We start from the raw sequence: 72,089 nt of genomic DNA on the forward strand, positions 1-72,089 counted from the left end.
ATAGTCAGCAAGACAGGAACTTTATTATTATATATCATCATAATTAAGCTCTCCTACTATAAAATATTTTCTTTTTATTTAAGTTTTTTAAGTTAATTTTGCCCACCAAGTTTTTAAGTGCAGTTCTTGACTTAGTCTTTTAATAGATTAAACTAGATGATTTTATGTTACAGTTGCTACCTTGATTTAGTATCTGCTGTCCTCAACTTTGCCATTCCAAAATGCTTGCTTTCAATTAAAAATATACCATAATTTGGAAGATTGTATTCTCACATTGTATCTGCCCATTTTACATTCTAAGTTTTTCCTTGACATATCTCACAAGGATTCTATTATTATGTTTAATTACTTGTGCCAGGGAGTCTCAAAGTAGATCTCATTTCTCCATTGATGGGTCAGGAGGGTCTTCAGTGGGGGCTGTAAACTGATCCAAACACCAAATATTTGGTGTTATTGAGGATAATTAAAATTAGCATACACAGACTAAAATTAGCCTGTCATTGAACTTAACTGGAGAAGCAAATTCATACATTCTATTCACAGGGTTTTTCCCCTGAAATTTATGTATTTCTATGCACTGACTCCCATTCCCTGGCTCTGTACCTGGACTCTTTTCCTTGGGTAAAGTAGGGCTTGGTGGCTAACTGAACTACAGAGTTTTCACATCTTTTTCAAAGGAGTCAAGTTGGAGGAAATGTAAAAGTTGCTGTTTTATACCTCTTTGCCACTTTAAAAGAGTTCCTTCTGTGAAGGAAAAGGAATAGAACTCTTTTTAGCTACTCAGTATTTCATCTGTTTTGTAATTTTGTATTAACAATCATGTCAATTAGTTTAAGTCACCAGTAACAGCCTTTCTCTCTCCCTAGTGTTTCCTTCTCATTTTAGCCATGCTTCAACATGTTTTTCACCAATGCATCTTGAATGGTGACTTCTCTGACTTCATTCTCTTTGATTTAGATTTCTTTGGTAAGTTTTCCCCAAAAAAGAAACCATGTACTAAAATTACTGCACCCCACTTGTGAGTAAAATTTTCCCTATAGCATTTTACCTTTTGAGGATTCTGTAATGTTGCTTCAGCATCATTTGTAGTCAGCAGCTTAATTTGATGGGAGGTAACCTATGATGAAAGTACAATGGGGAATGCATATGGATTCTGTCATGTACTGGATATGTAAAATAAAATTTGTCTTAGATTTTCTAGATGAGAAAATGACATCTCTACCTTAACATGTAATTGTGAGAATCTATTCATATGTCATTACTCCTTTATAAACTTTAAAAATAAATAAAAGCATTCTAGGGTCTCAGGCTGATAGGTAAATAGGTAAATCACAGTACAACATAGGATTATAAAATAAATTAGAACAAATTAATGGGGGACTTAAGAATGATAAGGACTACAGAGAAAAGATGACATGGGGATGGGATCCTGAAGGATGATATCCTGTGATAGGGTGGTGCGACTTGGAAGGGCATTCTAGGTGGATGGAATAGTATGTTAAAAAATGTGGTACTCTGGAAGGCCAGGAGAGTGAGATGCTGAAATGGAGGATTGACTGTGGTGTGTAATGCCATGATATCCTTCTGTCATACATTGTCCCCATTTGGGGAGCAGGGTTAGGGTATTCTGTGGAAAAGGATAAAAACTGGACCAGGGATGGGCAACTGGCTTACAGGTGTCTGATCCATAGGCTGACCAGGAATGCTAAGGTATCCTGATTAAAAATGCGGAGCAAGCAGACTGGCTTCTTCACTGATTTAGAGACAGGAGTGGTAAACTACAGCAGAAGGAGCCTGTCCAGGTCTTTAGGAAAATGGTAGAAGATGGCTGTTCCCTTACCTTCTCCAAGTCCTGGGGACTCGCCAGTTCTAGGCAGGTGTTACCTTATAATAAGCTCTCTTTCATAAAGCAGCCTGTGTGAATCTCTTCCTAAAAACAAAAATGACTTAATAACGTGTTAGGCCACTGATCAAAGAGAAGGAGAAGAGAAGTTAACCTTAAAATTTATTTCTGTGGCAGAGTCAATAGAAGTAACTGTTTTATCAACTGTGAAAGTGGAATTCCCTAAAGAAGTGGACAAGGGTGCTTTCCTTCTTACCAATCATTATTTTTATTAATATACTTTACAAGACTGCAGTTGAAATAATATTAAATACAAATTTTTTATACAGAAAGTGTAATAAAGTTAAAATAGTTCCTTGTAATTCATAGCATTATTGCAATGCTTACAAAATTTTTGCATAGAGTGTGCAAGGATTGATGTTATTCAAAACAAAACTAAAAAGCTCTTCTTACATCACACCCAAATCCAGAGAAAAACAAAAAACCAAGTTTTAAAAAAAAATAATCCAAAGGCTGAACTCAATTGCTTTAGGGAAATGGGGTTCCTTTTTCAAAATCTCCAAGCAAATAGGACTTTTATGACCTTATCTTTACTGTGAAAGCACCAGAATCTGGCTTCTCCGGGAGTGTGTTTAGCCAGCACAAAGATGGATGGTTCCCTGCCTTTCCTTTCTCAAACCTGATTTCCTGAAGAAGTGTGCTTCTGCTTCCTTGTGGCCTCAAAAAGAGAGAAGCTTGACTGGGCAGGTGGCTAACAGATTGCAAACTCTATCACTGCCTCACCAAACACTACCTATAAATCAGGTTAGTTTTGTGTCCACCCCAAATTCAGGTTTGCAGACTCTTGCTTCTACTTTGTCAAGATCTCCTGTCTCTGCTAGGGAACCTGAGTGCTGGCTCTGGTGATGTTAGTTCCATGAGACCCTTTAAAGATACCCCTTCCTAATTTGCTGTTTGGATGCATACATCAGTAAAAGAAAATCCCTGAATGACTTACCCTAAAGCAGGATATTTGACATTTTTAGTTCATCCCTTTACTAAGGTTTGAGAGGTGGCAGAGCCACGGGAGCATGCCAGGACCCTGGTTAGCACTGGGATTGACTGTGTCAGGAGCAATGAGAGGCTCTGTCTGCAGCCCTCCAGGGTCAGACGTGTGATGTGGAGAACACACAGAAAAAGCAGGACAGACCCACCCTCTGCCACCGCGCCACCACGAAGCTCTGGGTGGGGGCAGACTAACGGGAGCTGCACAAGGGCATACTAGTTTAGCCTGTTCCGATTGTCCCTGGCTGAGTTAATTCTTCAAAACGATTTTAAGTCTTTGAACTCTTAGAGATCAAACCCTGATCCCTTGGCTTAGAAGATGAAAGTGCCCCAAAGCCACGAAGCTATAAGGACCTTCAGATGCACTCATCTGCTCCCTCAGTCACTGGGATGCCACCAGCCTCTTTGCTGAAACTAGGACACGGGTGTCAACCGTACAGGTTCAAGGTTAAAGGGTGCTGCTGTTGCAACAAGAATTGGCAGGTGGGTCCCCTTTCCAACGCAGCTCAATTGGTAATGATGGCCTGAGTGCTTTGGTAAGAAAAATTCTGCACGTGGGGTAGGTGGGGTTATGGACCATTAGTGATGACTGACCAGGTACGGGGTGTGAGATTCAAACCATTATCCCAGCCAGAGGGGCCAGCTTGGTCCTGAATGCCTGGTGCTAACTGAATTCTTGCCAGTCTTATTTTCTTGTAGGGAAATACAGACAGTTGAGTTCCTTTCTATTTGATTCTCTCCTGGAGTCTTGCCACTACTAAATGTAGGGAAGAATGATAGCCACCTAAAATAAGACATTTGTCTTTTGAAGTGAAATACAGGGGAAGAAGAATTGTATGAGCAGAAATGCTTATCTGTGTAGCCTCAACTATAGATCACTGAGGATTAAAGTTTAACTCTTAAATGTAAGGCTGACAACCCAGGCATCTTTCAATTTATAAGGAGAAGGAGCTTGATTTAACAAGAATCATAAAGCAAACTATTTGGTTTTTTTTTTTTTTTGGTACCAGATTCTGTTACTCAGACCTTCTATATTTTTACCATAGGTATCTCTCTTTTGGTGCTGGATACTGTCACTCATGAGACAAGATAGAAAGAAAGGAGATACAATTTTATAGTCTCATCCACACAAGAAGGACTAGTTAAAAAACTGGTAGGAGACATTTCTTAACAGCTTGACAAATAGCTTGACCTGCTGGTGACTTCACAGCATAGTGGTCTGGAGTTAGACCCGCATTCCAGCTCTGCCTTTTTCTAACTAGTGACTTTGAGCAAGTTTCCCAGCCTTTCTAAGCCTCAGTTTCCACATCTGTAGATTGGAACTATAATGGAACCAAACTCAAAGGATTGTTTTGAGGATGAAATAAGTGGATGAATATAAAACACTCAGCACAGTGGCTAGCACATAGTGCTCAATGAATACTAGTTCATAAAAATTATCATTATAATTGGAGAAATAGAACTCAGCTCTTGCCATGTTTTAGAATAGGCTGGGTCCAAGGAGACCTCTCTGACCTTATGCAAGATTCATGGGTGTGATTTGAGAAGAAGGTTCACAACTTGCTCAGATCCTCAAAGAAGCTATGACATCCCCCCAAATTGCTAATCGTGAATTATATAAATATGGTGACTAAAGAAGCATCAGTGTCTTCCTGGTCATCAAATACCTTTTGTCCTTAGACAGTACTTTGCTATACTGCTCCTTTGTAACCTTATGGATCAACTTGGGATTTAGGAAATCTGAGTTCTCTCTGATTTCACCAGAATAATGCACATATAGAATTAGGCTGTGAAGACAATAAAGAAATGGGATTACCAGATGAGTCTAGGAGTGCAGAATAGATTTTGGGTAAGACAGGTCTTCTCTCTTGCCTGAAAGAGGGTAGCTTGTTTTATTGTCCGACCTTAGGTCATGTTCAGTGATGGAGCAAAATCCCTTCACTGTCTAGTGAGGGTGTCTATGTGCCTAACGGGGTGTTTTGGAATACTATTCTGGTTTCCCATTGCGGCAGCTGGATTTGAACTCTAAAAATACTTCCTGTTGATAGCGTTTTCCTCTGTTCAGTTGAAAACCTCATGGAGGTGGAACTGATATTACCACTGTTGGGCAGAAGTTAAGAAGTCAGCATTGCTGTTGGTATGTTTGAGACTATTTACTGATGGATTTGGTTAACATCCTTAATACTGTTCTAATATCACACCTCTTGTTGCATCCTTTGAACTGCTCTTTTTTTTTTCAGGGGAAGATGCTAATATCCTAATCTGTCAGTACCTAAAGAAAGGAAGATGTGGGGTTGGATAAAACCAAAGAAAATAGCCCATAGATCATGGGTCACCCCCAAGGGGATGTTTTATTTTATTCTTGTGCTCTAACAATACTCAAAACGAGGACCTCCCACAAATAATTCCTTTCCCTTTGCCATTCAGACCTGTCTTGAGAAATTTCAAGGACTCCATTATGAAGAAAGCTTTTAAGAACCATAGAAATCACATTGCTTTTGAAAGTGCTAATGTGTGCGGTGTGCTGTGCTGGCTGAAGCAGCGGGCTTCAGAGCGCTTTATCTCTTATCAGTGGTTTAGCTTTGTGAATGAGAAATTCAGAGGCAACTGTGTAATTTGAAATTCTGATTACCACAAAGAAAGAGATGCGTCTGACACCCCAGTGCAGTAGCTTTGACTATTTTAATGGAAATATGTTGGGACTAGGGGGAGCTTTCCACTGAGGAAAAGGTGATGAAAGACCAAAAGAGAGACATTTTATCTTTGAGATAAAAGGCCTGTTTTCTAAGGTTGTTTCTTTTATTATGACTTTTCCCCTCTACCTGCTACTGGGGCACCATGCAAATGTTTCATTCCAGGAACTGCTTTGTTATTCTTTTTGTGCCTAAGATTTCTCAGAGCAAGAGAAAGAGAGAGAAGGGGTCTTGTTTACAACCTACTTAAATGGGATTTTCACCTTTCAGAGAGCCTTAAAAAAATAAGGATCTAATGCTTAAATGGACCTGTTTACTTCCTTGGTTCAAACATCAGGCTACCTTTTGCCTAAAATAAATCAAGATATTCTCATGTAGCTGCTCCTGTGAAGGCCAGTTTAATCCTCTTTTAGTTGAATCCAGATAAAATGCTGAAGGACTCCTTTAGCTAATGTCGATTAGGATCTAGTAAATGGTGGGTAAAAAAAATAAACACCTTTCCTTCCCTAACAGGAATACTAGTACTTACAAAGAATCATTCATAACTGATGTTATTTTAACAGTATTGAATATGAAGTCCTGGATTAGCAATAGGGGTGCTCACTGAAGGGACAAATCTCTGGAAGGAACCTGCCTTACCACGCAGAGGCAGAGATGTTGGAATTCAAAGTAGGTCTTTCCTGTACTCCTATTACACCAAAGAACAAAGACCTAGCTCCTTGAAAACAACATCAAGGCAGTCTTTCCCACTGAACTCCAACTCCCCAGTAACAGCTTCAAGAAATAATTCTGTATTTTTTCTTCTTACATATTTTAAGATATTCCTTTGAATATTTCAAATTATTTATTGGTCCTGCCAACTCTTCAGGTCTGATGTAGTCATAAGAGAGCAAGTCTGCCGTGGGTGTGAATAATTGAGGTGATGGATGCCAAAAAGATGTGTTAAGTCAAAAATATTCTTCAGAGGACCATGGAATGGACATCTTTCTGGAATATGAGAAGGTGAGAGAGAAACCTCTAGGCAGAGACTGCAGAAATAGTCTCTTCAGGAAAGAGATTCTAGATATAAATCAAAGGACCCCCTGCTTCACTTCATGTCACACGATGATGCTGACCCGAGGAACCCCTATATATCAAGGGTCCTAGGAAAACCTTTTGGATGATCACAGCTCTCCTCTTTCACTCAACCCTTCCCTAAGTCCATCTTCCCTCTTCCCAAGAATCCTGTGAGCCTGTGTTTCTCAGAAAAGTGGATATCTTTCACGTGCAATGTAAGGTGGAACATCTTTTCTATAACCACATATTTATATTTCCAAGCATGCCTGGAAATGTATTGCTATCACCTGCTTTCTCTCCTGCTGTGTCCAACACAGATGAGACTACACATGACCTCTATGCCAAGCGTCAGCAAACTTTTACTGAAAAACCAATTAGTAACTGTGTTTTGTGGGCCACGAGGTTTCTGGCACAGACACCCAACCCTGCTGGCCCAGTATGCAATCAGCTATCCATAACATGTAAGTGGATGGATGTGGCTGTGTTAAAATAAAACTTTATTTACAAAAACAAGTGATGAGTCCCATTTGGCTTAGGGACCAGAGTTTGTTGACCCCTGTGCTAGAGTCAAGACTCAAGCAATCTTTGGTCTGTGGTGCTGGGCATACAATGAAAATCAACCAAGGGAAACTGACCTAAATGAAGTTAAAAGCCAGTTCAAGTTTATAGGTTCTGTCTCTTGGGTAACAGAAAGATAAAGCTTCGTATCAAGTTTCCACCTAGACTGATGACACCAAAAGGGCTTTTGAAAACCTCCTTCATACTACTCATCTCTTAAGACTCAACTTTAACAACTTATTAGCAGATATCCAATAGAACTAGGTGCTAAACATTTGGAGATGAAACTTTCCTAAAAAATATTAAAATACTAGAACTTCTAGAATATTGAAAATTCATTTAAGCTCTTCATTATGCCACCCACTGCTTAATATTCTGAGAGATGTGATTGTCTAGAAGATACTGTATATAAAGATTAGAAAGAATCTCATTGTTATAAATTAAAATTATCAGATTTTAATGTAAAAGAGATTTTTTTTTTTTCCAGAATTCAGGTAAAATGTTTTGTCATGACCAGGGACATGGAGGAAGTTAGGGGGGAAAATGTACATTGAGGACTTAATATGCATTTACCGAATTCTAAAGTCTGAACTGAAATACATAATTTAATCCATGCCAAACTTCCTGCTCATTACCTATATTGTAGTCACTTAGCACAAATGAAAATCAGAATTTTATATCGTGTCTATCCCCATAGGTGCTTGATTTCTATTCTTGGTTGCTATTATTGTTTTTATTCTATTTGTGATCTGAGTACCTTTAGAATGAAATTTTGCAAATGGGATCATACCACTCCTTTTTATTGGCATAAAATTCCCAAGGTGCTCCTCTCAGACTTTCAGTTAACAATTAGAAAAAATTAGATGAAAGAGCTCAGTGAACCTTCCGTTTCTTTGTCATCCTTAGAACAGGTACTTGAGATGACAAAATGCAAAGATGGTTTGTCTGTTAAAAAAAAAAACCAACAAAACACAAAACCCCTTTGTCTTCAGTTATGTAGCCACAAAGGGCCTCATAACTACTGCTGATCTGAAAGATATGGGGTAGATGCTCCGAATTGCCAAGGAGGGCCTTTCTTGGCTTGGAATAACCCTGGATATGGTGCATGCAGATTCTGGCAGTGTGATCCTACGTGATATAAATAGTACTGAGCCAGAGCAACTGGATTTTTTTTTTTTTTTTTTTTTACCATTTTCTTTTTTAGACCCTAATGCTGCAAAATAAGCAATCACATGGTCTCACAGTTGAGCAACCCAGTTCTTCTGTATGGATATTGAGGAGTGACTGGAGGGAGCCAGGGGTTTGGGAGCCAGCAGAGCCACTGGTCAAGCTAGAACCATCCCTCTTCCCCCCACTGCTAAGTGACCAAGCAACACACAGTTTGTTTTTACCTCCCATGTGTGCAATCTCAGCCCCCCGATGCTGGAGTGTCATCTCAAAAATACCAAACCTCTTATTCATTTTCTATGGCAAATGTCACCTCTGCTTGTGAAGTAAGAAAAAGTAGAACCCTGTTGAGGAAAAAACAAATGCCATTCAGGCCTACAAATAAGACTTCATTTAGGACTGTGGGGCCACTGCTTGCCAAGTGGCATCCAGGGCGATAGGAGTCAGTCGGTTATGTCTCCCTTCCGGGCTCTTCGGAGTCCACATCTGTCAGTCATTTGGTTGTCTACCAGCTTTTAAGATGCCCGGTCATTATTTTACCCTTTCCCTCCAATCACCCAAAATAAACTACAGGTAACAACAAGATAAACAAGATGTGCTTCTCCTTGCTGAGTGCATTGACGTAAGGCACAGGCACATTTCCCCCTCTTTGAACAGAGACGGTGTAATCTCCTGTCCCAGCACAAGAGCTGGCCAGGGTGACCCTGGAGTGTGATGATGAAAGTGGGGTGATGGGAGGTAGCTGATGGCGGGAATTAGGGAGCTGCTGCCACATGCAGGGGAGCAGGGACCACTGGGCCCCAGGGGACACAGCGATTCTAAGGAAGACACTTGACTCTTGTTTAGAGTAATGTTCAGTGAACATTCCTGGGGCACATGGTACTTCATGGCTGTGATTCTTGGGTCACTATTCTTAGAGAAAACGATGGTCAATTTAGGAAAATGAATATCCCAATACTGAAAAACTAGGTAAGAAGACTGGAGGCAGAGAGTTTGTGCATGCCTTTAAAAATAAAAGGCATGCCTCTAAATGACCTACCAGTCCCCAGAAACATATGTAAAAATAATTCTGTTCCCTATGCCACTCTTTGACTTCCGCCTCCAAACAGCTTCTCATGGGGGTAGGGGGTTCCATTCTTAAGGATTTGGATTGACCTGATCATTTTGGGTACGACTCCACTGCATAAAATTCAAAAGTGAGGATGTAACAGACTTTGAGCCATTTTTTGCCTTTAAACAGAGACATATCGGCCATTTATTCTTAGTCTGTCAGGCCACTGAGTAGCTTCCAGCCGACTGGGGAGCAGCTGTTGTCCTATTTTGTGCTGATTTACAGCTCCTGTTCTGACTGTGGGATAATATGTGAGTTTGAAGGAAGGGGGCTAGCAGGAGTTGGGAGAGTCATTCAAACTTTGCTAAAATCCATCCTCCAAATTCCTACAACCATGAAAGCCTGGATGCATTTGGATGCCAAAGTAGCACAGCCAGTCTGAGTTCCTCTGTCTGACTTCTAGAGGGACTTGACTTGAAGAGGGAGAAGATGGCTGGCTGTGTGGAAGCTCATAAAGGGAACTAAGGGTCTGCTTTTACTACAAGGGTCTTAGCCCCTGAGGGCGACTTGCAAATTCCCGCCATCACTGCCTTGTGATGACACTAAAGGCAAAGACAGGCTGTTACTCAAACATGTAGGCAGATATTCAGTAAGTGTCGATACACTGTGTGATTCAGCAGGGTCTGGAGAATATTAGGTCCAAATTAGTGTTTTGATATTATCATGTATGTGACAGGGTTGGGATAGCAATGACAGTGGATATCACAGGGTCACCCATGGTTCCTTTTGTACTGAAACCTCATTTTATACAGAGGATATATATATTTATTTATATATATTTATATATATTTATATCCACCCACACACGCAAACACACTCACGCATACACGCACGCACGCACATACACACAAGGTCTTTGATAGGCTTTCCGTGTTCTAGTAAAAATAGCTGGCAGCCAGGGTCTAAAGCCAAAAAAGGCCTGGATGCTGCCGACAGTGTCCACTACAGATGGTCTCTCACAGGCAGACACTTGTGTTTATCTGACAGGTGGAACCGGCTCCTGCCTGGGACAGGAATAACCTCCCGTTGGCGCAGACGCAGATCTCAAACACCCTCTGCCTCGCTCCTGCGGGCGTATAGGATCCATGAGGCAGTCTAGGTAGCTTGATTTTCGCAGCATCTAACTTAATCTAAAGAGAGGAAACAGGAAGGAAGAGTCACTTATCCTCTGGACATTCCAAAACAGTGGATAAGAATGTTCAGTTGAAATCAAAGGAACACCAACCATGTGCTCAGCATTGTTGACACTGGGAATTCAGGGATGAATAAGACAGGTCGAGTCTCTTCCCTCCCAGAAGCTTGTATTCTAGTCAGTCTGTGTTGCACTGGCAATGTCTTGCATATATTAGCATTTTGTAATAGCATACCATGTGGAATGTGAACGGATTCCTAGAGTGATGTAAATTTGGAAATGGTAGGGTAACAATTTTCTTTACTATTCTTTACTATTTTCTTTTCTTTGCTATGCTCAGCCTCTCTCTACATTTAGGTATGGAGTGGGGCTTCAAGAACATGCAGCACTTCCGGTCTTAAATGTCAGGATTACAACTGATCCCTCCAGCGTCCAGATTCTGATAGCTATAAATTGCATCTGTGATGTAGTCACTCCTTCTACATGTGTGTGGTTTGGAGTCTGCAGCTGTCTGTGGAGACAGTTTTGATAACTGAAAGCTCTATCTGACTTGCTCTTTTAAAACAAATATAGCACATGCCAAACCAATCAAAAGTCGGGCTTAGTGAACAGAGGCAGGTGGAGACTGATAACCTCTAAGTAGATATGGAAAGTGGAATAGACAGTTGCTTTAAAAACATTTTTCCTCTTTAAAAAATCTTAAATGGAAAAATTCACTTATGAATAGGATGAAGGCACTTTCAAAAGTTCGCGTTTGAATTGTATTTTCTTTGGGGATTTGGCTTACCTTGCTTGCAAAAACACAAGCAGCTCTTTTGTTCACCACAGTGAGACTGTATTGGGGTAAGAGAATGAATATTTGCAGCCTCTTGTCTCTCAGCCTCTCGTTGCCTAGCTAAGTTTTGACTTGTTGTGATTGGGATAGCTGTTAGATCTTACTTTTCCATTTTCGGTGAAAGTAAATGCATACAATGTATACTTAAAAATGACTACAAGTAAACTAAGCTTCTCTTTAAATAATCTTGTGTGTTTTACAGTTTAATTATACCAGACAACTAAATCTATTTTAAGGTGATGAGAGGGTTTGGAATTAGCGTTCATTTTTACAGCCGTCCTTATAATTCTGTTTTTTGTAATATGTGCTATTAGCTCAGCACTTTACAAATAATGAGTCATAAATTTTATGGGTTGTGGGTTTGGCTTATAATTGTGTTGTTCAATATATGTGATCCAGAAATAAAACCTCCTGATTGGCTCTTTTTGTTGTTACACTGTAGGATCAACGTCAGAGGCAAAGGAGTGCTGTGTCTTAGGAATCGTTGGCCTGCTGGAGCTGTGTCTCTCTGGGCTTCTGTCCCTCTCACGCCTACCTCTCCATCTTTGGACTCCAGTCTCAGCTCTGTTCTGCAGGTGGCTTCCATGTTGCCAGCTTCTGCATTTATTTCGACTCCTTTTGGGGCCTCCATCACCAGAGACCGGGTCGGGGACTCCAACCTGAAATATATGCAAGACTAAGAGTCAGGATCCCATTTCACTCTTTTAGTAAATTTAGGAGGAAGCTGATGCTTCTGAGCATTGAGATGACACTTCAGTATCTGATCAGAAAGTGATTCTACCTTTGCTTCACATGCCTGATCAACTTTATTAGGGTGGACATAGCATATCTGGGCTTTATCTACATTGCACATCATAAAGATTGTGAGGAAGGTGTTCCAGGATCCTAGTTTTGTTCTGTCTTACACCTAGTTGATTGTTGCTTCATTAGCATGGTTAACCAAATTCTTACATAAGTTATCTCTGCTGCTGCTGCTAAGTCACTTCAATCATGTCCGACTCTGTGCGACCCCATATACGGCACCCCACCAGGCTCCCCCATCCCTGGGATTCTCCAGGCAAGAACACTGGAGTGGGTTGCCATTTCCTTCTCCAATGCGTGAAGGTGAAAAGGGAAAGTGAAGTCGCTCAGTCGTGTCCGACCCTTAGCAACCCCATGGACCGCAGCCTACCAGGCTCCTCCATCCATGGGATTTTCCAGGCAAGAGTACTGAAGTGGGGTGCCATTGCCTTCTCCAAAGTTATCTCTAGAATAAGGCAATTTCGGGTCTAAACTGAGATTCCTGAAATTGATAGGTATTCTTTCCCCTTTGCCCTACTTTCTGCGTCTTCCTGGAAACAGGTAGAGGTTAAGAAAATAGACCTAGGAGTTGGACATGACTGACCCAAGCCGTGGGGCTGCCACGGTATGACCTTGGAAAGTCCTTCTTTCCTCCTTTCTTTTCCAAAATTTCTCAAAGCCTCAGTTTCCTCATGTCTAAAGTGCTCCAAGTGGTGCCTGGCACATTGGAAATGTGTGATTAATATGTGTTAATCATTACTATTACTGCTGTGACGTTGTTATGACACTAACAAGTCATAAAGAAATCTCAGGCCTTACTCAAATAGTCAGTTGTCAAAAGAAGACTCAGGATAGATGAGTTGTTGCTAGAAGTAAGAGGGAAGTGATTTAACTATAAAGGGGCAGCATAAGGAGTAGATGCTTTTTTGGTGACAGACTGTTCTTTGTCTTGGTTACAGTGGTAGTTATGTACCTCCATGTGTTTATAGAAACTCTTTGGACTAATTATACTATCCAACAGTGAATTTTATTGTTTGTAAATTAAGTTGAGAGAAGGGAGAATCAGCCACACTCTGTGCTAATTATTGGCACAAAAGAGGAAAATGCTTCATAGAAAGTTTTTTGCCTATCTTATTTTATGCAAAAAATATGAACTAAAACTCATCCTCTAAGTATTCCAGATTTTAACACTATCACCCAGTTGAACTGAATGAAGATCCTCTTACCTGTTACAAATAAAGTATTCCAACTTAGAAAGCATAGCCCTCAGCAATGGCCACCAAAGCACTCTAAATCAGATCAATTTTCTGCATTTATATTTCTCCACTCCTAATTTTCAAACACTTTGAACGTGTTTAAAAGGAACATCACATCATTCTCTCTGCCAACCGCTGACTCCATTTGCTTCCACCAGCCCCCATGGGTAGGACACATTCTCATGGGCATCAGTAAGTGGCAAGAAGAGCAAGGCACCAGTGGGGTGCCCTCCTGAGTGATTTCAAGCCATGTTGCACAGAGGCCAACAAAGGGTTCTTCTCCATTTCCCAGGTCTGGGTCCCTGAAGTCTCTAGTCCTCTGGAAAGGACTGGCTTCAGCTTCTCTCTCAGTCCTCCTTTCCCTCGTGACCTCACCCCTTTGTGTGTGGCAAAAATCCCCCATCCTACCCCTTCCTCCTCAGAAGATCTTCACCAAGTTGCTGCTGAGCTGGGTATGGTTCCACCTCGAATTATGGCGAACTTCTTTTGCCTGTGGTTTTTCTCACTAGAACATCTGGACAAGGAAGGGGGTCTTGTCACTACAACAGCAGAGAATGACGTGTCTGAAGTGCAGCCTTGTCTAGGACTTAATCCAACACAGTTGAGCTCTTCCTATAGCTTACTTCTAAAATCTGCCAATGGTTTCCTGCCATTTTCATTTGCTTCTCTCCTGTATGGTCTGGCTGACTCATACCCCTTATCCTAGCATTGCCTAACCTTCTGTTTTCACTAATATTCACCCCATGGCATAAACTTCCCTTCTGACAATACTGCCGACTCACCTCCACATTCATTCACCATCTTCTCAATGGCACTGCCATTCTCCACCTTGCCCAGGATACGGTCCTCAAACCATCTTCTCTCTTTCCCTTTCCTTTGACCTTCTCTCCTTCCCTTATTATAATGGTTAACTCAGCTTTTTAAAATAAATTGGAGTATAATTGCTTTACAATGTTCTGTTCATTTCTGTTGTACAATGAGGTGAATCAGCTATATGTATACATATAGCCCCTCCCTCTTGAACATCCTACCCACTCCCCATCGCGCCCCTCTAAAGTCCCCACAGAGCTTCGAGCTGAGCTCCCTGCACTTCACACTAGCTGTCTATTTCACATGTGGTAGTATATATGTCAATCCTACTCTCCCAAATCGTCCCACCCTTCCCTGCCCCAGCTGTGTCCACATGCCCATTCTTTACAACTGAGTCTCTAGTCCTGCCCTGAGAGTAGTGCACAACTTCTCCGTCCATCTCTAATCTGGACTACTGAAACCTCACAAGTTTTGTGTCTAACTCCTCCTTTTTTCCCCAGTGTACTTCACGCACAAATATATCTTCCTGAAGTCACTTTTTAATATGCCACTTATCACAACCCTTGCAAGTTTCTTAGAAAAAACAGGAGCTACTGGACGTATCCAACCATTGACAGCTTGGTGTGACCTATTTTGTTAGTGTTAGTTCTTGCCACAAACATCAGCTCTGCTTTATGGAATACTTACTAGGTGATTGGGCTCTGCAGGAAGTGTTTTATACTGTGTTATCTCTTTTGGGCATGTGTGTGTTCAGTTATGTCCGACTCTTTGCAGCCCCATGGACTGTAGCCCACCAGGCTCCTCTGCCCATGGAATGTTTCATGCAAGAATATTGGAGTGGGGTGCCATTTCTTACTCTAGAGGATCTTCTTGACCCAAGGATTGAACCTGGATCTCCTGCATTGGCAGGCAGGTTTTTTTTTTTACCATCGTACCACCTGGGAAGCCTGTTATCTCATTTAATCCTGACAAAGTCCTATGCCTTTGACACTCCTTTAGTCCTGATTGTACAAGCAAGGGAAACTAAGGTGAATGGCTTGCTTAAGGTTGTACTCTAGTAAAAGGGCAAAACCAAGACTCAAACCCAAGTGTGTTATCCAGGGTATAATATCAGTGCCAGGAACACTGGACTTCTTTCCTGTGCCTCATGTCTTCACCCCACGCTTTGTAAGTAAATGCCAACTCTCTCTTCACGGAATTAGCACTTTTATTTCCAAAACCAACCTCTGAAAACAAGGGTAAGGTGATAGGGAAACTTATTTCCTACCCTAAATGGTTTTCACAACTTACTGAAATGGTTGACATCAGTAACATCAAATTTAGGATATAGTGAATGTATTCATATTTGCTGTATATTATTCAAGGTGAATGGCTGATATAAAATGATAGTTGAGGGGAAAATTTCAAGATAGAGAAACAATGTCTGGAGCCTGGAGAACTTTATCAGCTGGAGCGTTGGCTTTTCAGACAGACTCAGGAATTCCTTTTACTCTCACCACCTCCTGTGGGCTTTGAAATCAGCAGGAGGGCTCCCAGGTCAGAGAACTGAACTCAGAATTGACTGCTGACTCTTTCCCTCTCACAGCTTTGGAAGTGACAAGAAATGCGGCTACTCTGTTTCCTAGTGTCAGAGGCTCCAATGAGGTAGAAATGGCAATTCCTTGGCCAGAGACCAAAGGGTAACTGACTTTGTGTTTCAAACCCCATCTTAACATCCTCTATTGTTCAGGCAAACTTAATAGTATGTGCACATGCTAAATCCTTCCAGTGTGACAAAAGCTCCTACAAGAGCCTGAAGGGCCCGCACAGAGCAGACAAAGCACTCTTCTGGTGATTTCAGTCAATTTCTGACTATAGATTAACAACCATGACTCTACTGCTTCGTTGGTTATTGAGCAGGGAAAGTGGAGGGAGGCTTCCTCCTGATTTGGGAGGTGGTGAAGACAACTGAGGGTCCTGTTGGCTCTTTGAAATGAATACAGCTCCCAAAAGGAGTAAATGTGACTCCTCTGGGAGGACTGAAAGAGCCTGAAAATAGAAGGAAGTCTAGGAAAGGAGGTCCAAGGCTAGGCCGTGCTGTCCAGAACAATGGTTCTCAAACTTGAGCAGCAGAATTCCCTGCCAGGCTCCCCTGAGTTACATACAGTAGGTTCGGGGTGGTGCCTGAATGCCTGCACTATTGGCAACTCACAGGTGATGTTGAAGCTGATAGTCTGGGGACCACACTTTGAGAACCACGACTCTGAAACAACGTTGTCATACCAGATGCCCACAAAGACTGGAGAGGTAATGTCAGTGGGTGACCCATAAGAAAGCTCGAAGGAAAACTAGTCTCTGAGCAATCATAGATGGCAAGTGATGGAGATGCTTTAGACAGGAGGCAGCTGATATTCTAATCTGGCCTATTATTGCCAGGGCTACTGGTGGAAAACAAAAATTTATTTCAAATCATTAAACTTTTGGAATTGATGCAAAGATTTCTCCAAATATAAATATGGTAAAAAGAATGACATTGCCATAGATATTGTGTGTCTGTGAACGTGCTTAGTCACTCAGTCATGTCCACCTCTTTGCAACCCAATGGACTGTGTCCTGCCAAGCTCCTCCATCCATGGGATGATCCAGGCAAGAAAACTGGAGTGGATTGCCATGCCCTCTTCCAGGGGATCTTCCCAACCCAGGTATACTCACCACCTACTTAGGAAAAAAAAAGTTCTTTGTAGTTCCCTGAGGTCCTTTTCGGAGAAGGCAATGGCACCTCACTCTTGCCTGGAAAATCCCATGGACGGAGGGGCCTGGTAGGCTACGGTCCATGGGGTCGCTAAGAGTCAGACACGACTGAACGACTTCACTTTCACTTTTCACTTTCCTGCATTGGAGAAGGAAATGGCAACCCACTCCCACGTTCTTGCCTGGATAATCCCAGGGACGGGGGAGCCTGGTGGGCTGCCGTATATGGGGTTGCACAGAGTCGGACACGACTGAAGTGACTTAGCAGCAGCAGAGCTCCTTTTCCTAATTCTAATCCATTTCCTTCTCTCAAGAGTAACTAGTACTATGAATTTTGCTTTTCTTGCTTGTTTTGTTTTTGTTTGCTTTTTCTTGCTTTGTTTTCTTGCTTTTCTTTGTACTATTACATTACTACATTTGCCTGCTTAAATGATAAATTGTTCACTATCATGTGTTTTTGAGTATGCACAGAATGATTCCACTTAGTGATTTATTTATTTTTGGCCTCAACAGTTTGTTCCTGAGGAACAGCCATGCCCAACTGTAATTTATTCAATTCCCTTGGGTTAATCACACATCATGATTTATTTGTCCATCCTTTTGCTGGACATTTTGATTGATCCCAAGTTTTTTTTCTACTAAGTCATTTCTGATGTGGATCCCGGTGTTTATTTGTAAATTTTCTTTAGGACACACAGGTTAAGAGTGACATTGCTAGCTCCTAGGGTATGCTTATCTACAGCTTTATTATTTTCCCACTAGTAACATATAGAGTTTATTCTATTTATTCTGTTTATTCTATTTCTTGCTCACATTTGATATTGTTCATTATGAAATGAGTGTGAAATGGGATGCTATTATCTTTTAAATATGCATTTCCCAGTTTAGTAATGGAGTTAAGCATCTTTTTATTTGCTGGTAAGCCATTTGGGATTCTTCTTCAGTGAGATGTCTTTTGTTTTTGTGATATTGTGTGCATTGTAATCATGCTTGATGTATTCTGAAAAATAATTGTTTAGCAGTTCTATGTATTGATAATTCCTTCTTTTGAGGCAGTAGCTTATCTTTTCATTTTATGCTGAGCATCTTTGGTGAACAAAGTTTTATATTTTAATGCCAAAAATTTTATTATCTTTTCCTTTAGCATTTGTGCTTTCTGTGTCTTATTTGAGAAATCCTTCCCTACACTGAAACCATAAAGTTCTTCAATATTATTTTTAAAACTTCCGTGTTTTGCTATGTCTCAAATTTATTAGGTATTCATGTTTGTGTATGGTCTGAGGTTGGGATAAAAACAGATGCAGGTGAAGGATCTCAACATCATATATTGAAAAGCCTATATTTAGTTCTTTCATAAATGATGTTGCCAGACACTTATGGGTCTTTCTAGTCTATTTCATTATTCTATTCATCTATCCCTGTGATAACAATTAAGTGTTTTAACTTACTACAACTTTTAAATTCTTTACATTTCATAAGACAAGTCCTCTTATGTTGCTTTTTCAAGACAGCTGTTAGGTAGTTAGAATAGGACAAAGCAGTCCAGAATGGCAGTGGCTAAAAGACAAGGAAGGGAAAAGCCCACGAAACTAGAACAAAGAAAGGTCCGAGGACCAGAGTGAGGACCTCAGGTAAAACAAATAGCACTCCTGGCTAGCCCAGTTTACATAGGGTAGGCCCGGGGGAGGAGGAAAAAAAAAAAAAACATAAAAAGAGGAGCCAAATTTGGGCCAGGGGCTTTTCCCTTCCTTGTCTTTTAGTCACTGCCATTCTGGACTCCTTTTTCTTTTTTTTTAAGGTTTTTTTTTTTTTCATTTATTTTTATTGAAGAAGTGAAGTGAAGTTGCTCAGTCGTGTCCGGCTCTTTGCGACCCCATGTACTGTAGCCTACCAGAATCCTCAGTTCATGGGATTTTCCAGGCAAGAATACTGGAGTGGGTTGCCATTACCTTCTCCATGGACTCCTTATTATTCTAACCTCCTAATTTCAGAATCAAATGAAGGAAGACCTGTTGGAATTTTGGTTGGATTTATGTTCTCTCCATGATGATTTCATCTGTCTCTACTAAGTTTTCTTGGATGTATTTCAGTAAAGTTAGACTTTTTTTTTTTTTTTTCTACATGGATTCAGCATATCTCGTGTCTACTGAAAATGATATTTTGGTTAAAAAATTATTTCTCTTACACTTACTGCTTTTTCCTATTATATTGAGATTCAGGCTTTTGTTCCTTGTTTTCGATATGTTGATCTTATAGTTAACACCTAGGTAAGTAAGGCAGGAGGAGAAGGGGACAACAGAAGATGAGATGGCTGGATGGTATCACTGACTCAATGGACGTGAGTTTGAGCAAACTCCAGGAGATGGTAAAAGACAGGGAAGCTTGGCATGCTGCAGTCCATGAGGTCACAGAGTCAGACATGACTGAGCAACTGAACAACAACAAGTTATCTTATTTTTCAAAATTTGCACACAGGTTGATTTTGGTTGTCTTGTTATGGTTTACTTGCTAAATCATGTCTGACTCTTTTGGAATCCATGGACAGGTTCCTCTGTCCATGGGATTTCCCAGGCAAGAATACTGGAGGGGGGTTGCCATTTCCTTCTCCGGGGGATCTTCCCAACCCAGGTTTACTTGGTAGGCACTAGTTATTTTATGACAGTTTTATATCTTTTGATTTCTTTTACTTTCTATACTGTTCTGTCTAGGATTGTCCAATACAGTGCTAATTAAAAGTGAGGAAATGGCAATCTTGCCTTTTCCTGACTTGAAAGGGAAAGCTTTAAAAAATTCACCATTAAGTAAAATTTTTTTGTTCTAGGGTTTTATTTTTTTCCCCCTGAAATACTTTTTATCATGATGAGAGAGTTCCTTTCTATTCTTGTTTTGCTAAGAGTTTCTATCATTCATTACTGTGAATTTTATCAAGTACCATTTTATTCTTCATATTTTGAGATAATATACTTAATATATTAATGTGGTAAATTATGTTAATTTTTCAATAATCCACTCAATTTTTGGTATTAGCTTAACGTTGTCATTCCGCCTGCAATGCAGGAGACCTCGGTTCAATCCCTGGCTTGGGAAGATCCCCTGGAGAAGGGAAAGGCTACCCACTCCAGTATCCTGGCCTGGAGAATTCCAGGGACTATACAGTCAGGGGTCACAAAGAGTCAGACATGACTGAGTGACTTTCACTTCACTAACACTGTCATTAAATATCATCAATACCTTTGTCAAGTTCTTTCACTTTATTCTGAAAATTTTAATGAAAGATTAGATTTATTTGCCTCCTGTATATTTAAAATCATTGAGAAACCTGCACATTGAATGACCTATTTTTCCATTTAAAGTTAATTATAGGATTATACATGTTTTATGCTTCTTCTCAGGTTGACTTTGGCAAGTTATCTCTCTTCTTGGTATTTTTTCATTTCATAAAGAGGTTTAAACTTCTTGGCAAAGCTTTTTATAATATTTTCATTTTAAAAACCATCCCCAACATTTGTAGTTATGTCTTTTGTTGTTCCAAATATTTATATTCGTGTCTTCTTTTCCCCTTGAGCAGTACTGTCAATTATTAATATTTTCAAAGAGCTAACTTTTGCTTTTGTCAACCCTGTGTTATGCTTATTTCTTGTGCTCGAATTTTCCTTGTCTTTTGTTCTAAATAGAACTGCAGAATTATTCTAAGTAAGTTCTAAAATGTGTTGCCACCTTAGTTAATTAAAATGTTCTGCCTTCTTAATTTTTAATATTTTTATTTAAGGATATGCATCTTGGGGGCAGCATACCAAAGAAGTATTAATAATGTAGGTGTGAATATTTTGCCATTTTAGTATAATTTCTCCTCTGGTAAGTTTTATAGAAGGACTTTCCTTAATTTCTAAATATGTAAGATTTTCTAGTATATATTTCTACTATATATTTTAATCATTATTTTTAAACTAATAATCTTATGATAGTTAAAAATATTCTCTTTAATAGATCATTTAAAAATGGAGACTAGATTTTTGGTACAGTATATGTTAATTTTTACAAATATTCATGGCTGTCTGAAAAGAATATGTGTTATGCAGTTGTTGGTGCTATGTTCTATGTCTATTAACTCAAGATATATACCTGTTTGATCTATCAGTTATAAAGAGAGGTATTTATTAAATACACACCAGCTTAGGATTCCACGTATAAAAACAGTTGTATTTCTTAATATTGTTTTTTGCCTTAAAAGCCATTTTGCCTATTAGTATAGTTGTTCTCACTGTCAGTATTTTCCTTGAACACATTATTCTTTTACATATCATCCATTCTGTATGGTTTATATTTTAGATGTGTCTCTCATATAACTGGATTTTTAAAAAAATTTCAGATGACTTTTTATTAAGGAAAAATGTACATACAATGAAATGCACAGGTTTTTTACTTTTACTGAGAAATAAACATTGTCTATATTTGTACAACATGATGTTTTAATACATGTGTATATTGTGAACCGATTCTCGCAGTTAATTAACCTATCCATCACCTCACATATTTACCTTTTCCTCCCATGTGGTAACAATATTTAAAATCTACTCCTTTAACAAATTTCAAACATATAATAGAGCATTATTTAATAACTATAGTCATCACTGTGCTGCACACTAGCCCTTCTGAATTCATTCAGCTTATAACTGAAAGTATGCACCCTTTATCCAGTCTCTTGTTAGTAGATATTTGGTTGTTTTGAGTTTGGGACTATATTGCATACATCTTTATGAGGATAGAGTTTTTCATTTCTCTAAAATAAGTAGCTATGAGTAGAACTGTTAGGTTATAGCATAGGTGTGTCTTTAAGAAATGTGTTAAGACAGCATCTAAAATAATCCCCAAAGATCCTGGCCTCCTGGTATTCATGCTTTTAGGTGATTCTATCTTCTAGATGTGGGCTGGATATGTTGTTCAGTTGCTAAGTCATGCCCGACTCTTTGTGACCCCATGGACTGCAGCATGCCAGGCTTCCCTGTCCTTTGCTATCTCCTGGAGTTTGCTCAAACTCATGTCCATTGAGTCGGTAATGCTATCTAATCATCCCATCCACTGCGGCCCCCTTCTCCTGCCCTCAATCTTTCCCACCGACAAGGGTCTTTTCCAGTGAGTTGGCTCTTTGCATCAGGTGGCCAAAGTATTGGAACTTCAGCTTCAGTATCAGTCCTTCCAAGGAATATTCAGGGTTGATTTCCTTTAGGATGGACTGGTTTGATCTCCTTAGCACCACAATTCAAAACCATCAATTCTTCAGTGCTCAGCCTTCTGTATGGTCCAACTCTCACATCCATACATGACTACTGGAAAAACCATAACTTTGACTATACAGGCCTTTGTTGGCAAGGTGATGTCTCTGCTTCTTAATATGCTGTCTAGGTGTGTCATAGCTTTCCTTCCAAGGAGCAAGTATACATAGTGGTTTGCTTCTACACAAGTTGAGTGTGCCAGGGTGTCACTTAGGAGACTAGCTTTAAAAAAGACCGTGGCTTCCATCTTGGGTTTATGCTCTTATTCCCTTTCTCAAAGAGATACTATGCTGAGCATATCTGAGAAAATGGGGGAGCCCATTAGCCTGTGAGGAACTAAGGCCCTCAATCCAATAGTCTACGGGAAGCTGAGTCTTACCAACAACTGCATTTATAAATAGATCTTCCTCAAGACAAGCATTTGAAAAGATCACAGCCCTGGCCCACAGCTTAACTGCAACCTGATAATTGATCTTGAGTGAGAGGCATCACTAAATTGCACCCAGATTTCTGACCCACAGAAACTGAGATAATAAATGTCTTGTTTTCTAAGCTGCTGAATTTTGTACCATCATAGATTAATACAATAAGAAAACTGCCAAAGTGTTTTCCAAGATACTTGTGCAATTTTATATTCTTACCACCAATACTGATGTAATTAAAGCTATTCTAGTGGCTATAAAATGATTCTTCTTTACAAGTTTCATTTTCCTGATGACTAATCATGTTGAGCAGCTTTTCATGTGTTTATTGGGTATTCAAAGATGTTCTTTTGGGAGAGATCTATTTAAAACTTTTGTGCAAATTTTTTTAAACCATTGGATTATTTGTTTTTTTTGCTATTGATTTGCTGTATATGCCAGGTAAATTTTTTTTTGTGTGTATATATCAACATATCTCTGAAAATTCAGATACATTTTCAGAAAATTCAGATATGCATGTATATCTGAATATGTTCATATATCTAAAATCTTTCTACTTATCTATCTGTATAAAGTATTTTCTCCCAATCCATGACTTACTTCATTTTTAAATAATGTCTTCTGATGAGTGTCAATTTATCATATTTTTATGTTTAGTACTTCTGTACCTTCCCTAATAAATCATCACCTACTCCAAGGATACATAGTCTTCCATGTCTTTTGCTAGAAGCTTTATAGTTTTAGTTTTACATCTAGATTTGTAATCCATCGTGAATTAGTTTCTAAGAATAGAGTTGAGGTTCACTTTTTCCCCAGTAGGTTTATCTAGTTGTTCCAGCACCATTTACTGAAAAAAAAAAAATTAATCCTTTCTCTGTTGAATAGCACTGATGCTTTTGTTGAAAATCAATTAACCACATCTATATAGACCTATTTTTACACTCTCTATTCTGTTCTGTTTATCTGTTCGTCTCAGTTCAGTTCAGTTGCTCAGTCGTGTCCAACTCTTTGTGACCCCATGGACCGCAGTATGCCAGGCCTCCCTGTCCATCCTTATGCTAACACCAGACTGTCTTGTTTGATATAACTTTGTAAGAAGTCAGAATTAGCTAAAGTGAGCCCTTTAGCTTTTGCAAAAGGAAAACACTGGTTTAGCTTTTCTAGACTCTTTCCTTTTCCATATGTCTTAAAGGCCTGTAGGCACTTTGACTGGGATTGTGTTGAATCCATAGATCAATTCTGAGCAGAGTGGATACCTTAATAATATTGAGTCTTTAATGGATTTTCTTTTAAAATGTAGCACTCCAGATATTCTTGATTTATCTGTATGTACTATTAGGTATTTTGGTTCTGTGTTGTTTAATCCAGTCAGATTATTGCTTATTCAGTGTTTATGTATATCTATTAATATGCATTTCCACTTTCTATCTTTATTTTTTCTGTCATCGTAAACCTCCCTTTCTTAAAATCAAGAAAAGTTTTGACATTTTCTTTTAGTGAGAGTTTGCTGGGGCAAATCCTTCGTTTTGTTTTTCTGAAATGATTTTTTAATCTGCCTTCTTCAGTAAAAGAGATTTTCCTTTGGATGCATCACGCTGTGCTGATTGTCATTTTCTCTCAGGACTTGAAGATCATTCCTCTGTATTCTGGTTCTCACTATTGTGGTTAAGTAGTCAGCTGTCAATCTATCTTCAGTTCTAGAACTTCTATTTTGTTCTTTTCTCTCCACAGGCTCTTTTGCAATGTTATTTTGATATGCCTAGATATGGATTTAATTTTATTTACTCTCCCTGAATTTTTTTTTACTCTCTAAATTTGTAGTTTTGTGTCTTTCATCACTTCTGAACAACACTCAGCTGATATGTCTTTGAAAATTGCTTATGCCCTGTTCTCTCTCTTTTCATGCTGAATCTTGGATTAGACATTTGTATTATTCTGCCGCTCTGCTTCCTGGATGATTCCTTAGACATAGTCTCATGTTCATTTAATTTTCTTTTTATTATTTTTCATCACATCCTGTGGAGTTTAGCTTTTTGAGATTATATTTTCATTTTTAGAAAATCTCCATTGCTCAGTTGTTAGCAATTTTTATATTCCTTTGTTTTTTATTCTTTCAATTCTGTTTCTCTACTCATAGTGAACATATTACTTTATATTTTCTCTGCTAGTTCTCATACCGGGAACTTCTGTGCATCTAAATTGGCAGCCTTGTTTCAATGCTCTCTTGCTCATGGTACATTGCTTCTGAGGACATTCCATACTTTTTGCCTCTGTGGCTTTCTGTGTCTTGGATCTTAATTTGCTGAAGTTATCAGAGACCTACTTTTAAGGTGATTTTCTCTAGAGAGGCATCTGTTTCCATTGGTCACTGATGCCACCTTCAGTTTGGGCCTAGTGTAAACTAATTTCTTTCCTTGAGGTCTCAGAACCAACCAGGTAATATGAATTCAGGCAGAGGGAGGGTCAATTTGAAGTTACCAAGCCTTGGAGAAAGTTTTCTCTCCAGTGCTGAAGTTAAAAACTGGCTATTTCCCTTGCAATCCTCAGGTGGAAAAGTCAGAGGAGGGCAAGACCAGGTAGGCTGAATTCTATTTCATCTGTACGTTGAGGGTTTGGTACATTGGGGTCCCCTTTAAATCTGCGGTATCTCTAAATGGATTACCTCCATCCAGTGGACACTGAGATTTTCCTTGTTCCCATGTCCCTCAGTCCATAAAACAAGCTGAATTTCATCTAGTTCAGTAAAATCTATAAACTTATGGGTGACTTCCATGCTCAGGTTACTTCTCTGGGTTCCTATGTTTTAGCTTTTGGACTGTGCCTAATCATACATCATTTCTAGCTCATGCACACATTTAAAATATTTTAAAAATATTTTTGCCATTGGGTTTAATTCTTTTCAACCAGAACAACTGGTCAAAGGACTTGCACTACTCTACCATTGTACTCCAGAGGTCCAGGTTTCTGATTTTTGAAATGATGGACTTGGAAACTGTATAGTAAAATCAATTCAGCTTTAAAGGTTGGCAAATTATTATTATTTTCATTTCTTATGTTAAGAAATGTTTCTTAGTGTTTCCATTAAAATTATTTTATATTCAAATATAGTTGATTACCAATGTGTTAGTTTCTGGTGTATAGCAAAGTGCTTCACTTAAACATCTATATGTTCTTTTTCAAATTATTTTCCCATTTATGTTATTACAGAGTACTGAGCAGAGTTCCTTGTGCTATACACTAGGTCCTTGTTGGTTATCTACTTTAAATATATTAGTGTGTACACGCCAATCCCAAACTCCCAATCTATCCCCTCCTCCCCGCCACTCCCCATGGTGACTGTAAATTCATTCTCTTAAGTCTGTGAGTCTGTTTCTCTTTTATAAATAAATTCATTTGTATCATTTTTTAAGATTCTGTATATAAGAGTTACAATGATATTTGTCTTTCTCTGATTTAACTTAGTATGATAATCTCCAGGTCCATTTATGTTGCTGAAAATGGCATTATTTCATTCCATTTAACAGCTGAATAATATTCCATTGTGTATACGTACCACATCTTCCTTATTCATTTGTCGATGGACACCTAGGTTGCTTCCACGTCTTGGCTATTGTAAACAGTGCTTAAATGAACATTGGTGTACATGTATCTTTTCAAATTATGGTTTTCTCTGATATATGCCTAGGACTGGGATTGCTGGATCATATGGTAGCTCTATTTTTAGCTTTTTAAGGAGCCTCCATACTGTTCTCCTTAATGGCTGTAATTTACATTCTCATCAACAGTGTTTTCTCCACACTCTCTCTAGCATTTATTGCTTGAAGATTTTTTAATGATGGCCATTCTGACTGGTATGAGGTGATATTCTCTTGATTGGCATATCTCTGATAATTATGTTGAGCATCTTTTCATGTGCTGCTTGGCCATTTGTATGTCTTCTTTGGAGAAATGTCTAGTTAGGTCTTCCACCCATTTTTTATTAGGTTGCTTGTTTTTTTGATATTGAGCCAACTGAGCTGTTTGTAAATTTTGGAGATTAATCCCTTGTTGATCCCATCATTTGCAGATATTTTCTACCATTCTATGGGTTGTTTTTTCATTTTGTTTATGGTTTGCTGTGCAAAAGCTTTTGAGTTTAATTAGGATCCATTTGGTTCTTTTTGTTTTTATGTCCATAACTCTTGGAGAAGGATCAAAAAAGATATTTCTGTGATTTGTGTCAAAGTGTTCTGCCTATGTTTTCCTCTAAGAGTTTTATAGTATCTAGTCTTACATTTAGATCTTTAGTCCAATTTGAGTTTATCTTGTATATGGCGTTAAACAATGTTCTAATTTCATTCTTTCATCAGTGCAAGAAAAGGAGACAGGAGTCTGTGGTTATGCAGGTAGGAGAAGACTCATTTCATCATCATACCCAAATCTAGCGTTTGGTGATGGGTTAGCCACAAAGATAGGGAACAATGTAAAAAGAACACTCACAGTGTCTTGTGAATTGAGTTTTAGAGAAGTTGATTGGAAGGTGTTTGAGAACATTAAGTGACCAGGTGGATATACAGGGCTAAAGGCAGAAAAGCGAAAGGCGTGTTTGATCATGGTTGGTAGTGTATATCTGTATTGCTGTGGCAATGGTATAGTTGTTTATACACTCCAAAACACAGTCCAATTCTATGGAGTGGCAGCTGAGTTGGTTTGGCTGGTGAGACTAGGAACTATTTTTATGGCCAAGTCAGGATGGTGTCCTCTGAAATCATCTCTTTCTATAGCTGGGGACAAAGAAAAGTCCTGACCAGAGTCCAAAGTTCCCAGACTCTCCTGGTTCCCCTCTGACATGGTTTCTTAGGTCTAGTGTGGCCAGGGAATATGACAAGGAGAAAAACTGGTTGTGTCTCTTAGGTTAATGAAACCCTGGAGAGATGTTTCCTCTGTCAAAAACCACTGTTTCCTGGCACATTTCTGCATGGATTTGAAACCTCCTCTTCTCCGCTCAAATTTCATTTCAAGGACCTGTGAAACATCGGCTGGTGATACTTGGGAATGTCATGAATCAAAAACCCCCACAAAACTATAAATGCTATCACAGGTCTGTTTTTAAATCTCAGAGAATAATTTATTTGCTCTTGGCATTATCAGTTTGTTCTCCCCGTTTCAAGCTCATTTTTTGTTAAAATTGTTTTTGTAGAAACAGTGATTACTTATCCAGATTTCTTGTTTTCATTTCCTTCATCATAAGTATCTACATTAATCACTTCCAAACCGAGACAAGTTTTTAGATCATATTTTGTTCCCATCCTCAGAGAATGGAGACAATGGCGTTTGTTACTTTGGGGAATGACCTTCGAAACATCATAAAAACCAAGTAATATATGTGGTAACTGAAATAAGTTAGCACCCCCCTTCTTAGGAAACAGCAGACTCACAATGACACCAGCACCTAAAATGACTGTATATGTTCTAAGTTTGACGAAAAATCTAACACAAAGTTATAATAGAAAGGAAAACGATTTAGAAAGAACTGGTGGGAGAGAATATAAAGTTCGTGGTATTTTGGTTAAAGAAACTGCTTTTAGGGAGTTCTTGGATTGGCTGATGTTAGGGACTAGGAAATTTCAATTTGGTAAGAACCACATGGAGGACCTTTCAAAACCTGGGTCACATCTCACACAAACTAAATGAGAATGCTGGGACATTGATATGGTGATGGTTGAAAACCACTGACTTAGCATATCTATGTGTGCGTTGTAGATAGACAACCTTTACTATGGAACCCTACCATCCTACTGATGAGAACAGAATAGTAATTCAGGTTGTGACCAGAGCAGCTAAGTTGATAAATGGAAACGTCAGTGCCTACTGAATGGGCCCATTGTACTATCTGAGCAACTGCATTTCTATGTTGTTTATCCAATGATAATATATATATAAAACTTCAATCAGTGGGATTCGTTACTCAAAGAATGTGTGTAACTATCAAACAATTTCTTCATTGATCTGAAGTTCATTGGCTCTCGAGCTCAAAGTTGAATTCCTATTTAAAGAAAAGTGCTTTAAAAATTGCTCCCATATTTTAGTTGGGCTGTTTGAGAAACACTAATAAACCAACAGTAATTCTTAAGAACCTGATTTGAATCAGTATAGTGGGCCATTTAAACTAATGCTGAGAGAGATTTTGATGCTTGACAACTTTCAGAGCATGGTATTGGGTTCCCTTTCTGTTGTCAACTTGAAAATTCATAATTGAATTTTCAATTGAAGGGATAATTTTCAACTGAAAATCTTTAATTTTCAGTTGATGTGACATCTGACTTCAGTTTCCTAAAAACCACTGTGACTCACCCTGTAATTTTGAGTTATGCTTTTACACAGCCTGCTTCAAAGTAACCTCAGAGGTCTCAAATGAAAGCCCAATGTCAAGTTTAGCAACATAATGAGATTCACATGCCATTAGCAAATGCATATTTTAAACCCTGCATGTTGGGCGCTTTTCATATACTTAACCCCATCTGGTATTCACTACTAGCCCCAGGGAGATTTAGAGAGGTCCTATGTCATGGTCCATTCTCAATGTCTGCATCTCCATTGTTTTCCTGCAAATAAGTTCATCAGTATCTTTTCTACATTCTGTTCGGTTAAGTTCAGTCGCTCAGTCATGTCTGACTCTTTGTGACCCCACAGAGTGCAGCAGGCAGGGCCTCCCTGTCCATCACCAACTCCCAGAGTTTCCTCAAACTCATGTCCATTTAGTCGGTGATGCCATCCAACCATTTCAGCCTCTGTCATCCCCTTCTCCTTCTGCCTTCAATCTTTCCCAGCATCAGGATCTTTTCCAATGAGTCAGCTCTTCACATCAGTTGGCCAAAGTATTAGAGTTTCAGCTTCAACATCAGTCCTTCCAATGAATATTCAGGACTGATCTCCTTTAGGATGGACTGGTTGGATCTCCTTGCAGTCCAAGGGACTCTCTAGACTGTTTTCCAACACCACAGTTCAAAAGCATCAACTCTTGGGTGCTTTCTTTATAGTCCAACTCTCACATCCATACGTGACTACTGGAAAAACCTTATAGCCTTGACTAGACGGACCTTTGTTGGCAAAGTAATGTCTCTGCTTTTTAATATCCTGTCTTGGTTGGTCATAACTTCCCTTCCAAGGAGCAGGTGTCTTTTAATTTCATGGCTGTAGGCACCATCCACAGTGATTTTGGAGCCCCCCAAAATAAAGTCAGCTACTGTTGCCATTGTTTCCCCATATATTTGCCACGAAGTGATGGGACCAGATGCCATGATCTTAGTTTTCTGAATGTTGAGCTTTAAGCCAACTTTTTCACTCTCTTTCGTTTTCATCAAGGGGCTTTTTAGTTCCTCTTCACTTTCTGCCATAAGGGTGGTATCATCTGCATATCTGAGGTTATTGATATTTCTCCCAGCAGTCTTGATTCCAGCTTGTGCTTCTTCCAGCCCAGCATGTCTCATGATGTACTCTGCATATAAGTTAAATAAGCAGGGTGACAATATACAGCCTTGACATACTTCTTTCTCAATTTTGAACCATTCTGTTGTCCCATGTCCAGTTCTAACTGTTGCTTCCTGACCTTCATACAGATTTCTCAAGAGGCAGGTCAGGTGGTCTGGTATTCCCATCTGTTTAAGAATTTTTCACAGTTTGTGGTGATCCACACAGTCAAAGGCTTTGGCATAGTCAATAAAGCAGAAATAGATGTTTTTCTGGAATGTTCTTGCTTTTTTGATGATCCAGTGGATGTTGGCAATTTGATCTCTGGTTCTTCTGCCTTTTCTAAAACCAATTTGAACTCTGGAAGTTCACAGTTCGCATATTGTTGAAGCCTGGCTTGGAGAATTTTGAGAATTACTTTACTAGTGTGTGAGATGAGTGCAATTGTGCAGTAGTTTGAGCATTCTTTGGCATTGCCTTTCTTTGAGATTGGAATGAAAACTGACCTTTTCCAATCCTTTGGCCACTGCTGAGTTTTGTGTTAATGTATGATATTTGTTTTTCTCTTTCTGACTTACTTTACTCAGTATAATAGGCTCTAGATTTATCCACCGTACTATAACTGAGTCAAATTCATTCCTTTTCATGGCTGAGTAATATTCCATTGTATAGATGTACCACAACTTCTTTATCCATTCATCTACTGATGGACATCTAGGTTACTTTCATGTTCTGGCTATTGTAAATGGTGCTGCAATGAACATTGGGGTACATGTGTCTTTTGTGGACACAGTTGAAGAAGGAGAGGGTAGAATGGATTTGGAAAGTAGCACGAGCATATATATATTACCATGTGTAAAACAGACAACTAGTGGGAAGCTGCTGTGTAGCACAGGGTTCCCAGCCTGGTGCTCTGTGATGATATTGAGGGGTAGGATGGAGGCTAACGGAGGAGGGTACATTTAGTTATGACTGATTGGCGATGTTGTACAGCAGAAACGAACACAACATTGTAAAGCCATTTTCCTCCAATTTAGAAAAGTGTAAGTAGGAGATTGCACCATTTTCTGTTACAGTCTCAAAGGGAAATTAAGTCAAAGTTCATCCATTTCTTTAAAAAAAATAAAAGAGAAATGTCATGGTCTAGGCCACATGCCTAGAGTTGTAGATCAAATCCAAGCAACCCAGTAACTTGTGATGTAATATGGAGTCTCCATAGTGGTACTCCACATTTATAAAACAAGCACCCTAGTTATTCTGAGGTTTTCTTCAATAAGACTTTCCTGCGGACTTGAGGCCTTCCTGTGCCCCTGGACAGCTGGTAGATCCACTTGTCTCCATCCTCTACTATGCTTCTTGGTATGTCTGTCCCCTTCTCACCCTTCCGTTCCTGCAGGCCACTGAGACAATTCGTAACTACTTGTCTGTTTGCCTGTTTTAGTCTCTTTCTTGCTCTAGACTAAACTCTACAAATGTAGTAATTACACTATATTTATGCCCAGCATCAAGAATGTTACCTGGCATTCAATAATTATTTGTTGAATCAATGCCCCTCTTAGATTTCTATTACCTAGCATTGAATATAGTGCTGTGAGTATGTTCTGAGTAAGATTCAAGACAAAAAAAAAACCACTCTCCCCTTACCATCTTGGTATGATTCTGGACATTTATTATCGCAGTCTAATAACATTAAATTGGAGGTCACATGAGTGTTCATACTGAGTTTAGACGCAAACCAAATTTTATATCTATCTCTCCCTTAAGTTTGTGGCCCATTTTGCTAGTAACTGCCCCATTCTGACTTGTTCTATTAGGGTTGTAGCTGGTTTCATGTAGTATGTTCCTTTTAGATTGTCCATGAAGGCCATAGATCCCCCTCTTAAATATTTTGATCTTTCTTGGATAGGAATAGAGGATAATGTTTAAAGTTTAGAATCACGATTTTGAATCCAAGCACCTCCATCTGATGGGTGTTTGACTTAAACAAAAAAGTCTTACCTACTTTTCTAAAGTGTTTATTGAATTTGTTACAATACTGCTTCTGTTTTATGTTTTGTTTTTTGAGCCCTGAAGCATGTGGGATCTTAGCTCCTCAACCAGGGGTCAAACCAGCAACCCCTGCACAGCAAAGTCTTCACTGGATTGCCAGGGAAGTCCCTAACTAAGCCTTTTTGAGGCTCAGCAGTTTCTCATGCTCTGTAGGGATAAGAGTATCTCCCTCCCAAGACTGTTAGGAAGCTGAAATGTGGAAATATAGATGATGAAGTTTTCATCAAGTACACAGGATGTGGTGATAGCTTATATTACTGTATTTATCCAGATAAAAATGAAATACCTATTCATTTCCACTCCTAAACTGGTTAGAATAGATGATTTCTTTTCCATTTTTCCCTCCCCTAAACCCCTCTGGGTTTCTTAACATGTCATTATCCACAGGAGACATCCTGGTTTACATAGCAGCCCCATGAAGACTTTGAAAAAAGCTTGGATGTCAAAAATTTCAAAGGTAAGTGACTTAAAAGTCCATTTTTCCTCCATACTCTATTTTTACTGTTTTAAGATTTACTAAAATGTCAATGACTTTGAGAGGGGAAAACTCTTGACAGGTTTTGGGTAGAATTTGTCAGTTACTTCTGCCAGAGGTAAAAACTGATCACAAATATTGTGCATTAGGAGTCTAACATGGGCTTCCGAATGGTGATCAGATGCTTGGATTTTGCAGGAAATCCCGTTTCTCAGAACCTGAGGTTTCCAAGTTGACTGACTGCATATAAAACTACAGACATCATAATTGCTCTTTCCAGAGAAACTCTCTCTCTAGTTCTGCTCCCTGCCATCTCCAAAATATTATATTCCTCGCATCTGGAGATTCTTTCTCAAGTGAGATAAAAACCAAATAACTGATTTGCATATCAAAGAAATGATGAACATTTCCACACTATTAATGAGAGTAATAACTTTCAAGTCTTTTCAATAAGACCTAATGTTCTCAGAACGTTAATGACCCATGCAGCTAACCTGACTCCATGTGTAACAAAGAGCTAGGCTGTCAATTATTTTAATTAAGAATGAAAATTAAGAAATATTATTTAGATTTCTCCTTTAAATGAAATCACTAGCTTTGATCAGAACTGGAAGTCAGTTCAGCCCCTTGGCACTAACTTGCTACATGGCCATGGGGACCTGGTCTCCTGCGCACATTGAGGCGATGGAGACAGCAAATGGAAAGCTGCCTTGCTCAGCCCTAAAATATACCTCATTACAGATTGTGGAAGGTGAATAGCAAATGAGTGTGTGGCCTGACATGATTATAATGAAAGAGCCCTCCTACCCTGAGTAAGGTTGTCACGATCTCTTCATCCTCAGTGCTAACAGTCAGTAGACATCCTAAAGAATTCTCTGTGTCTGTTTACATGTTGTAACTCTGGGCTTCCCAGGTGGCTCAAGTGGTAAAGAATCAGTGTGCTAGTGTAGGAGATGGCGGGTGTAAAACCTGGGTTGGGAAGATCCCCTAGGGGAGGAAGTGGCAACCCACTCCAGTATTCTTGCCAGGATAATTACAGTCCATGGGGTCACAAAGAGTCGGATACCAGTGAAGCAACTGAGCACGCATCCATGGGAACCTCTATCTGTGGGGACCTACAGGTGAGCTACCGAGTTCCTAGAAGACTAAAAAGTGAAAGTTAATGTTTCATATGTGAATAACTGTGCTTAATTCAAGTTTAATTTTATAAAAGCTATTTTATATAAAAGTATAGCTAAAAAATATTGCATATTTACCATGTGTTCAGGAAAACAATTCTAGAAGCAAGTCATTACACCATTATATTATTGTTAACAATCCTAGTTTGAAAGTGAGTTTTGTGGGGGATGATAAGCCTAAGGTTACATCACTAGGAGGAAGCAGCAGGGATGTTTGAACCACAGCTCTCGCACCAGAAAGCATACTTCTAAATGCTACTCTAAAACTGCCTTGATTGACTGGGAAGGAACGTTAGAGTAACAGGATGAAGTGTTAGGGCTTGAGGGTAAAAGTAAACTATAATAAAAACTTACAGAGCGCTTTATTTGTACTGAAAGGCATTTTAAATAATGTGTGTGTGTTTAGTTGCCCAGTGTGTCCGACTCTTTGCGACCCTTTGGACTGTAGCCTGCCAGGCTCCTCTATGGGATTTTCTAAACATGTACATTACCATGTGTAAAATAGAAATTTGCTGCATGATTCAGGGAAATTAAACTGGGGTGCTGTAACAACCTAGAGGGGAGGGAGGTGGGAAGGGACATATGTATACCTATGGCTGATTCATGTTGAAGTTTGCAGGAAACAAAACAATATTGCACAGCAATTATCCTTTAATTAAACATAAATAAATTTAATTAAAAAACACGGGAGTGATTACCATTTTCCTCCTTCAGGGGATCTTCTGAACTGAGGGACATCAGCACCTGCATTGCAGGTGGAGTCATGACCTGCTGAGCCGTTGCGGAAGCCCTTTAGATAACATAAAGTGAATGGTTTTCTACATGGTTTTAATTGAAATTTTCTATTTTGGGTCCAGCCATAAAATAAATAAGCTAGTTAATAGCTAGTTTACATACTTTGGAATTTTTCACAACCCATTTTAGGGACCCCCTTTTAGTCAAAATAATACCATAGGAAGCTAGAAATAGTTTTGAAAGCAAAATGGAGAGAGGCCAGTGGTTCTTTCTTGGGCTCAAAGTAGTTAGCTTGGGAATTATGTGGGAACCAGTGGCTGAACAAACAAGAGGGCATGCTTTGAGAGTGATTTGTGCATGTTTAATAATGATGACTACTATGTACTGGGGCTTTCCTAGTGGCTCAAACGGTAAAGAAACTGAGTGCAATGTAAGAGACATGAGAAGATCCCCTGGAGAAGGGAATGGCAACGCACTCCAGTATTCTTGCCTGGGAAATCCCATGGACAGAGGAGCCTCGTGGGCTACAGTCCACAGGGTTGCAAAATCGGACACAACCGTGACTAACACTTTCACTATATACTGAACATCTATTATGCTTTTGGATTTTCACATGGTCTAGGGAATCCTTAGGACTTCCTAAGCAGTATGTGGTAGAATTCCTATTAAACAAATGAGGTTCAGTAAAGTGGAATGATTCGTGCAAGGCTACCCAGGTACTGACTCTCAGAGGTGGGACTCAGGTAACCAGGACCTTTTGGCTTCAAGATAGCCTTCTCAAAGCCTTCCACTGAATTATTATCATAGAGGACTCATACTTTCCTGTGGGGCACAGGACCCACTGAAAGTCCAGTGTTTTTTTGACATTTCTTGCATGTATCTTTGAAAGGAATATGATGTAGTGCATTTCATAGTATAAAATATCCCTATTTAATAGAAAAACAGTGATTTAATATATAATTAAATTATTTGATTTCTACCTTAAAATTTTTAGGCAAAACAATTCTCCAGGAAGATATGTCAACTTTGTCCTGTGGTGTTCTGGATCCTAATTTGAGAATCACAGCACTGAAATAAAGCAGAGTAAGGAGACACAGAACTTGGGGCCTGACATTCCACACCGTGACTGTATGATCTTGGATAAGAGCTCACCTGCCCCAACTATAAAATAAAGGTAATGAGGATTCTAATAGTCACTTTATAGAGCTATGATTATATAGCACAGGTCAGAACAATTCTATCATGATACAGTTGTGATAGGCAGAGAAAAGCTCTTGAACGTGGCTTGATTATCAGAGATGTAGAAAGAAAATTGTTTAATTCACTTCTCTTCTGCCATTGTTTTGCTATTTCAGTTGGGCCTCTGTTAAAAGCATGATTTTATCTCAATCTGCAGATGGCTTTTGGGGATTATTTTGCTCTCAACAAACTGAAATGAGGAACTAAGTGGGATTGTATTACTCTGTATAAGTAGCTCACAAAGTCGTAAAACTCTCAAAATAATTATTGATCTGTTTTTACCTCAGAGCCTTTAGTTTGGAGTGAAAAGGTTTCTTTAGTCATGGCTAGTGTTGAGAAGGGTGCACATTTCTCTGTTCTTCATGCACTTATTTTCATCACATAACAATGGAAATGGTGGTGGGGGGGAAATGCTGGTATAAACTACCTTTGCTTTTACAATGCAATTTAAATAAAAGCATACCCTGGAACTCAGGATGTCTCCTCAAAGGCTCAGGATAGCAAGACCCTGAGAGAGATGGTAATCATACTAAGAGTACTAAGTATAGTATTCATTGTGGAGAAGGAAACGGTAACCCATTCCAGTATTCTTGCCTGGAGAATCCCATGAACAGAGAAGCCTGGCAGGCTACAGTTCATGGGATCTCAAGAGTTGGACACGACTTAGCAACTAAACCACCAGAGCATTCATTGAGCATCTCTTGTATAATAAGAATTTGTTTAAAGCCTTTGTGTATATCAACTTGTTTCATGTCTATCATCACGTCCATTCAGCCAAAGTGACAGACCTTGTAGCCCAGTCTCTTAGGACTTTGCTCCAAACCACCATTAGAAACATTTCTGTTCATATGTGTGGGGGATTGTCTTTTGAGGAATATAGAATAAACCAGGGTCTTGTCATAAGGCAAATTATGAGAATAGAGAGGTATTTGACCATAATGAGAAGGTCTAGACCCCACAGGAAAGCCAATAGCATAATAATAGGCTATCCTTTCATCAGTCACAACAAAGTAAAAACTTCTTAGAAAAAAATCCAAGAATGATATGTAGTATATACCATATTTTGATGTAAATTCTTTATACGGTGAAGATATCTCTGCTAACAATAGTGTTTATCAAGATTATTTATTACAAGGCATTAAATCTTTTTTTTCAATTACTTTCTAATGAAATGTACCAATTACCTTTTGAATGGTGACATATGACTGCAATCTACTCCAGTGGGGATAAATTTTGCTTATACAAGGTTTCAAGGGCTCCCTCCTGAACTACATTAATTACCGATGTAAACAAAGACAGAGGATTATCATCATCTTTATCGATAAATCCTGAACTTCATTGCAATATAATTCCCCAGGTTAGATAACATTAATCATCAGTTAATTTCCAACAGTTATGGTGCAAACCTACAATAAAAGGGATGTTTCTGCAACCCAGCTGATTTTAGAGCATGTTTATTAAATGTCGTTGAATCCTGGGGTAATTGGATAAGGTCACAGAGCTGTTGTGCACAGTGAAGTTGAAAAAATAATGCTCTTAGGTAACTGGTGGGCCACCTGTTGGCTAACATATGAATAACTACTATTTCAAAGAACCTTGTCTGGAGGCTGAAGTATAAAGGCTTTTACTAAGGCTAAGCCTTTGAAGCGGCTCCACCTCTTACAAAAACTTTGTCCTTATAGGCTATTACCTAAGTAAGAAATTAGGAGGGGAGACATGAAGAAAGTATCATGACTATGAGAAGCCCCAGTATCTGAGCAAAGAGAAGTCTATCCACCTTGGTCAACTGCTTCCTTCCCATTCTATGGTATCAGGTCACCACGGGTTTTAGAAAAGACCTTGGTATTTGTCAGGAAGTCATTTTTCCTTCTTTCTGCCGATCTTTTGGTCTTTAAAAAGTTCTCCAAGCTTTGGTTTAGCCTCTGCCATCTGATGATAATATTGGTACAGACCTTTCAGGCTTTGGGGGAGGATTAAATGAGATACTGATGGTAAAACACTGAAAACAGCCCCTGGAACATTTTGACTTCAAAGATGTTAGCCATTTGTCAATGCAGTCAAGTAACTTCCTAAGATAAAGCAAAAACTTTTACCTGTTCTGATCTCCTCAAACTACCTTCTGTATTTTTACTTTGAAAGGAAACTTCTATAAAAGACAGAAGGTGATTCATCAAGCGAATTACATTGATTACCTTCCCTGTTGGCCACTGAGGTAGGTAATTTATACATATAATCTTACTTAGTCTGTGGCTTAAAATATATAATATTAGTATTGTTTATGGAATGAGACAGAGGAACAAAAAGGATTTATTTACCTTATAGAAAATACAGGTAAGCAACAGAGATGGGATTCAAACTTCTATCTAACTTCAAGGTTTTTATTCTTTGCAGTATGCTTAAGTACATATATGCCTGGAAGTACCAATATTCTGACATTATTATGTCATCTGAATTTTTACCAACATTTTGAATCACTCAAAGAACTTGAGTGTTCTTGAGTTCTTTCTGTCTTTGAGAATTGACAGAGGATCATATTGGTTGGTCTGCATTCTATCACATCTGCCATTAATCAAATATTAATTGATTAAATATAGAGCACTGTTCTAAAGAAATTTACTAGTTTATGTACTAGGCATGTGCTAAGTGTTGAGATTATATAATTAAGCACTATTTAAGAGATTCTTTTACTCTCCCTGTTTTGTGTATGGGAAAATTGAGGCACAGAGAGGTTAAACAACTTGCCGATGTTCACATAACTAAGGTAGCGGCGAAACTTGAATCTGAACTCAAGCACTCTGGTTCTGAAATTGGTGCTCATTACACTGATTCACCTAGAGAAGACAAACCTGTAAACTTACAACTGAAATATGGTATCAAGAACATTGATTGTAAGAGAAGTCAGACAAGGTAGAGGATATAAGCTGGGAGTGGGGAGCTTGGGAAAGTCTCCCAAGGAGAAAGGAACAGGAGATGGGGATTTCTTCAGGCAGAGCAAGTGTAAGGAGTGTGTTATGCATGAATAAGAGAGTGAGGTGGGGATTGGTAGTGGTGAAATAGGGGCTGAAGAGGTGAGAAAAGGCCTTTCAGATCAAGAAAGGGGTGTGGAATCTGTCCTCTGAAGGGTCTTTAACTGGGAGTGATGTGGTGGGATGTGTTTGGAGAGACCACCTGTCTTAAAATATTACAAGGAGTGGCAGGCAGGTTAGAGGGGCTGATATAGAGGGAGAAAATGCCATCCAGATTGATGTTTTTATGTTGTCATTTACTAAGCATGACAACACAGGATGGAGGCAGGTGGAACTAAGGGGCTGGCTTGTGGCACTCTCAGGAAAGATGAGTGTCTGAGTGGGCAGTTGTATCAGGGTCTGAGGTTCACCACCCTCACAGGTCTTTGAAAAAGAAATAAAAATGCAAATAGGTCTAAAATATTTCAGGGATTTTCAGAATTTTAAGCATAGCCACCTTCAAGATGGATTACATGAAAATCATACTTAGACACAAGACAAGATCAAACAGTGACACAAATACAATTGAGAGGTGTAACACTCTTGGGGAGATGACTAGAATTTGAAAAGGAAATATGAAGATCCAGTACCAGGTTTTATTAGATGCCAGGAAAATGAGTTAGAAAATATGGTAGACAGGGACCATAAGATTAATAATTAACCAAGGAGAAATATGGATGTACAAATTAATACCCATCAAGATAATTAAGAGTTGATTGTAAAACAGAGAGCTTTTGTTCCCTTCAAAAATTGGATGAGCGTTAATTATACTGTGTTGCAGACATGTTAGTCAATTGGTCAGGCCTGTTTCTGTCCTTTTTTCAGAAATTCTGCCCCTGCAGCCTCTGCAGTGGGCTGTTGTAGAAAGATGCCCTGTGTTGGCATGTTTGCACTAGGGTTGGCATATGTTGCAAGATGTGTCAATAGGGTTTTTTCCCTGGAGACTTGGAGTTGATTATGGGACTAGCCTGTCTCTGTTGAGCACTCTGACTAGGACTGAGGTGGTCAGTTTGTTTCATTTACAACAGAAGCAGGGAATAGCCATATACAGAGAAAGGATAATTGCCTTACTTCCAGATGGAGTCCCCATTCCTATTCATGGAGTCCACCTACCTTTTGATTTTATCTGATATTCCTGTGTCTTATAAACAATTGATTCTGTACTAAGACAGCTTTTATTAGATACCCAAATGGTTCTAAGACCACCTCTTAATAAATCCAGAAGCTCAGAAAAGGGTGTCTCTAGCCCAACCTTCCAAGGATAAATTGCATGCTGCTCTTTGCTCTAGCATGATCCTTTCTTGCCATAGCCAGTCATTCTGAGTGTTGTCATTCTAGGTAATTCCTTAGAACTCCAGACTTATGTTACTTATCAATACTTCCATTATTGTTTCATCTCAGACATTCAAACTCAACATGTCCCCACTTTAACCATGGTGTTTCCTCTCCAGATCTGCCTTTTCATGGTGTTTGCTAGTCCAATGAGCAGCACTGCCACTCTTGATCACTACCTAGGATGCATTCTTGATACAGCAAGAATGATACTTGCCTGTGGAGCAAGGCATGAAAGCCTTATTAAAAATGAGCACTATGGCAGAAAAATCTTACAGCAGTTATATTTTACCACAAAAATGCACAAAAAATACATTCTCAGTAAGGCTCACTTGGAGATCTCAAGCTGGAGGATATTTAAGGAGAGAGATTTCTCAAGTATCCCCAGATCCTTTCTGAAGGATGGGCGTGGGTTGATTTCTATGTGGTTCTGTCTATTCAGATGAGGTCTATATGTTTTCAGAAAGTCACAAATGAGTACTTACCCTCTAAAAATAACCCTTTAAAATGCCAACACAAAGGACAGGATGAAGATGGCAGAGAAGCAGCACGGGAAGCTCACCTTCTCACATGAAAACAAAAAATACACCTCCACGAGGAGTGACTCACACAGAATATCTACTGAACACGGCAGAAGACCTCAGACTTCTGAAAGGGCAATGAAATGTCCATGTAAAGGAGTAGGACAAAGAAAAAAAGGAATCAGTAAGGGAACGTACAGGACCTGCACCTTGGGGAGAGCGCTGTGAAAAAGGAAATGTCCCCACACCTTGGAAAGATTGCTTAGCAGCAGGAAGATCAGCCTGGGTGGAGGGGGAGCTTGGAAGCCAAGGAGGAGAGTGCAGCAACAGGTTTGAGGAGGGCAAAGCGGAGAGTAACCGGCACAGAAGGTGGGCACAGCTGCTCTGCACCCCCGGCCGGAGATGCGGGTCCATCATAGGAGCTTCTTTCCCTGTCGCTACCCCCAGGCAACAGGACACTGGCTCCAGGGGACTGGCATGGGTAGGTGCCAAGCTTTGTCCCAGGAGCATATGGGCTCCAATCCTCCCTAGGCAACAAAAGCCTCAAGAGCATCCTTGAAGGCCAGAGGGGCTTCAGTCAGGAGCTCCACAGTGCAGGAGGAAACAGACACTCCAGTCTTGGAGGTGCTCCTGGGGAGATGAGGTTGGCTAGGGCTCACTGGTGGTGGGGGGAGGACAGGGGTAGTAGAGGCTACAAAGAATATTTGATTACCTTGAGCTGTTGCAGCGGTCGCTATTTTGGTGATGGAAAAGGATGGAAAGTCCAGAGAGAAACCCACGCATTTATTGTCAAACTAACCTATGACAAAGGAAGCCAGAATATACAATGGCGAAAAGACAATCTCTTCAATAAGTAGTGCTGGGAAAACTGGACTACATGTAAAAGAATGAAATGAAACTCAAAATGGATCAAAGACATAAACACAAGGCCAGACACTATACATACAAAAACTCTGAGAGGAAAACATGGGCAGAACACTGACATAAATCACAGCAATATCTTTTTGGATCCACCTCCTGAAGTAATGGAAGTAAAAACAAACAAATGGAACCTAATTAAACTTAAAATCTCTATACGGCAAAGGAAATCATAAACAAAATGAAAAGACAACCCACAAAATGGTAGAAAATATTTGCAAATAAAGCCACTGACAAGGGATTAATCTCCAAAATATACAAAAAGCTCATGAAACTCTGTATCAGAAAATCCAGTAAAAAAATGGGCAGAAGATCTAAATAGACATTTCTCCAAAGAAGACATACAGATGGGAAAAAAACACATGAAAAGATACTCAACATCACTACTTTTTAGCGAAATGCAAATCAAATCACACCGGTCAGAATGTCTGTCATTAAAAAGTCTACAAACAATAAATGTTGGAAAGGCTGTGGAAGAGAGAACCCTCTCACACTGTTGGTGGGAATGTAAACTGATGCAGACACTGTGGAGAACAGTCCACATAAAACTAAAAATAGAGCTATCATATGAGCCAGCAATCCCACTCCTGGGCATGTGTCTACAGAAAACCATACCCAGGAAAGAAAACCTGCATCCCAATGTTCACTGCAGCAATATTTACAACTGCCAACATATGGAAGCAACCTAAATGTCCATCGACAGGTGAATGGATAAAGAAAATGTGGTAGATAGGTAAGTACAATGGAATATTAGCCATAAAAACAAAATATTGCCATTTGCAGCAACATACATGGACCTAGACATTACCATGTTCAAACAGAGAAAGACAAATATAATATCACTTATATGTGGAATTAATTAAAAATGATACAAATGAACTTAGTTATAAAACAGAAACAGACTTACAGATATCAAAAACTCATGGTTACCAAAGGGGAAATGTGGGGCAAGGGATAAATCAGGAGCTTGGGATGAATATATACACACCATTATATATACAATAGATAAACAAGGACTTACTATATGGCACAGGGAATGCTACTCAATATTCTATGATGACTTATATGAAAAAAGAATCTGAAAAAGATGAAATATATGTGTATGTATGGTCAGGAAGCAACAGTTAGAACCAGACATGGAACAACAGATTGGTTCCAAGTAGGAAAAGGAGTACGTCAAGGCTGTATATTGTCACCCTGCTTATTTAACATATATGCAGAGTACATCATGAGAAACGCTGGGCAGGAAGAAGCACAAGCTGGAATCAAGATTGCCAGGAGAAATATCAATAACTTCAGATATGCAGATGACACCACCCTTATGACAGAAAGTGAAAAGGAACTAAAAAGCCTCTTGATGAAAGTGAAAGAGGACTGAAAAAGTTGGCTTAAAGCTCAACATTCAGAAAACTAAGATCATGGCATCTGGTCCCATCACTTCATGGGAAATAGAAACAGTGTCAGACTTTATTTTGGGGGGCTCCAAAATCACTGCAGATGGTGATTGTAACCATGAAATTAAAAGACGCTTACTCCTTGGAAGGAAATTATGACCAACCTAGATAGCATATTAAAAAGTAGAGACATTACTTTGCCAAAACAGTCCATCTAGTCAAGGCTATGGCTTTTCCAGTGGTCATGTATGGATGCGAGAGTTGGACTATAAAGAAAGCTGAGCTCAGAAGAATTGATACTTTTGAACTGTGGTGTTGGAGAAGGGGACGACAGATGAGATGGCTGGATGGCATCATCAACTTGATGGACATGAGTTTGGGTGAACTCTGGGAGTGACTGATGGACAGGGAGGCCTGGCGTGCTGTGATTCATGGGGTCGCAAAGAGTCGGACACGACTAAACTGATAATTGAATCACTTTGCTAACAACATTATAAACCAACTATACTCCAATAAAATTATTTAAAAAATGAAGTAAGATTAACACATATTTGAAAAGAAAACACACTTGCTCTCCCTTGCCTCTTACATTCAAAAGACCATGATACCCACTGGTTTTCTCTTTGAGATCTCTTAAATCTGTCACTTTGTTTCTAAACCCGTTGCTATCATTCTGGTCCAAGTAAGAAAAATCTTTTCTGTGAATCACTGTAATAATTTTCCTGTAATAATTTTGTCTTCACCATGGTCCCCTCCAATCCATTCTCTACATTAAATCCATTCTCTCCTTAATATCAACTAGATCCTACTACACACACACACACACACACACACACACATCTAGCTTAAAACATTTCAGTGGAGCCTCACTGCTCTTATGCCAGAGATGGAAATTCTTTACATGACTCACAAATCCCTATATTATCTGGATTCTCCCAACCCCTCAAGTTTCATCTCTGACCTCAATCCTCCTTACACCTTCCTACATATGTTTGTAACTATTAGAATTTTACATTTATTTGTGATTTCCTGCTCCCTAGAATATTAAGTGGAAAAGGGAGGGGTTTTTTTTTTCTGATCGTGTTGTTCACTTCTACAACCCTTTGGTAGAATGGTGCTAGCAGGTTGCAGGTCCACAGGAAATATTTGTTGAATTTATAAGTGAAGGAATGGTCACCACTGCTATCCTAACACCTAGCTCAATCACTGGAATGTGCAGACACTGAAAAAAATGCAGAGGAGCAGGACTGAGATTACAGTTCAGTGGGATGCACGTGAATGACTCTTTCCCTAATCTTGCCTCTCAACTTCAGATAATCATGCCACTTCCCTTTCTTTCCTTGTAGTATTCATGCTAGATACATCATTTAAAAATACAATTTCATCCAGCTCTAAGCTTTTCATTGGATTTTATATAGGCATTAAAGGAGCTTTTAATCCTCCCTAAGCAAAAGGCCATTTGGAACTCTACTTGAAGCAGGTATATTCTCTTTCATATTTAGTTTACTGGCAGGTAAAGACTATGCAAAAAGCTTTCATTCTCAGTGTAGACTGATTTGTGATTCAGAGACTGTCCGAACACTTAGGAGACAAGATGGAGGCAAGAAGATGGCTAGTTCCCCACACAAAGGGGACTGGATGGGTTTGTTCTGCGTAGCCCCAGAGCTAAGTCAGAGAATCGGGGTTAGAAGTAGCAAGATTTAGCTCACTGGACTATAACACATTCTGTTAATGGAATGGGCTGCCTTAGGATGTAGTGAGGCCAATAGCTAGGTGTCAGGGAAGTTATGAGAATGATTCCAGAACAGCAGGAAATGCTGGGTAAGAGGACCTCCACACTTCCTCCTCTGAAGTTCTCTATTTGGTATAAAATGCTGCATTTTAAGCTTAGAAAGAGGTAGTAAAACACAGGGTGATGAGAGGAGCTGAACAGCCACAGAAGAATTGTGGTGAATCTGAGTCTGTAGCCCAGAAAACAGACCAAGACCAAAGCCCAGAGTAGGGGCTGTATAGACTTTATCACAACACTGTCACTGGGGATTTGATTGCTGTTGAGACAAGACAAAAATTATTAATGTGTGAGTGTTCACAGCTTTCCCTTCTCTCCATGTCAGCCCCCAAATAAGGCCTTGCCTTCCCTGTTTTTTTCCCAACGGATTTACATTTGCTGCTTTTTTTCCTTCTACAGCTTTCAGAATGGAGAAAGACTAGAGACAAATTTGGTCTACCTAACAAAATCCAGACAAAGAGGGGTGCAGATGAGAATCACCCACCATGTGGGCTGCAGCGCGGGCAGAGTGTTCTTTGGAAACAGGCATGGAATAACTGCCTTATGAGGTGGGCTAAGGAGAAGATGGGGGTGACAGTGAGAGATGCTAAAGACTGTTAGGTGGCTTCCCCATTATGTTCTTTGAGATATGTGAGTAAAGAACAGAATTTAGTCGCAGTTTCCTTTGTCTGTCAAATGTGATTCCCACTCTAGAAATAAACTAGAGTACATTCAGGCCTTATAAGGATTACTCAGTCATTCAAACAATAATAATCCATTGCTCTGTGATCAATGGCTCTTGTTCTTCATAAGTCCAGTCTTGGTGGTCCTGGGATCCAATGGGAAAGTGAGAGTCTTTTATTTTTTTCATTTCTGCTGGTGACCTTGCTTCTATTTCACTAAGATAAAGACAGCAGAAGAAAACTTCCATATGTTTCCATCACCCAGTCAACCTGCATCTATACTCTCCTTCCACCAGGTCTAGCTCTCCATACACCCAGGTTAAACCCTGCAATTACATCCTAGCTCTTCCCTCCCTTAAGAGCTCTCTCTTCTTTCCTGTATCATCCTCATTTAACACATTTGTTGTATTATCTCTGTGGATCCCAAATACCCCTCCAGCTACTGCTTAACTTCTTTCTCTCTGATGTTACAACTTCAAATAGTTGATTATTTTTGCTGTTTCCAGCATGGAGACAAATTCAGTGGTTCAGTGTCAGTCTCATTAGCCAGTCTTGGCAGTAATTGACACTGTCCATCACGCCTTTCATTCTGAAATGTACAAGGCTGAGCTTCAGGGACACCTCTCTCTCAATTCCTCTCATATCTTACTGGTAGTTCCTCCTTATTGCCCTGACTTCAATCAAAACTCGCTATGCAGCTGATTTTATTGCATTTCTTGGCCTAGATACACTCTCTTCATGGATGACTCCCTCACTGGCATCTGTCTGGGCTCTGCCCTGAACTCTAGACTTGTGTCTCTCGGTGCTTACTCAGCTTTTCCACCTGGATATCCACGGGCATATTAAACTTAACACATTGCACCTAAATTCCTAATTTCTGCAGTCCCAGCCCCTATGCCTGTGATTCTATTGCAACTGTCTCTATCTCTGTTGTCTGTAACCTCATCTTTCCAGTTGCTTAGGCAAAAATCACTGGGGGTTATCACTGACTCCTCTCCCTTACAGTCACGCAGTATTATGTCAGAAAATTCCACTGTCTCTGCTTTCAGTATACATTTGGAATCCAAGCACTTCTCGAAAAGTCTAGTGCTACCACCTTGGTCTTAGCCACCATCTTATCGTCCCTGGATTTTGCAAGCACCTATTTAACTGGTTCTTCTTGCTTTTCTCCTCACAGAAGCCAAGATTTTTAAAGGTGGCACATCTGAGTCAAAGCAATCCTTAGAAGGCAGGCTTTAGGAACAAAAGGTACCTTTGGGTGAATTAGAAGATAAACCTCTCTAGAAGAATATGCCTTTGGGTCAGGTGCTGCAGGGGGCCCTCTGCTGGATCCCCTCTGATTCTTGGAAGCCTTGATTTCACTGCTGGGTTCAAAACGCACAAGTGGACACCATGTCACCCGGCCTTCACAACCATTCAGAATGACTTACAGCACTGGCCGCCTGCTGCCTCTGTACCCTCCTTGCTGGACTGTGCTGTCTTTGGTCACTCTGTCTTAGCCACATTAGTTACCTTGCTGTTTGCTGAACACACCAAGCTTGCTTCCACTTCAGGGCCACTCTCCCCCTTGAAGACCTTGTGAGGATGGCCATGACCAGTGGATGTTCTGAAAACTTGCCTTCATCTACAAGAACAATTTAAAATCCTGGGTCCTGGCTATCTCCTCCCCATAACCTTAATACTACTAAAAGTTCTGATTATAAAGATTAACACCATCTACCACTAACTGCATTTCGGTGCTGGGCCTTCCATTTAGGTGCAGTTCCCTCATAATTTACTAAGGGAATACAATGTACTAGGTTCACTAGGCAGCAGTGTTAGACGGAGTCTTGTCTTCATACAGGTTACAGTCTGTGATAGTTAATTTTATGTGTCAATTTGGTTAGGCCAGGGCACCCAGACATTTGCTCAAATGTTACTCCTGATGTTGCTGTGAAGGTATTTTTTTTCAAATGAGGACTAACATATCAGTAGGCTCTGAGCAGAGGAGATGACTCTTCATAATGTGGGTGGGCCTCATCCCATCATCACAAGCCTTAAGAGCAGAAAAAGACAAACCTCCCTGCAAGGGGAGAGAGCTCTGCCAACAGGCTGCTTTTGCACTCGAATTGCCACTCTTCCCTGGGTATCCAGCCTGCCAGCCTACCCTGCAGAGTTTGAACTTGCCAAGCCTCCATGGTGTGAACCAGTTCCTAAAAATAACCCTCTTTCTTACCATGCACCTATCCTCTGGGTTCTAATTCTATGGAGAAACCTGACTCATACACAGTCGAAGGAGAAAGATCCATTCAAAAGTCATTACTTTACAATATTGTAGTGGTTTTTGTCATACACTGACATGAATCAGCCATGGATTTACATGTATATTGTAAAGTAATTAGCCTCCAACTAATAAATGGAAAAAAAAAAAGACAAAACTAGTAAAAAGGAAAAAAAAAGTCATAACCATCAATGAAAAATTAGGACTACAAATACGACTAAGTAGAAATGCACAGGGTTAAAGAAATCCACATTAGGGAGATTTGCCCTCATTAGGGAGGGCATAGAAGGCTCTCCTAATGGGGCAACTCTTGAGTTGTGATGTAAAGGATAAGGAGGTGTCAGGAGGTGAAGCAGGGGGCAGGAAAGAGCACTACAGAAAAGAATTTGTGAAAAGACTTGTGGCCTTTTTCCTTTTAATCTTTCTAGGAATTGGAGAGAGATACTGCTATCATCCCTGTTTTATGGATGGAAAAAAAACACCCAAAGGTGAAATACTTTGTCCAAAGCCATAGGGGTCGATGTGGCAGAGCTGGAATTGAGAACTGACCTTGGACTCCAAGCTGTGCTCTGAACCCCCAAGCTTCCGTGCGCCATGCAGTGTTCCCCAACCTTTTTGGTACTGGCAATTAGTTTTGTGGAGGACAATTTTTCCACAGACCCCAGGGTTAGGGGAGTAGTTTGGGGATGATTCAAGTGCATTACATTTACTGTGCACTTTATTTCTATTATTATTACATCAGCTTCACCTCAGATCATCAACCATGAGATCCTGGATGTTGTGGACCCCTTTCCTAATGGATGCAGCTTAAAAAGTGGTGATATTTTCAGTTCATTCACTTATTCCCCCTGCCTGCTCCATACATAAACACTCTGGGCCTTGTGCTAAATATTGGGTGTTCAGAGATGAACATGAGGCAGAATTTAGGGAAACAGACACCTCTGTTTCAATGCAGCTTACATGGATGAGACCTCCTTTTCAAGAGGAATAGAGAAGGTATGATGGAGTAATAAGTGCCTTTGAGCTACATTTTGAAAAATGCTGTTTCAATTGTCCCAAGATTTGTTTTAATCAGATATGGCGAGCCACATTGAAATGGCTGTCATGAAGGAAGATGCTTGCTATATATTCACAGATTCCCTAGAAACAGGAGGCATGACATGCCACACAGGGAAGCCAAAGAGTCAGTCAGAAGGCAAAGGGAGTGAGGGAAAGCTGTGGGCAAGAGCCTTTACTCGGCTTTCTATGGGAAGAAATGGGCAAGCCAGAGGAGGGGTGGCTAGTCTGAATAATCTCGGCAGGTCCCTGGGGCACGGGAGCTGTCTCTAGGTCTCTGGAACCTGGCCCTGACAGCAGGGAGTGGTCCAGAATATAAAGCCTGACAAAGGAAGGGGTGGACGGCGGGTACGGACTCTAGATTGGTTGGTTTGCACAGGAAAGATGTGTGCTTGCAGGCAGATGAACTATATCCTGTCTCTAGGAATTAGCTACCTCTGAGAGGAGTGGTCCTAGCAAGGCCCAGAGATGTCAAAGCATCAGATACAAAAAATAAAGATGGGGTTAATATAGATGCAGAGGAGCAGGCATGGGCAAGGCAAGCTGAGTCACACACACAGCCACCGGAGCGTACGAAGCCTGGGGTTAAGGGGGCCAACACAGCAGGGTGCAGCCGGAGAAGAGCACCCACAAGGAAGGGTGGGCGTTGGAATTGGAATGAAGTGCCTCCAGGAGGAACCGAGATTTTTTTCCCTCCTAGTAATGAGGCACTGTTAAAGGCTGCACAATTAGACTTATTGGTTAAGAGACAGAATGCGTGTCTTGGAGGCATCCCATATAAAATGACCCACTGGCAACCAGCCTAGCTTTTCCGAGCATCGCTTTAAGTGGAACTCCTTCAGACGCTATTGGCTCTCAACCTGACATTCAGGTAAATGCTTTCAATATCTTCCTTTTAGAAATATCCAACGTATTAATTTCACACACAAGGAGAAATCATATTAAATCTCACCACATAATTAGCCAAACCACAAAGACATAGTCTGAAACAAAGATGATTTACGTGGTTTTCTAATTAACCCTTGAAAGGTTTAATTAAAAAGCACAATTTGTAGGGAACCTGTTTAGGAGGAGTTGGAGCTTTAACTTCCTGAAGGTGTGCTCTCAGAGCATCCCCATTCCTCCATTCAGGGTGGGAAGAGTAGCCGCAATAAAGGCACAGCTCCCCCACATGGTACTGTCTGGGAGACAAAGAGGTACGGAGCTGCCTTTTTAGAGAACAACTTAAAACTGCCTACTACCTCAGTGCAGGCGACGCAGAGGACACAGGGGCAAATGGGCAACTTGGCAAACGGAAGATAACAGCGCAATCGGATGGAGCAGTTCCTCCACGTCCAGCTCTGTGCTGGCCACTTTGCAGAGATACCACAATGTTCCTCAGAGCTTCTGTGTGAGATACATGGTGCTAGTCCTGTTTTCCAGATTGGAACACTGAGGTACAGAGGTGTGAGGCAGAGCTAAGGCACTGTCTGACTTCAGCGATGTCACTTCATCATATTCAAGTACCCCCTGGAAATTGGGGAGAAGCTAGAGAGTGCAAGAAGAGAAAACCTGCATTTATTAATACACCTGGCTGAGATACTTCCAGTCTCAGATTCACTTTCCTAAAAAGGGGATGACAAAGCCTTGGAATGTAGTTGTGAAGCCCAATAAAAGCATGCATGTGAGCCTGACATGGGTGAGCATAGCAGCGGTTTCAGTTACTGTAAATTCTTCTGCCTGTGCTGTCATTATCAACATCAGGCAAGCTTAGTGGGTCCCTTTGACATCGAGGTGTTTAGGAGCATGCGGGGTAGCTTACAGACCAATCCAAATGGAAGGGAATTAAAAGAGGCTGTGTTTCAAACATTTCTAGCTAAAAAGAGTATTTTGCAGAAATGATATTAAAACCAACATTGCTTCTTCAAAACATGTTGTCAGTGCTCTACTTAAAACCACACAAAAGCTTCCTAAACCCACTTTAGCGTTACTTTCCAAATCCTCCCTTTGGCTACATCTGAGACCCTGCAGGATCTGGCCCGCCTGCCTCATCTTGCACCACTCTTGCCTTGCTAAGTGGTAAAGCAAAACAGCCCTTTGGCATGATGGCCCCTTTTCTGTATCTCAGACGAGTACTCCATCTATGCCAGGCGGTATGCAAAGGACTGATACGTGGATGATCTCAGTTAATCCTCACGGCAGCCTGATGTGCTGGGTGCTAATGTTATCTGTGCTTTACAGATGTGGAAACTGAGGCCCTGACAGGTTAACTAACTGGCCTAAGACATCGTAGTTAATAAGTGACAGGATGATCATTCAAACCCAGGCATTACTGCATCACAGCCCAAACACTTAAACTTTACCCTCTCTAGTATCCCCAAAGTTTGACCTTGCCTGACTCCCAGAGTTACTCCGAGTAGATGTTTATTAAGTGAGGACAGACTGATGGGGAGAAGGCAACATGGATTAAGCTCACTCAGGCTCGGGAGAAGCCAGTGAGAAGAGCAAGCCAAGTCTGAGCCCCTGAAGGAGACAATGTGTAAAGTCTAAACATACCAGCAAGACATGTCCACCTCTCTTTGCAGCTGTCTCCTGCATAATCATCACTGAGTTTGAAAGTTAACTTCACCAACCAAACAGCCCTTCACTGATGAGCATCTGCCAGCCTTAAAGGCTATAATCTCCTGTCCTTTCCATTTCTTCTACTCAATTTCTGATGATTCCGTTGAGGTTAATCTTCGTTGTTCATTTTACCTATCTCCGACCTTCTTCTTTCCATCATTACTCTTTAATTTAGGTCCAAGACAAGTGACAGGCAATCGGAGGAATGCCCAGATGTGTAACAGGTTTTCAGTGCAGCTTCACCACCATGTAGGCTGTGGCTGTGAACCAAATATTGGCTCTCACAGCTCAGTGAGTGCTGTCCTGGGCCTTCAGGACTATGAGAAATATAATATCTTTTTCTCTAGTCAGCGGTAGCAAGGCACAGACATCCAGCCCCAAGTACTCACAGAGGTATATATAGTTCTCACGAGTCTGACACCAATGGCCTGGGATGAACTTAGACAAGTGGCCAAGAAAAATAAAGGGTTCATCAAAAGGGTACACACTCTTCAACAAAGATTTGTGTTTTGTTTGACTTGCTTGATTTGAAAAAAATACAAAAACAAAGATACACTTCAAGCAAACATCTGGAAGGTCTACTTGATATAATCAATAAAAGTTGGTATGGAATCCTTTAGAAGGTCTCACTAGATTAATACACACAGTTGATTCTCATTATTCATGACAGCTATGTTCTGTAGAGTCACAATGAATACTGAAATATCAAAAAATGAACCACTATTTCTAGGGGAAATACAGTTTAGTTTCCTACAAACATGTAGTCATAACATTTCTTTGTCAGCTGATTAAAACATTATCCTGATTTATGTTTAAAGACAGTTAACATATATATTAATATTGAATATATTTATTTACATTGAGCTCATGGGCAGCACTATAACTCATGCCTGGTGAAGTTTATCTGATATACATCTTTTCTCTGCAAGGTACATCACAGCATTCTATGCTTAGGAACACTAGCTAGCACTTCAGTACTATGCTTGGAGGCCAACTTAAATAGCAAAATCACTTTTAAAAAGTGGCAATACAGAGACCACAAAAAGGATAGCTGTTTCTAGCATGAGAGCTAAAATAATAAGGCAGAGACTGGCCTAGGCCAGCCTCCACTGAAACATGTGCATTTGAGTGACTCAGAGTTTTCACCCCTCTTCTACATCCATGAAGTCAACAACACATAGTGATTTTTGAGTTCCAAATAAATTTTATGTGAGTAGGTGAATTCACAAATAGGGGATCCAAGAATAATGAGGATTGACTGTAAGTATTACTCTCAAGCTTGAGATTCCTTTTATATATGTTGGCATGAAGAGGTAACTGGAATATTGACCTGACAGGATCGAGGACCTGATCCATGAATAGCACAGTGATTTAGCTCCTTAAGCTGATGTGGGTTGGTGAAGGGAGAAGGCCAGGGCCAGCAGGTGATGCACATCCTATTGCTTAGGTGAGAAAATACTAGAGGTCAGTTAAGGAAGTCAAGTGCTTATGGACATTTTGGGGAGTCTCTCCAACTCACATTGGCCCGCTTTCCTTTTTAACTGCCTGGTGATCCCTAATCATAGAAGCTGAGCCTGTATTTCTATAATGATTCACTCATCATTGAGTACCTACTGTGTGTGGCCAATGTCTAGATGATGAGAATACAGAGGTGAACAAGCTCCTCATGAAACTTCCATTCAAGCTTGGGGTAATAAGCAAGCAAACAAGATAGTTTCCCTTTATCTTAAATGCCATGAAGGAAGCAGTGAGGGGACAGCATGGAGAACCAGGCTACTCTGGAAAAGGCGTGGGGATGTCTCTTAGAAGGAACCTGTAAAAAGGCATGCCAGGCTAAGAGAGAGTATGTGTGAGCACAAGGGCATGGTGTGCACCATGATGGCACAGGCTCATCCTGCCACACAGGAGGAGGAGCAATGAGGGCAGATGAAGCAGAGCTCAGATCCTAGCTTAACTGTTTCCTAAAAAATTGGATTCTGGGCCTTAGCTTCTGTGAGAAACCCAGTAAGCTTATAATACATTTTCCCCCCTTAACATGAGTATAGTTTCTTATATTTGCATTCAACACTTTCCATATAACAGAAAAGTTGATTGGAATAGGTAAGTAGGAACATTACCTTGGCTAGGAAAATAAACTATCAAAAATGAGTTGATAAATAATGACTATCTTATCTGCCTCCATAACACTCCCAAGTGCCAATAGCTCATAAATGTTTCTTAAGACCTGCCAAGCCTGTAGAGTTACCCCCTCCTGTGACAACTGGCCAGACTATTAGGCTATCATACTTCTGCAGATACTTATTTATGATGTATTTCACTTTGGGGAGTTTCAGGAAGTCATTAAAATATAAGACCTGATAAAAATAAATGCATGTACTGGATTAAAGTTAAAATAGTAGCTTCCAGGGATCTCTCACTGAGCAAGGCCAGGTGAGGGCTTGGGGACAACCTTTCGCTGAAGCCACAGCAAGAGGTAAAACACGGCAATTACCAGTGCCAACAGCAGGGTCATCCTCCAGCAGCATATGATGGATTGAAAGTTCTTATGTTGTTGCTGATGGCTGCCAGAGCTGCATGCATCAAAAGCTACTTTCCCCCTCTACTTCATTTTCCCACTTATCTCTGCCTGTTCTATGAGGGTGATATTGAAAGATACATTTGTAGGAACTTCATGTTCACTTGGCAGGAAGCCATCCATACTGCCTTCAGCAGTGTTGACTAGGCAGGGTATTCTAGAACTCTACCTTTGCAGGGCAAATACTGCAAAGCACCCCAGAATATTGCTTTGGACTTAGAAAGTGAAGGTACTTTTTGAAGTACCTGGTATAACCAAGTGATTTTACCTCCCCCGCCCCATTTTTTTTTTTTTTTTTTTTCTGAGAAACTCTTTTCTTCTAAGGGTGTTAGAATTGGCAATGACATCCAACCATTATTTACTGTGCATATATCCTGCACCAAGCCTTGATCTACACAGAAATATATGCATCTTTTGAAAAAAAAATTAAACCTCCTGGCTTTGTTTACTATTATTCTTGAACCCAATAAGAGGGGTTGGAGGGAAGAATCTTCATATTCCAGGCACTTCTTATCATCTGGTCTAGATCATTTCCTATGATCCTCAGTGGACAAAAATGACAAAGAAATGGAAGTTTAAGAAGCAGAGCCTCCCCCGCCCCCACACACACATTCCCCAAATCCCACAGCTGCAGTATTATATAAAGGTTTTGGATTGCAGTCTGACTTTTTTACTCCTTGCTTCTCAACCTCTTCAATGAAAAGTCCCTGATGGCTGGGAGATGTGAAGCTGAATTTTAGAGATGTAGTTGGCTTTTCATGTTGATTCCCTTCCCAAATCCATAGAATAAAGTGGAAATAATACAAGCAGGAGGAAGTCTCGATGGTTCCCTCCCAAGCCCAAAATGAAGATAACCAAGAAGTTTCTTGTCTGGCAGTGCTGCTGATAGGTAAAAAAGGGAGAAACAATAGTTGTGTAATATTCATCCTTTATACCCGTTGTAGTTCAGGGGAAGGAAGAAAAAAAAACCAGAAGCTTCCCCAGAAGCTCTCAGGCATGCATGATCATTTTAACCCTTTTCATATTGCTTTGAAGTCTTTCCCCAACATTTCAATCTTCTCAATCTTTCTTTTCTGCACAAGCCCCTTTCCCCGTCCCTTTCCAGGTTTCTCTCAAGGTAGATCTGATGAAGCATTGAGCTCACTACACTATTGTTTGTACAGAGAGGATGTTCATTATCAGGTAAATGAGGAAGGGGAAAAGTAGGACCAACTTAACTTCATGGAAACCCTCTGCTCCTTTTGAACAAATTTCAAATGATATTTGTAGCTAGCTCATTTCTGTATTCTCTGTGGAAATACTCTGTGATTTCAAGTTCTTCCCTACTGTTTGTCATCACATGATCTTTGTGACCTCTGCATATTGTCCTGAGTTTAGGGTGAGCACAAATTCATTATACCTACTAATCTACTCTGACAATTTTTCCATCTACTCAGTTCTGCCCATCCAAAAACCCAAAAATGAACTGATAAACAAATTCCACAAGGTAGCAGGATACAAGATGAACATACAGAAGTCAGTTGTATTTTGTTACATGAACAATGAAATATCAGAAAGGGAATGTAAAATTGTCCCTCTTAAAATCACACTAAAGAAATAAAATTCTGAGGAATAAACTTGACCAAAGAGGTGAAAGACTTATATCCTGAGAATAAAAGAAACTAAAAATGATTCAAAGAAATGGAAAGATATCTTATGCTCTTGGATTAGAAGAATTAATACTGTTAAAATGACCATACTACCCAAAGCAATCTACAGATTTAATGTGATTCCTATCAAACTACCCAGGACAATTTTCCCTGAATTGGAACAAATAATCCTACATTCCTTGTCCCAAAGAAGATAACCAAGGAGTCAGTACAATAAAAACAACAGAAAGTGAAGCCGCTCAGTCGTGTCCGACTCTTTGCAACTCTGTGGACTGTGGCCTACCAGGCTCCTCCATCCATGAAAATTTCTAGGCAAGAATACTGGAGTGGGTTGCCGTTTCCTTCTCCAGAGGATTTTCCCCACCCAGGGATCAAACCCGGGTTTCTGGCATTGTGGACAGATACACTACCAAAAAACAACAGTGTTTTATCTAAAAACTATTATATACCAAAAGTTCTGAATTCAATTTCTCTTGGTTAAAAAGGTAGAAGTAACACCAATAACCCCAATAAGCGCCAAGAACTAGCAACAACATGACTTTATCCTTGTCTTAATCAAAATGGTAGAGTGGAAAAGGGAATGGCTTTGTTATTTTATTATTTAATGTCTCTCCTAAAATTATGCCCAGTGACACAGCAAGAATTCTACACTTTGGGAAATACTGACTAGTACAATCTTCTATTGTTGAAGAAACTATAGCTTAGAGAAGTGAAGTGCATTGTTTATGAATGACACAGCCAAACTCTGAAACCCTTTCTAAAACCTTAATTAAGTGCTTTTTCAAGTACACAACAATTCTCACTTGAAAAAAAAAAATGACATTTAAAGGTTATTTTTCAGTTTCCCTGTCATGATCGTTTACCGTTATTGATTCAACCTACATCATTAATGGCTTGTTCAATAATCTAGCTCAGAATTAGTCTCATGTTAAGATTATCTATAAAAGCAAGAAAAATATAACTGCTTATTATAAACTATGACCTAATATTTAGAAGCAAGGAACAAATATTTCACATTTAGTTCATTGTGTTCTTTTCGAGCTTTCATTTGATTCTGTCCATTTTGATCTTATTCTTTAAGTTACCTGGAATAACCATAACACCTGTTATCTAAAATAACCATGACATTTTTCTTGTTAAAAGAGAAAAGGTGGATCCTTATTGTAAGATCTGACAGTCCACTAAAATATGTAAAAATTGAGTACATTTAGGGACTGAGAGTACTAATTAAAACAAAGGAAATGGAGGTGAATGCATGAAGCCAGATAACGTGTTCCATGACATAGTGGTTGGCAAAGATTTATAATATATTCTTTGTACCACACTAGTCCACAGACAAGAATAGATGGAAAGACCAATGAAAACAAATACTAATTTCTACCCCAAAATATCTGGCCTTTGATGAAAAGATGCTATACCAAAAGCCTAAGGTTCGGGTATTTGACAGGATAATAGGACTGCCTCCTATGATTCTGTAACCCTTCTTTCTATTTAGGTAACAGGTACAGTATTCTATAAAAATTACTTCACATACAGAATGACACAGCAGTATGCAGGCAATAGACAATCAAACTTTTGACATTTGGATATCAAAAGGACTAGTTAGAGTATGAACAATGAGTCTCAAAGACCAGTTGAAGAGTTAAGGCAACATATCAGCAGACTGAATCAACAATGTTCTGGATAAAGGAAGAAAGGTGTACCTCACAAGAGGAGAAGAAGGATAGATAATGAAGAATTCAAGACAGTTCCCTAGTAGCTATTTCCTGCCCCAGCAAAGTCCAAGTGCAGGAAGGGGCAGAATGTTGAAGCCTTCAGCTAACTCTGGGCAGTTTGAGAGCAGAGGGACCATCTACCCTCATCCCCCTTCCTAGGAAAGGCTAGAAAACTATCAAGAATCCAAGAAGAAATGACTGCCTGAGGGATCCCACAGACAGACTGAAGGCATCTCAGTGTGCTTCTGAGCATAACACCGGAGGAAGCAAGATGTCCCACCATCTAAAGGCAGCAGGAATGTGACACAGATGAATGGACAAAGGGAAGGGCTTCCTGCCAGGATTAGGGGATGCAGTTCTATCCTACCGGCACCAGTGGCCGAGGGTCAGGAGAAATCAAGGCATCTTGGCAGATGTCAGTGCAGGTGGAGAATGACAAGGACTCAACTGCCACTACCCAGTAGTCTTGTCATGTTACTAGTACTCCTACCTTAACTGAGACACAAAACCAGAGTAAAAACGGTCAAAGATAGTGATATCCTGAATTAAATAACCACTTTATGCTATCCATAAGAATAGAGGTTCTAGGTAAGTGAAAAAAAATCATCTGCTTTTTATTCCAGGTTGGAAATTACACCTGCTATGTTATATACACATGCCTCCCTGGTGGCTCAGATGGTAAAGAATCCACCTGCAGTGCAGGAGACCTGGGTCCAGTTGCTGGGTTGGGAAGATCCCCTGGAGGAGGGCATGGCAACCCACTCCAGCACTCTTGCCTGGAGAATCCCATGGACAGAGGAGCCTGGTGGGCTACAGTCCATGGGGTTGCAGAGTTGGACATGACTGAGCTCAGCACAGCACACAGCATAGATACATATAATTTGAGATGATTTACTCAGAAGACAAATGATACGCTATACTGTAGTATCTTTCATAGAAATGGGGGGAATTAAGGGTTTAAATATACCCTTCAACTGGCTTTTACTTTAGAATCACTGAGAAAATGGAATATGATTGCTCCAGGTTGACTGGGGTATTTTAGCAAACACATTTGAAATCACTGTGAATAGAAACAAGGCACTACAAAACAGTGGTGAAGGGCAAGATCTAAGTCACATCATTATTAAAGGACGGGCCAAGACACAAAATCAAATATTAAAGTTCCTTAAAGTAAAGTAATAAGGGACTAGTCAATACCTGTGATCATGGAGTCATGACAAAGGAACTCATCTTCTCTGAGAGGTATGCAGTGTCTAGGCAGAATCGATGCAAGCTAGTCACACACAGCTCATTGCCAACACTCCAAATATTGAGTTTTTCCTAATTAGTACTGGCTGAATTTCTCTGACCTTCAGGTAGGAGGGACTCACAAGGTTATCTATAAACTGAGAGGATAATCACACTTCAGGTGCTGCGATATCCCTTTAATAAAGCCTTGGTTTGTATCAGTGGGTTCAGGCTAAATTATGCTGCAGTAACAAGGGTCCAGAATTTCAATGGCTAAAAACGACAATTTGTTGATCTTGTGGCGAAAGGAAAGAGAGAAAATGGCAGAATCAAGCAATGGCTCTGAAAGTTTCTGCTCAGAAGTAGCATTTGTCACTTTTGCTCACTCTTCATTGTTCAATGCAAATCATGTGATTCTTGACATGTGCAAGGCGGTGTAAATCTCCAGGGAAGGGAGACAAGTATCTTTTACAATATACAATTTACCTTACATATCCTGGGAATGAGATAGTTGGATGGCATCATCAAATCAATTTACATGTGTCTGAGCAAACTCTGGGAGATAGTGAGGACAGGGAAGCCTGGCATGCTGCAGTCCATGGGGTTACAAAGAGTTGGACACAACTTAGTGACTGAACAACAACTATGAACAACAACAATCTTTATTTCTATTATCACAAGTGGATTTCTTTAGCAACCTACACTAAAATTATTATAACAAAAGGTGGCTCTATTTAGAAACTGGAATTTTATCTTGTGAGAAGAGAAATATCTACTAGCATTTGATATATAGAAGTTTTTTAAAAAAGTTTGCTGAATCCTTACAATGCATGGATTATTATAAGTCAAAGCCCTTCAATGAAGAATAAAAATGTCATTTCTGTTCTTCCAATCTATCTCAACTTTCACATCAGATTTGGTTCCTTGGGTTGATATTATAACAGGGAGAAAATAACAGGTATGTTTATGAGGCTAGTACTTCAGAATTTTTTTAACAGGTAAGCTACCTTCAGGTGAATGGTGATACCTTGAGGATGACTACATTTAAAAAAAAATGTGGGAAAGCAAGGTGAGGTAAGACAACCTTCTTAAACAAACAACACAAAGAAATAGAGTAAAACAATAGAATGGGAAAGACTAGAGATTTCTTCAAGACAACTGGAGGTATCAAGTGAACATTTCATGCAAAGATGGTCTCGATAAAGGACAGAAAAGGTAAAGCCCTAAGAGATTAAAAAGAAATGGCAAGAATACACAGAACTATATAAGAAAGGTCTTAATGACCTGAATAACCACGATGGTGAGGTCACTTACCCAGAGGTGGACATCCTGGAATGTGAGGTCAAGTGGACCTTAGGAAGCATTACTACAAACGAAGCTAGTGGAGGTGATGGAATTCCAGCTCAGCTATTTCAAATGCTAAAAGATGATGCTGTGAAAGTGCTGCACTCAAAATGTCAGCAAGTTTGGAAAACTCAGCAGTGAACACAGGGCTGGAAAAGGTCAGTTTTCATTCCAATCCCAATTAAGGGCAATGTCAAAGAATCTTCAAACTGTTGTACAATTGTGCTCATTTCACATGCTAGCAAGGTTATGTTCACAATCCTTCAAGCTAGACTTCAGCAGTTACATGAACCAAGAGCTTCCAGATGTACAACCTGAGTTTCAAAGAGGCAGAGGAACCAGAGATCAAATTGCCAACATTCATTGGATCATGGAAAAACTAAGGGAATTCCAAAAAAAAATCTACTTCTGCTTCATTGACTGTGCTAAAGCCTTTGACTGTGTGGATCACAACAAACTGTGCAACATTCTTAAAGAGATGGGAATACCAGACAACCTTTCCTGTCTCCTCAGAAACCTGTATGCAGGACAAGAAGTAACAGTTAGAACCAGACATGAAACAACAGAATGGTTCAAAATTGGGAAAGAAGTACAACAAGGCTATATATGGTCACCCTGCTTATTTAACTTCTACGCAGAGTACATCATGCAAAATGCTGGGTTGGATGAAACACATGCTGCAATCAATATTGCCAGGAAAAGTATCAATAACCTCAGATATGCAGATGATACTACTCTAATTTTGCAAAAAGTGAAGAGGAACTAAAGAGCCACGTGGCAAGGGTGAAAGAGGAAAGTAAAAAAGCTAGCTTGAAATTCAACATTCAAAAAACTAAGATCATGACATCTGGTCCCATGGCAAATAGAAGGGGAAAATGTGGAAGCAGTGACAGACTTCATTTTCTTGGGCTCCAAAATAACTGTGTATGGCGACTGTGGCCATGAAATTAAAAGACGCTTGTTCCTTAGAAGAAAAGCAATGACAAACATAGACATCATGTTCAAAAGCAGAGACATCACTGCTAACAAAGGTCCATACAGTCAAAGCTATGTTTTTTTCCAGTAGTCATGTACAGATGTGAAAGTTGGACAACAGAGCAGGCTTAGTGCTGAAGAATTGATGCTTTCGAACTGTGGTACTGGAGAAGACTGGAGAGTCCCTTGGACTGAAAGGAGATCCAACCAGTCCATCCTAAAGGAAATCAGTTCTAATATTCATTGGAAGGACTGATGCTGAAGCTAAAGCTCCAATACTTTGGCCACCTGATGCAAAGAGCTGACTCACTGGAAAAGACACTGATGCTGGGAAAGATTGAAGGCAAAAGGAGAAGGGAGAGTATGAGATGGTTAGATAGCATCACTGACTCAATGGATATGATTTTTAGCAAACACTGGGAGATAGTGGAGGATATAGGAGCCTGCATGCTGCAGTCCATGGGGTCACAAAAAGGTGGACACATCTTCAGACTGAACAACACCACCATCAGACTTTCATTGTATTTTAATGATATGCAATTTAGACCACCATTTAAAGCAATAGACATGAAGATAGAGCTGTCCAGGTGGTGATAGAGGTAAAGAACCTGCCGGCCACTGCAGGACATATGAGGTTGGGTTTGATCTCTGGGTCAGGAGGATCCTCTAGGGGAGGGCATGCAACCCACTCCAGTATTCTTGCCTGGAGAATCCCATGGACAAAGAAGCCTGGTTGGCTACAGTCCATGGAGTCGCAAAAAGTCAGACATGACTGAAGTGATTTAGGACACACGCACAAACATGAAGATACTGTACTATATATTAGTGATCATTGCATAATTGATGCCTGCTTTATGAACAGACTTGAGTAACCTACTTTCCAATTATACTATAGTATTTTATACTTTGAAAAAATGTTCATAAATAGTTCCTATTTTTTGAACATTTGAAAAAAGACCTTGGAGAGGGTGTGAAGAAAAGGGAACCCTCTTACACTGTTGGTGGGAATGCAAACTAGTACAGCCACTATGGAGAACAGTGGAGATTCCTTAAAAAACTGGAAATAGAACTGCCACATGACCCAGCAATCCCACTTCTGGGCATACACACTGAGGAAACTAAATCTGAAAGAGACACATGCACCCCAATGTTCATCGCAGCACTGTTTATAATAGCCAGGACATGGAAGCAACCTAGATGCCCATCAGCAGACGAATGGATAAGGAAGCTATGGTACATATACACAATGGAATATTACTCAGCCATTAAAAAGAATTCATTTGAATTAGTTCTAATGAAATGGATGAAACTGGAGCCCATTATACAGAGTGATGTAAGCCAGAAAGATAAAGACCAATACAGTATACTAATGCATATATATGGAATTTAAAAAGATGGTAATGATAACCCTATATGCAAAATAGAAAAAGAGACACAGATGTACAGAACAGACTTTAGGACTCTGTGGGAGAAGGCGAGGGTGGGATGTTCTGAGAGAATAGCATTGAAACAATTATACTATCAAGGGTGAAACAGATCACCAGCCCAGGTTAGATGCATGAGACAAGTGCTTAGGGCTGGTGCACCGGGAAGACCCAGAGGGATGGGATGGGGAGGGAGGTGGGAGGGGGTATCGGGATGGGGAACACGTGTAAATCCATGGCTGATTCATGTCAATGTATGGCAAAAATCACTACAATATTGTAAAGTAATTAGCCTCCAACTAATAAAAATAAATGAAAAAAATAAAGACCTTTAGGTTAACAAAGGGACATCTGTTGTTTCTGTGTGCCCCCTATTTATCTAGCCACAGTAAATAGAATTTCTTTAGGGATCTACCCCTTCCTTATATTCAGATAATATGATTTGAGTGGGTCTATTTTTATGGCCAGGTCCAGACATGAGCCATTCCTGGCCAATCTGAGCACTGTACTCCCTTGGCAGCACTGATTCAGGAATAAGTATGTGATCCAAGTTAGACTGCTGGGGTTTAATTCCAGGATTTTTATTGAAACCTCTGAGAAAGGATTCTTGCTTTCTTTTTATTTTTCCCTGAGTGAATTAAAGATGGGATGGAAGTCTGGGAGGTGTGTTGTCAGAACTAGGGGAGAGCCTTCCAGAGAATGGAACCACGCAAAAGAACCCAGAGCTCAGAAATGGAAAGAGGAAACTGGAGATTACATTCTACCATTTGAGAGCCTGGATCGAGAAATGTCTGGGCATATCACCTGCCATGCTTTTCAGCTATGTGAGCTAATCATTACCATACCCAGAGCCCTTGAAAAGTCAGCTTGACTTAGGAGTTCTTTCACTTGCAACCAAAGTTCTTACTAACACATTTGTCTACGTGGTAGACATTTTTCATGTCTCCCTCTGTGGTAATAGACAATGGTCCAAGAAAGAGTGATGGGTCAGAGTTATAGGGTACCATGTAATTCTAAATAAATTGCAAATGCCATGGTTTGCGGAGACCTTGCTCTCAGTGAAGCATTATGGTGAGAGAAGATTATAAAATCCATACTGGTATGGATTTTTTCTCATCTTCATCTCATTACGTTCCTTTATCCTGTGCTTCTATATTGAGAATTCCCTGTTTCTGTATCGTCAAGATCCAACACTGAATATGGAACAAACTAGGTACAAGATAAACAGATGAACAAAGGAATGGAATAATATTTCCTATTAAAATTGTTGCCTGGCATAGTGCAAACTGCATTTAAAGTCAAATCCTTTTATTTCAATAAGTTTTTGCAATATAAGCTATTAAATTCTTAAATATACATTAAAAAGTAATACCATTCAGAAAAAATTCCAAATAACAGCTGTTAAATGACTTAGATAAATACATGAAGTGTAGGAAATTTCAGACAGAAGGAATAACTTAAGTTAAAAAAAAAATAACAGTATGGACAAACTCAGGGGCATATATTTCAAGGTACAGAATCATTCAGTATAGATTTGAAAGTAATATTTTTTGCTGTTTAAAACATTTAAAAGTATCTCTTTCATAGTTTTCAATAGGTGAAGAGTCTGGGATTTCATGACTTGGAAGCTAATGAGGTAGCCTGAAGATCATATGATGCTCCTGGGTCAGACACAAGATCATATGATGCTCCTGGGTCAGACACAAGAGATTACTGATGGTACTGCAAGCAGCATAAGCATCATCATACCACTGACAATTTCCCTTATCCTAAATCTCATGGGTGGGAGTGGTGCAAAAAATGGGTCCCGATGGACGTCTGCAAGTGCAGTGCCCTGTCTTACAGGAGAGGAACCCTGAACTTAAGGAACTCAAATCATCTTAAATGGGCAGCGACTTGCCTGTCCTTTGCTCTGGAGAGAGATCATCATTATACTATTCAACAGTAAGCATGGCTGCCCTGTGTTCCGGAGGAGACACTTTATTTCCTAAAGTTGTTCACTATGTAAACATCTTTCAGAAAAGAGTTTGGAAAAAATGCACCTAGACTTACAAGACTCACAAAAACACAAGAGACCCAAGAGAATTGTATCCCACTAACAGTAACAAAAAACCTAAATTAAAATGAAGTCAGACTTTATTAAACTGTGGATGTTTAATTTCCCCTCAAACAGATCTCCTGCCATATCAGAAACAGAAGTTGTATAGAGTCATTTTGACTTTGGAGCTTCCTGAAGGATAAAACACAAAACACTTATTACTTTTATCTCTTTAAACTGAGAAGCATTTCCCAAAGAAAGCTTGATTCTTTCAGCTTTGGTTTCACTAGGTTGCGTTTCAATACATTTCTCTCTGAGTTTGTTTGGGAATGACTTAGAGAGGGAAAATACACACATTTTTGCTAGACTATTAACTTGATGCCCAGGTAGAATTTATGATAAAGGGGTAAAAGAGTTCATGGAGAGATGGATGTTCAGCTGAGAAACGAGTTGTTAAGAAGACGGGAAATATAGATTGGCACTTTTAGAAGAGGAAAGTTAACTCCAGGCAGGGGGTTCACTGGAATGAATGAAGCAAATTTTACCCACCCAGCCCTTAAACACTTTTAAACAACAGCTGCAGTGCTGAGTCAACATTTTATTACTAATAGCATCCTGTAATACCCAACACAGACACATCTAGAGCCAGAAAAATATCTGAGAATTTCAACTGACTGATAAAACCTTTATCTGCATATGCCCCATACATAAATAAGGTAAACAGAGGAAGATCATTGAAGTCCTTGAGAATCCAATCATAGACACAACTCTACTGTGAAGTATACTCAGTCGTGTCTGACTCTTTGTAACCCCATGGACAGTAGCCCACCAGGCCCCACTGACCATGGAATTCTCCAGGCAAGAATACTGGAGTGGGTTGCCTTTCCTTCTCCAAGGGATCTTCTTGACCGGGGATTGAACCTGGGTCTACTGCATTGAAGGCAGACTCTTCACTGCCTGAGCCACCAGGGAAGACCAAGACCAAAGATACAACTCTAACATAATCTCAAAAAAAAAACAGGAAAACTTGCATTGGTTCTTTGGATTGTCTATCTAATATTTGAAACTTTTTTGGATTTTACCTTTTTGTAAAAGTATAAAGAATTGGGAGTGAATTTATTCAATTCTTTATTTAAAAAACAAACAAGCATAGTCAGTGCATGAAGATGCTATCATTTTCTAGCTTTGTTTGTAAACATAAATGACAATGTTGGTTACTACATATCTCCAAGTTCTCAAATTCTAGAGGGTACTAGAACTCCTACGACTCTGCTCTCCCAGGGCTGAATGTATTATCAAAACATCATTTTAAAGTGAAAATCTAGGTTAAACCCCTTTTACAATTCTTCAGAGGCCTTCCATTTCACTGAGGATGATGCGCTACTTCCTTAAAAGCACTCATCTGGTCTTCCCTGGGTACCCCTTTCTCTTTTTCTCTCTCTTTAGCTCCTCCTCCCAGTTAGATGATTTTGAGCAAAGAAGTGGTATGATCTGGCTTTGACTAAAATACAGAAAGTATAAACAGTCCATTGTGGAGGCAAGAGGATGAGTTAGCAGGTAATTGCAATAATTCGGGCAAGACAGAATGGCAACATGAGGTAAGAGAGCAGTGGTTAGATGCCAGATTTATTTTTAAGAGAGACGCAACAGAATTTTCTGGCAGACTATACATAAAACATGAAAGAAAGAGGAATTTTTTTCCCCTGAGCACCTGGAAGAATAGAATTATCAGTTACTGAGACAGAAAAGATGACAGAAGGTCAGGCTTGGTGGAAAATTAAGAATTTATAGTTAGTATTTGAGATATCCATTAGACATTCAATAGGGAGAGTGAGTAACTATGTAGGTATACAAATTTGGAGTTCAGGAGAAAAGTTCAGGGCTAAAGGTAAATAAGTAAGTCATTACTTATTTAGAGTTTAGAGATGGTATTTAAAACCATAAAGCTGGATGAGATTATCTAGGGAATGATTGTAGATGAGGAGGTTGCAGGGTTGAGTCCTGGGCATAATTATGATTAAAGGGGCAAGGAGATAAGAAATAGCCAAAGACATGGAGAAGGAGAGCCAGCAGATCAGGACGTGAATCTAGGGAGAAGGTGCCTGAAGGACAGAAACATTTTTAAGAGTGAGGGAGTGGGGAGAAGGAAATGGCAACCCACTCCAGTATTCTTGCCTGGGAAATCCCATGGACAGAGGAGCCTGGTGGCCTACAGTCCATGGGGTCGCAAAGAGTCAGACATGACTGAGCGATTTCACTTCACTTCTTTACCACCAGGACCACCTGGAAAGCTCCAAATACTTGAAGAGTGAGGGAGTGATCTATAGTGTCAAATGCTCATAGTAAGAAAAGGACTAGAAACACTGACCATTGGATATGTCAATGTGGAAGATAAGGGGTAGATCCAGCTTTGTGGGGCCCAAGGTTTATATAATTTGAAGACTCTCTTTGAGACAGAGAGATGTAACTTAAGTTCAGGGTCTTGAAAGCACTTGTAAAAATGAGGATCACTGAAGCACAAGCTTTATGAGAGTCAAGGTCAATTCACATCTGGCGATGGTCACTGAAGACTAGAAAATGTTCTCTGGAGTGGGGGAGAAAGCCTACCTGGAAGGGAGCAAGGAAATATGGGAGGACAGAGAGTGCAGACAGCCTTTTCAAGACGTTTTCTTATAAGGGGGGAAAGAAATGGGGTAGCCAGGAGTGATACAGAGGTTAAGGGAAGATTTATCCTATTCCTTATCTTACTTTTCCTAGCTCAGACATGAGACCACTGATCGGAATGACCCATAGGGAAAAAGCTGAAGATACAGGTGAAGGGTGGTGGCCAATTGTTAGACTAATATCCTTGAATGGGATAAGTAAGGGGACGGGATTCAATGCAGGAGTAGAGGGGCTGTTTTAATGAGAAGTATGGGCAGTGGATCCCGGCAACTAGAGGAAGGCAGGTGGGAAACACAAGTAGATGTCGTGGTTGAAATGTGTGGCCATTCTTGATTGCATCTATTTGTGTGTGTGTGTGTGTGAGAGAGAGAGAGAGAGAAAAAGGAAACAAGCCATCAGAAAAGAGGTAGGCATAGTGAGGGGGCTATTAAAGTTCTGAAGAGAAAAGAATAGTCTGAAGTAACTCTAGGACTCTGAGAGAATGGACTAGAGACATGCTGGAATGTCTCGGCTCTGTACCTATAACCCAGCTGAGGTTGGGGCTTGTGACATTAGCGAGAGACTGGTTAATATGATTGTATATTCTTCGCTGGTGGAGAGTCTGATGCCTCAGAGAAGAAAGAGGGCAGGCAGAGAATCAGATTAACCAAGGATGGCACATAGATAGGGTGGGCAGAGGCAATTGCTAAGCCTACTTTCCACATTTCACCCAGACTGGATTTCCCTTATTCCTTGAGGCTCTCTGGTCTCTGGCTCTTCCACTAGTGCCCCTTCTAAACACTGCTCCCTACTGTTAATTGGAACAACAGACTGGTTCCAAAGAGGGAAAGGGGTACATCAAGGCTCCCTGTTATTTAACTTCTACACAGAGTACATCATGAGAAATGCTGGGCTGGATGAAGCACAACCTGGAATCAAGATTGCCAGGAGAAATATGAATAACCTCAGATATGCAGATGACACCACCCTTATGGCAGAAAATGAAGAAGAACTAGAGAGTCTCTTGATGAAAGTGAAAGAGGAGAGTGAAAAAGTTGGCTCAAAACTCAACATTCGGAAAACTAAGATCATGGCATCTGGTCCCAAAACTTGATGGCAAATAGATGGGAAACAGTGACAGACTTTACTTTTGGGGGCTCCAAAGTCACTGCAGATGGTGACTGCAGCCATGAAATTAAAAGATGCTTGCTCCTTGGAAGAAAAGTTATGACCATCCTAGACAGCATATTAAAAAGCAGAGACATTACTTTTGCCAACAAAGGTCCGTCTAGTCAAGGCTATGGTTTTTCCAGTGGTCATGTATGGATGTGAGAGTTGGACCAGAAAGAAAGCTGAGCACTGAAGAATTGATGTTTTTGAACTTTGGTGTTGGAGAAGACACTTGAGAGTCCCTTGGACTGCAAGGAGATCCAACCAGTCAATCCTAAAGGAAATCAGTCCTGGATATTCATTGGAAGGACTGATGCTGAAGCTGAAACTCCAATACTTTGACCACCTGCTGTGAAGAACTGACTCATTTGAAAAGACCCTGATGCTGGGAAAGATTGAAGGCAGGAGGAGAAGGGGACGACAGAGGATGAGATGGTTGGATGGCATCACCGACTCAAAGGACATGAGTTTGAGTAAACTCCGGGAGTTGGTGATGGACAGGGAGGACTGGCGTGCTGCAGTCCATGGGGTCACAAAGAGTCAGACATGACTGAGCGACCAAATTGAACTGAACTGAACTGTTAATTCAGCTAATTACTACTTAAATACCAATTCCTCTAGATCCTCAGACCAGACTGTAATAAGCTTCTCGGCCACTCTGACTTCCCTCTTTCATTACAGGTGACCCTTGGTAATTATTTGGTCAATCTATATCTTTCATACATGACATGGGGCTCTCCAAGGCCAGGAACATGTTTTCCACCCCAATCAATCTTTTTTGGTGACTGGCAGAGCATGGTTGCATGTAGTATAGTCATATGATTCATGTATCCCATGCAAACACTGTCATTAGAACCAAACTTTGCTTGTTGGGCTCCAGGATGCCAAGGCCCAGGAGTGACGGGGCATCAAGTCAGTGAAGCCACAGTAAGAATGACCAAAAAAGAGGTGGTTGATTTCTCTATAATTTTCAAAAGCAAATGTGTATATACCCCCAATCAAATAAGATATACTTTTCAATTGAACAAACATTTATGGAACATTCACAGGTGCTGTGGGCTATGCTAGGTGTTTTTATAATTATTATCTCATTTAGTTATTAAAACAAATACCTTGATACATGTTAAGCCCATAGGGATTTAATATCAAAAGAAGTCTCAGGTGTGTAGGAACACTACACCCACTCTCTGATTCACAGGAACTTAAGTTACTTAAATATCGAATGATTTGGCTGCCCAGGTATATGCATTTAGGCAGCCCTTTGCTCCACATTTTAACTCGGTGACTATCAAACCTTAGAGTGCATTAGAATTATTGTAAAGGGTTGAACATATAAAGCCATGTACTACAGACACAATTTCAGAGATTTCCAAAGGTAATTTTTAAAAACTAGAATTTGTTCTCTCAGTACTGCTGACTTTAAAATCTCATTCCCTTATAATTTTCTATTCCTTAGGTATAACAACTCAACAGAAATGTGTTGAATAAGAAAAATAAAATACCTCAATTAGAATAGTTTGTTTTCTGTCAAAACTACTGAATGAAATTATTATTGGGAAGCTATTAGGTACAATAATGGTACAAAGGTGGAGTGCACCACCTTCTGGAAACAGGTGGGCAAGTGGGTAAATTAAAAGACAATAGTGCAGGCTTCATACAAAGATACAGAGATGCTGGGGACAGCCCAGGAATGAGTGTTGCTTTAAGATAAACAGGAACTAACCTGATACAGAGAATCAGGGGGTGAGACTATGAGGATGCCAGGTAAAGGAATAACAAGTTCAAAAGCACAGGGTATAGGAAAAATAAAACCAGTCATTACAGTTTCTCTAGGAATTTTTCAGGACTAAATTTGCTGAAGGAAAAAACCCTGGATTTCCCCTAAAGTTCTTCATATAGAAAATGCCTTCATATTCTTTCTGAGCTTGAACATGTCTTTCTCATTCAAAAGAACAGGACCCAAATGTGTTTTTGCAGTTGGAGTCTATAAGATGAAAGTTGGTGACCAAAAAGTAATTATCTTATGGTTGTAAAAGAAAGTTTGCGGTCCTTGTTCTTGGGAAGTCCATTTCACATCAATCTTATGTTCAGCTCATATGAACAAGTTGTGCCATTAATTGAGTGATGATTCTGAGTGAGATGTGGATTATAGGAAAGGTGAAATGTCCTTGGCCACTGCTGAACACTCTTGGATATTTCTCATGAGTTCTTTCCCTTGTATCTCATGGCCGATTTGAAAAAACAAGTTCTGGTGCTGACTTGTCCTTTAAGAAGTAGCTGATTATAGTTCCTGAAGAGTCATTATAAATTCTACTACTTTTTTGATGTACTCAACTGAGAGCATGGCCCTAACTTGTGACCCTCTTACTTGCAAGGATATCTCTTGATTATAATGCAAGGTAATTCAGAAAAATCAAGAACAATGGTCTTTTGTTTGTGAAGCAACAGCCAATTGCTTTTAGAGATCAGACAGAGATTCCAATTAGCACCTTGAGAAGCTAAGTAATTTCAAGCTTTAGAAATAGACAAAAAATTATCAAATTCTGCATGTGGGCACAGAGAGTAAAGAATTGGCTTTTTCTTCCAAACTAATTGATTGTGTGATTTTGTGTCATCAGTGGTTGTCACTAGCTGTTACAGTAGAACAGAGGGTTTGGCAAAGCAAGATGACCAAGAGCGTAGACGTGACCCCCAACAAGTTTTCACCTACTTTTACCATGCCACTTTTTCCTACTAAGAAAATAGAGTGGCCCAGGCTATGTCATGATTCCCACAAAAACCTCCACTCTCAATGTCTGCTGCTGCTGCTGCTAAGTTGCTTCAGTCGTGTCCGACTCTCTGTGACCCCACAGACGGCAGACCACCAGGCTCCCCCATCCCTGGGATTCTCTGGGCAAGAACAATGGAGTGGGTTGCCATTTCCTTCTCCAATGCATGAAAGTGAAAAGTGAAAGTGAACATCGCTCAGTCATGTCTGACTCTTCATGACCCAATGGACTGCAGCCTACCAGGCTCCTCCATCCATGGGATTTTCCAGGCAAGAGTACTGGAGTGGGTTGCCATTGCCTTCTCCACTCAATATCTAGGCAACTATTTTCCACACATTATTGTCTCTGCTTAGTAATAACTTACTCCTAAGTCTACTTAACTAGGAATGAGTTCAGAGTCCTTCATTTCAAATCCAAGTAGAGTCATAAGATGCCATACCTATTAGAAGAAGATAGTGGCAAGACCAACAATCATGGTGGTTGTAGCCCATTCTCTTCTTGACTTTTACATGCAAATATTACTCTTAGAATCTTTTAAACACTTTGTTTGGTTTTATTTTTAAACTACTACTTATTAGATATTTCTTAAGTACCATGTGATATACTAAATGCTTTGCATATATTTTCTCATTTAACCCTAATATTATAATGAGTCAGATAATGCTGACTTCCCTTTTATATAGATAAAGAAAGTTTATAGAGGGTAAGGAACTTGTCCAAGGGCACCCAGCCATCAAGGGTAGAGTCATGAGTCTGAGGCTGGTGTGTCTCCAAACTGTGTGCTTTAAGACTCTGCTCCTCTGAAACAAACTTGCTGTGCCATCATCAGTTGTGTCTTGTGGTAATGAGTAATTGTCGCCAGGGATGTGCAAAGAACAAGCTGAATACCATCTGTTCAGAGCATTGCAAAAGGGATTGCTGCATTAAGTAGCAGGTTGGACCAGGTGGCCTCTAAGGCACTGTCCAACTGACTCTTACATATTGATAAAAGGTTAATATATTTTTTTACATTTTAAATGTCTTTATTTTTTAATTGAAGGATAATTGCTTTATAGAATTGTGTTGGTTTCTGCCAGACAGCAAAATAAATCAGCCATAGGTATACATGTGTCCCCTCACATGTATAGATGATATATTTTCAAAGCTGGCCTTGGGATACATAGAATCGGTGGCCATGGTAGAACACTG

General features: G+C 39.9%; 1 long non-coding RNA gene across 1 annotated transcript; it reads left to right on the forward strand.

Annotated features, from left to right (window-relative positions):
• Positions 1–32,588: 32,588 nt before the first annotated feature.
• LOC122439651 lies at positions 32,589–45,308 on the forward strand. The gene is made up of 4 exons (XR_006268954.1): positions 32,589–32,665; positions 35,591–35,770; positions 37,975–38,047; positions 45,194–45,308. It is a non-coding gene; the product is annotated as an uncharacterized LOC122439651 (long non-coding RNA).
• Positions 45,309–72,089: the final 26,781 nt, after the last annotated feature.

Source organism: Cervus canadensis, chromosome 4, assembly GCF_019320065.1.
Source record: "Cervus canadensis isolate Bull #8, Minnesota chromosome 4, ASM1932006v1, whole genome shotgun sequence".
NCBI classification, from domain to species: Eukaryota; Metazoa; Chordata; class Mammalia; order Artiodactyla; family Cervidae; genus Cervus; species Cervus canadensis.